The 62,960-nt window shown below is 49.9% G+C and overlaps 1 protein-coding gene and 1 pseudogene across 1 annotated transcript; both read right to left on the reverse strand.

The window, feature by feature from the left end:
- Window positions 1–29,093: 29,093 nt before the first annotated feature.
- Window positions 29,094–30,989, reverse strand: LOC148517193 (signal-induced proliferation-associated protein 1-like; annotated as a pseudogene).
- A 996-nt stretch (window positions 30,990–31,985) lies between these two features.
- On the reverse strand, window positions 31,986–60,582 carry PDE4A (phosphodiesterase 4A). The gene is made up of 10 exons (XM_088479062.1): window positions 60,103–60,582; window positions 59,611–59,704; window positions 51,163–51,341; window positions 49,322–49,420; window positions 47,848–48,012; window positions 45,111–45,210; window positions 44,420–44,574; window positions 42,108–42,230; window positions 41,405–41,587; window positions 31,986–37,336 (listed from the first exon to the last, which is right to left on the reverse strand). Exons 1-10 carry the CDS (start codon window positions 60,148–60,150, stop codon window positions 36,965–36,967), a joined length of 1,518 nt encoding a protein of 505 aa, XP_088335188.1. The 5' UTR covers window positions 60,151–60,582; the 3' UTR covers window positions 31,986–36,964.
- Between the last annotated feature and the right edge of the window lie 2,378 nt (window positions 60,583–62,960).

Below are 62,960 nucleotides of genomic sequence, written 5' to 3' on the forward strand. Positions count from 1 at the left end.
TCTCTGCACTAGACTGTCTGTCCTTCCCCTATCTGCACTAGACTCTATCCTTCCCCTCTCTGCACTAGACTCTCTGTCCTCCCTTTCTCTGCACTAGACTCTGTCCTTCCCCTGTCTTCACTAGACTCTGTCCTCCCCCTCTCTGCACTAGACTCTCTGTCCTTCTCCTGTCTGCACTAAACTCTATACTTCCCCTCTCTGCACTAGACTCTCTGTCCTCCCCCTCTCTGCACTAGACTCTGTCCTTCCCCTGTCTGCACTAGACTCTGTCCTTCACCTGTCTGCACTAAACTCTGTCCTCCCCCTCTCTGCACTAGACTCGCTGTACTCCCCCTCTCTGCACTAGACTCTCTGTCCTTCCCCTGTCTAGACTCTCTGTCCTCCCCTTCTCTGCCCTAGACTCTGTCCTTCTGTCTGCACTAGAGTCTCTGTCCGCCCCCTCTCTGCACTACTCTCTGTCCTCCCCCTCTCTGCACTAGACTCGCTGTCCTTCCCCTGTCTGCACTAGACTCTCTGTCCTCCACCTCTCTGCACTAGACTCTGTCCTCCCCTTCTCTGCCCTAGACTCTGTCCTTCTCCTGTCTGCACTAGAGTCTCTGTCCTCCCCCTCTCTGCACTAGACTCTCTGTCCTTCCCCTGTCTGCACTAGACTTTCTGTCCTCCCCCTCTCTGCACTAGACTCTCTGTCCTTGCCCTGTCTGCACTAGACTCTCTGTGCTCCCCTTCTCTGTCCTAGACTCTGTCCTTCTCCTGTCTGCACTAGACTCTCTGTCCTTCCACTGTCTGCACTAGACTCTCTGTCCTCCCCCTCTCTGTACTAGACTCTGTCCTCCCCCTGTCTGCACTAGACTCTGTCCTCCCCCTGTCTGCACTAGACTCTCTGTCCTTCCCCTCTCTGCACTAGACTCTCTGGGCCTTATTCAGACCCGGTCACAAGCGCTGAGCTCTCGCAACCGGGTCAATGTTTGGCCACTGGGCATGTCCACGTCAGAGCCGGCTCCGACGTGTGTATGCACGATACCCAGCTAGCTACGGGCGCTCCGTCGCTACGGGTCTCGCACCAAAAGGGGCGACCTGTCGATGGTGATTGAAAGTTCTCCCCGTTATGGAGGCGGGCAGGGGGAGTGGCCGGCCAAACAGAGGCATTCCCGTTGGGACAACATCAATCTGGTTGCTCGATAGAGCTGTGGGTGGTAACCCACAGCTTAGCTAGAGACCAGGAGGCCACACTTCACACCACAAGCGGCCGCCCTCATTCAGAGCGACCGCTTGTATCTAGCAATCGACTGAATGAGGGCCTCTGTCCTTACCCTGTCTGCACTAGACTCCATGTCCTACCCCCTCTCTGCACTAGACTCTGTCCTTTTCTTGTCTGCACTATACTCTCTGTCCTTCCCCTGTCTGCACTAGACTCTCTGTCCTCCCCCGCTCTGCACTTGACTCTGTCCTTCCCCTCTCTGCACTAGACTCTCTCCTTCACCTGTCTGCACTAGACTCTCTGTCCTTCCCCTGTCTGCACTAGACTCTCTGTCCTCCACCTCTCTGCACTAGACTCTGTCCTCCCCTTCTCTGCCCTAGACTCTGTCCTTCTCCTGTCTGCACTAGAGTCTCTGTCCGCCCCCTCTCTGCACTAGACTCTCTGTCCTTCCCCTGTCTGCACTAGACTTTCTGTCCTCCCCCTCTCTGCACTAGACTCTCTGTCCTCCCCTTCTCTGTCCTAAACTCTGTCCTTATCCTGTCTGCACTAGACTCTCTGTCCTTCCACTGTCTGCACTAGACTCTCTGTCCTCACCCTCTCTGCACAAGACTCTGTCCTCCCCCTGTCTGCACTAGACTCTGTCCTCCCCCTGTCTGCACTAGACTCTCTGGGCCTTATTCAGACCCGGTCACAAGCGCTGAGCTCTCGCAACCGGGTCGATATTTGGCCACTGGGCATGTGCACGTCAGAGCCGGCTCCGACGTGTGTATGCACGAGACCCAGCTAGCTACGGGCGCTCCGTCGCAATGGATCTCGCTCCAAAAGGGGCGACCTGTCGATGATGAATGAAAGCTCTCCCTGTTATGGAGGCGGGCAGGGGGAGTGGCCGGCCAAACGGAGGCATTCCCGTTGGGACAACATCAATCTGGTTGCTCGATAGAGCTGTGGGTGGTAACCCACAGCTAAGCTAGAGACCAGGAGGCCACACTTCACACCACAAGCGGCCGCCCTCATTCAGAGCGACCGCTTGTATCTAGCGATCGACTGAATGAGGGCCTCTGTCCTTACCCTGTCTGCACTAGACTCCCTGTCCTACCCCCTCTCTGCACTAGACTCTGTCCTTTTCTTGTCTGCACTAGACTCTCTGTCCTTCCCCTGTCTGCACTAGACTCTCTCTTCTCCCCCGCTCTGCACTTGACTCTGTCCTTCCCCTCTCTGCACTAGACTCTCTCCTTCACCTGTCTGCACTAGACTCTCTGTCCTTCCCCTGTCTGCACTAGATTCTCTGTCCTCCCCTTCTCTGCCCTAGACTCTGTCCTTCTCCTGTCTGCACTAGAGTCTCTGTCCGCCCCCTCTCTGCACTAGACTCTCTGTCCTTCCCCTGTCTGCACTAGACTTTCTGTCCTCCCCCTCTCTGCACTAGACTCTCTGTCCTTCCCCTGTCTGCACTAGACTCCCTGTCCTCCCCTTCTCTGCCCTAGACTCTATCCTTCTCCTGTCTGCACTAGACTGTCCTCCCCCTCTCTGCACTAGACTCTGTCCTTCCCCTCTCTGCACTAGACTCACTGTCCTCCCCCTCTCTGCACTAGACTCTCTCCTTCACCTGTCTGCACTAGACTCTCTGTCCTTCCCCTGTCTGCACTAGACTCTCTGTCCTCCCCTTCTCTGCCCTAGACTCTGTCCTTCTCCTGTGCACTAGAGTCTCTGTCCTTCTCCTGTCTGCACTAGACTCTCTTTACTCCCCCTCTCTGCACTAGACTCTCTGTCCTTCCCCTGTCTGCTCTAGACTCTCTGTCCTCCCCTTCTCTACCCTAGACTCTGTCCTTCTCCTGTCTGCACAAGACTCTGTCCTCCCCCTCTCTGCACTAGACTCTATCCTTCCCCTCTCTGCACTAGACTCTCTGTCCTCCCACTCTCTGCGCTAGACTCTGTCCTTCCCCTGTCTGCACTAGACTCTGTCCTCCCCCACCCCGCTCGCAACCGGGTCGATGTTTGCCCACTGGGCATGCATACGTCAGAGCCGGCTCCGACGTGCGCATGCGCGAGACCCGGCTAGCTACGGGCGCTCCGTCGCTTCATGACTCGCACCAAAGAGGGCGAGCTGTCGATGGTGATTGAAAGCTTGCCCCGTTTGGCAGGCGGGCAGGGGGGGTGGCCGGCCATGCAGAGGCATTCCTGATGGAATAACATCAATCTGGTCGCTTGCTAGAGCTGTGGGTGGTAACCCACAGCTTAGCTAGACATCAGGAGGCCACACTTCACACCACAAGCGGCCGCCCTCATTCAGAGCGACCGCTTGTATCTAGCGATGAAATGAATGCGGGCATCTGTCCTTCCCCTGTCTGCACTAGACTCTGTCCTTCCCCTCTCTGAACTAGACTGTCCTCCCCTTCTCTGCCCTAGACTCTGTCCTTCTCCGGTCTGCTCTAGACTCTGTCCTCCCCCTCTCTGCACTAGACTCTTTCCTTCCCCTGTCTGCACTAGACTCTCTGTCCTTCCCATCTGTACTAGACTCTCTGTCCTCCCTCTCTCTGCACTAGACTCTCTGTCCTCCCCTTCTCTGCCCTAGACTCTCTGTCCATTACCTGTCTGCACTAGACTCTCTGTCCTCCCCTTCTCTGCCCTAGACTCTCTGTCCTTCCCCTGCCTGCACTAGACTCTCTGTTCTCCCCTTCTCTGCACTAGACGTTGTCCTTCTCCTGTCTGCACTAGACTCTGTCCTCCCCTGCTGCACTAGACTCTGTCCTTCCCCTCTCTGCACTAGACTCACTGTACTCCCCCTCTCTGCACTAGACTCTGTCCTTCTCCTGTCTGCACTAGAGTCTCTGTCCCCCCCCCCTCGCTGAACTACTCTCTGTCCTTCCCCTGTCTGCACTAGACTCTCTGTCCTCCCCTTCTCTACCCTAGACTCTGTCCTTCGCCTGTCTGCACGAGACTCTGTCCTCCCCCTCTCTGCACTAGACTCTATCCTTCCCCTCTCTGCACTAGACTCTCTGTCCTCCCCGTCTCTGCACTCAACTCTCCATCCACCCTCTCTCTGCGCTAGACTCTGTCCTTCCCCTGTCTGCACTAGACTCTCTGTACTCCCCCTCTCTGCACTAGACTCTGTCCTCCCCTGTCTGCACTAGACTCTCTGTCCTCACCTTCTCTGTCCTAGACTCTGTCCTTCTCCTGTCTGCACTAGACTCTGTCCTCCCCCTCTCTGCACTAGACTCTGTCCTTCCCCTGTCTGCACTAGACTCTCTGTCCTTCCAATCTGTACTAGACTCTCTGTCCTCCCTCTCTCTGCACTAGACTCTGTCCTTCCCCTGTCTGCACTAGACTCTCTGTCCTTCCCCTGTCTGTACTAGACTCTGTCCTCCCCCTCTCTGCACTAGACTCTGTCCTTCCCCTGTCTCCACTAGACTCTCTGTCCTTCCCATCTGTACTAGACTCTGTCTTCCATCTCTCTGCACTAGACTCTGTCCTTCCCCTGTCTGCACTAGACTCTCTGTCCTTCCCCTGTCTGCACTAGACTCTCTGTCCTTCCCCTGTCTGCACTAGACTCTCTGTCCTTCCCCTGTCTGCACTAGACTCTCTGTCCGCCCCCTCTCTGCACTAGACTCCGTCCTCCCCCTCTCTGCACTAGACTCCGTCCTCCCCCTCTCTGCACTAGAGTCTGTCCTTCCCCTCGCTGCACTAGACTCTGTCCTTCCCCTGTCTGCACTAGACTCTCTGTCCTCCCCCTCTCTGCACTAGACTCTGCCCTCCCCATCTCTGCACTAGACTCTCTGTCCTCCTCTTCTCTGTCCTAGACTCTGTCCTTCTCCTCTCTGCACTAGACTCTGTCCTTCCCCTGTCTGCACTAGACTCTGTCCTTCCCCTGTCTGCACTAGACTCTCTGTCCTTCCCCTGTCTGCACTAGTCTCTCTGGGCCTTATTCAGACCCGGTCACAAGCGCTGAGCGCTCGCAACCGGGTCGATGTTTGCCCACTGGGCATGGGCACGTCAGAGCCGGCTCTGACGTGTGCATGCACGAGACCCAGCTAGCTACGGGTGCTCCGTCGCTACGGGTCTCGCACCAAAAGGGGCGAGCTGTCGATGGTGATTGAAAGCTCTCCCCATTTTGGTGGCGGGCAGGGGGAGTGGCTGGCCAAACGGAGGTGTTCTCGATGGGACAACATCTATCTGGTCACTCGCTAGAGCTGTGGGTGGTAACCCACAGCTTAGCTAGAGACCAGGAGCCACACTTCACACCACAAGCAGCCGCCCTCATTTAGAGCAACCGCTTGTATCTAGCGATCGACTGAATGAGGGCCTGTCCTTACCCTGACTGCACTAGACTACCTGTCTTACCCCTTCTCTGCACTAGACTCTGTCCTTCTCTTGTCTGCACTAGACTCTCTGTCCGCCCCCTCTCTGCACTAGACTCTCTGTCCTCCCCCGCTCTGCACTAGACTCTGTACTTCCCCTGTCTGCAATAGAGTCTCTGTCCGCCCCCTCTCTGCACTAGACTCTCTGTCCTTCCCGTCTGCACTAGACTCTCTGTCTTCCCCCTCTCTGCACTAGACTCTCTGTCCTTCCCCTGTCTGCACTAGACTCTCTGTCCTCCCCTTCTCTGCCCTAGACTCTCTGCCCTTCTGTCTGCACTAGAGTCTCTGCCCGCCCCCTCTCTGCACTAGACTCTCTGTCCTTCCCCTGTCTGCACTAGACTCTCTGTCCTCCCCTTTTCTGCCCTAGACTCTGTCCTCCCCCTCTCTGCACTAGACTCTCTGTCCTTCCCCTGTCTGCACTAGACTCTCTGTCCTCCCCTTCTCTGCCCTAGACTCTGTCCTTCTGTCTGCACTAGAGTCTCTGTCCGCCCCCTCTCTGCACTAGACTCTCTGTCCTCCCCCTCTCTGCACTAGACTCTCTGTCCTTCCCCTGTCTGCACTAGACTCTATCCTTCCCCTCTCTGCACTAGACTCTCTGTCCTCCCCCTCTCTGCACTAGACTCTCTGTCCTTCCCCTGTCTTCACTAGACTCTGTCCTCCCCCTCTCTGCACTAGACTCTCTGTCCTTCTCCTGTCTGCACTAAACTCTATCTTTCCCCTCTCTGCACTAGACTCTCTGTCCTCCCCCTCTCTGCACTAGACTCTGTCCTTCCCCTATCTGCACTAGACTCTGTCCTTCCCCTGTCTGCACTAAACTCTGTCCTCCCCCTCTCTGCACTAGACTCGCTGTACTCCCCCTCTCTGCACTAGACTCTCTGTCCTTCCCCTGTCTAGACTCTCTGACCTCCCCTTCTCTGCCCTAGACTCTGTCCTTCTGTCTGCACTAGAGTCTCTGTCTGCCCCCTCTCTGCACTACTCTCTGTCCTCCCCCTCTCTGCACTAGACTCGCTGTCCTTCCCCTCTCTGCACTAGACTCTCTGGGCCTTATTCAGACCCAGTCACAAGCGCTTGCTGCTCGCAACCGGGTCGATGTTTGCCTACTGGGCATGCGCACGTCAGAGCCGGCTCCATCGTGCGCATGCGCGAGACCCGGCTAGCTACGGGCGCTCCATCGCTACGGGTCTCGCACTAAAGAGGGCGAGCTGTTGATGGTGATTGAAAGCTCGCCCCGTTTGGGAGGCGGGCAGGGGGAGTGGCCAGCCAAACGGAGGCATTCCCGTTGGGACAACATCAATCTGGTCCCTCGCTAGAGCTGTGGGTGGTAACCCACAGCTTAGCTAGAGACCAGGAGGCCACACTTCACACCACAAGCAGCCGCCCTCATTCAGAGCGACCGCTTGTATCTAGCGATCGACTGAATGAGGGCCTCTGTCCTTACCCTGTCTGCACTAGACTCCCTGTCCTACCCCCTCTCTGCACTAGACTCTGTCCTTCCCCTCTCTGCACTAGACTCTGTCCTTTTCTTGTCTGCACTATACGCTCTGTCCTTCCCCTTTCTGCACTAGACTCTCTGTCCTCCCCCGCTCTGCACTTGACTCTGTCCTTCCCCTCTCTGCACTAGACTCTCTCCTTCACCTGTCTGCACTAGACTCTCTGTCCTCCACCTCTCTGCACTAGACTCTCTGTCCTTCCCCTGTCTTCACTAGACTCTGTCCTCCCCCTCTCTGCACTAGACTCTCTGTCCTTCTCCTGTCTGCACTAAACTCTATCTTTCCCCTCTCTGCACTAGACTCTCTGTCCTCCCCCTCTCTGCACTAGACTCTGTCCTTCCCCTATCTGCACTAGACTCTGTCCTTCCCCTGTCTGCACTAAACTCTGTCCTCCCCCTCTCTGCACTAGACTCGCTGTACTCCCCCTCTCTGCACTAGACTCTCTGTCCTTCCCCTGTCTAGACTCTCTGACCTCCCCTTCTCTGCCCTAGACTCTGTCCTTCTGTCTGCACTAGAGTCTCTGTCTGCCCCCTCTCTGCACTACTCTCTGTCCTCCCCCTCTCTGCACTAGACTCGCTGTCCTTCCCCTCTCTGCACTAGACTCTCTGGGCCTTATTCAGACCCAGTCACAAGCGCTTGCTGCTCGCAACCGGGTCGATGTTTGCCTACTGGGCATGCGCACGTCAGAGCCGGCTCCATCGTGCGCATGCGCGAGACCCGGCTAGCTACGGGCGCTCCATCGCTACGGGTCTCGCACTAAAGAGGGCGAGCTGTTGATGGTGATTGAAAGCTCGCCCCGTTTGGGAGGCGGGCAGGGGGAGTGGCCAGCCAAACGGAGGCATTCCCGTTGGGACAACATCAATCTGGTCCCTCGCTAGAGCTGTGGGTGGTAACCCACAGCTTAGCTAGAGACCAGGAGGCCACACTTCACACCACAAGCAGCCGCCCTCATTCAGAGCGACCGCTTGTATCTAGCGATCGACTGAATGAGGGCCTCTGTCCTTACCCTGTCTGCACTAGACTCCCTGTCCTACCCCCTCTCTGCACTAGACTCTGTCCTTCCCCTCTCTGCACTAGACTCTGTCCTTTTCTTGTCTGCACTATACGCTCTGTCCTTCCCCTGTCTGCACTAGACTCTCTGTCCTCCCCCGCTCTGCACTTGACTCTGTCCTTCCCCTCTCTGCACTAGACTCTCTCCTTCACCTGTCTGCACTAGACTCTCTGTCCTCCACCTCTCTGCACTAGACTCTCTGTCCTCCACCTCTCTGCACTAGACTCTGTCCTCCCCTTCTCTGCCCTAGACTCTGTCCTTCTCCTGTCTGCACTAGACTCTCTATCCTTCCCCTGTCTGCACTATACTTTCTGTCCTCCCCCTCTCTGCACTAGACTCTCTGTCCTCCCCTTCTCTGTCCTAGACTCTGTCCTTCTCCTGTCTGCACTAGACTCTCTGTCCTTCCACTGTCTGCACTAGACTCTCTGTCCTCCCCCTCTCTGCACTAGACTCTGTCCTCCCCCTGTCTGCACTAGACTCTGTCCTCCCCCTGTCTGCACTAGACTCTCTGTCCTTCCCCTCTCTGCACTAGACTCTCTGGGCCTTATTCAGACCCGGTCACAAGCGCTGAGCTCTCGCAACCGGGTCAATGTTTGGCCACTGGGCATGTGCACGTCAGAGCCGGCTCCGACGTGTGTATGCACGAGACCCAGCTAGCTACGGGCGCTCCGTCGCTACGGGTCTCGCTCCAAAAGGGGCGACCTATCGATGGTGATTGATAGCTCTCCCCGTTATGGAGGCGGGCAGGGGGAGTGGCCGGCCAAACGGAGGCATTCCCATTGGGACAACATCAATCTGGTTGCTCGATAGATCTGTGGGTGGTAACCCACAGCTTAGCTAGAGACCAGGAGGCCACACTTCACACCACAAGCGGCCGCCCTCATTCAGAGCGACCGCTTGTATCTAGCGATCGACTGAATGAGGGCCTCTGTCCTTACCCTGTCTGCACTAGACTCCCTGTCCTACCCCCTCTCTGCACTAGACTGTCCTTTTCTTGTCTGCACTAGACTCTATGTCCTTCCCCTGTCTGCACTAGACTCTCTGTCCTCCCCCGCTCTGCACTTGACTCTGTCCTTCCCCTCTCTGCACTAGACTCTCTCCTTCACCTGTCTGCACTAGACTCTCTGTCGTTCCCCTGTCTGCACTAGACTCTGTCCTCCACCTCTCTGCACTAGACTCTGTCCTCCCCTTCTCTGCCCTAGACTCTGTCCTTCCCCTGTCTGTACTAGACTCTGTCCTCCCCCTCTCTGTACTAGACTCTGTCCTTCCCCTGTCTCCACTAGACTCTCTGTCCTTCCCTTCTGTACTAGACTCTGTCTTCCATCTCTCTGCACTAGACTCTGTCCTTCCCCTGTCTGCACTAGACTCTCTGTCCTTCCCCTGTCTGCACTAGACTCTCTGTCCTTCCCCTGTCTGCACTAGACTATGTCCTTCTGCTGTCTGAACTAGACTCTCTGTCCGCCCTCTCTCTGCACTAGACTCCGTCCTCCCCCTCTCTGCACTAGAGTCTGTCCTTCCCCTCGCTGCACTAGACTCTGTCCTTCCCCTGTCTGCACTAGACTCTCTGTCCACCCCCTCTCTGCACTAGACTCTGTCCTCCCCCTCTCTGCACTAGACTCTGTCCTCCCCCTCTCTGCACTAGACTCTGTCCTCCCCATCTCTGCACTAGACTCTCTGTCCTCCTCTTCTCTGTCCTAGACTCTGTCCTTCTCCTCTCTGCACTAGACTCTGTCCTTCCCCTGTCTGCACTAGACTCTGTCCTTCCCCTGTCTGCACTAGACTCTCTGTCCTTCCCCTGTCTGCACTAGTCTCTCTGGGCCTTATTCAGACCCGGTCACAAGCGCTGAGCGCTCGCAACCGGGTCGATGTTTGCCCACTGGGCATGGGCACGTCAGAGCCGGCTCTGACGTGTGCATGCACGAGACCCAGCTAGCTACGGGCGCTCCGTCGCTACGGGTCTCGCACCAAAAGGGGCGAGCTGTCGATGGTGATTGAAAGCTCTCCCCATTTTGGTGGCGGGCAGGGGGAGTGGCTGGCCAAACGGAGGTGTTCTCGATGGGACAACATCTATCTGGTCACTCGCTAGAGCTGTGGGTGGTAACCCACAGCTTAGCTAGAGACCAGGAGGCCACACTTCACACCACAAGCAGCCGCCCTCATTTAGAGCAACCGCTTGTATCTAGCTATCGACTGAATGAGGGCCTGTCCTTACCCTGACTGCACTAGACTACCTGTCCTACCCCTTCTCTGCACTAGACTCTGTCCTTCTCTTGTCTGCACTAGACTCTCTGTCCGCCCCCTCTCTGCACTAGACTCTCTGTCCTCCCCCGCTCTGCACTAGACTCTGTACTTCCCCTGTCTGCAATAGAGTCTCTGTCCGCCCCCTCTCTGCACTAGACTCTCTGTCCTTCCCGTCTGCACTAGACTCTCTGTCCTCCACCTCTCTGCACTAGACTCTCTGTCCTTCCCCTGTCTGCACTAGACTCTCTGTCCTTCTGTCTGCACTAGAGTCTCTGTCCGCCCCCTCTCTGCACTAGACTCTCTGTCCTTCCCCTGTCTGCACTAGACTCTGTCCTCCCCTTTTCTGCCCTAGACTCTGTCCTCCCCCTCTCTGCACTAGACTCTCTGTCCTTCCCCTGTCTGCACTAGACTCTCTGTCCTCCCCTTCTCTGCCCTAGACTCTGTCCTCCCCCTCTCTGCACTAGACTCTCTGTCCTTCCCCTGTCTGCACTAGACTCTCTGTCCTCCCCTTCTCTGCCCTAGACTCTGTCCTTCTGTCTGCACTAGAGTCTCTGTCCACCCCCTCTCTGCACTAGACTCTCTGTCCTTCCCCTGTCTGCACTAGACTCTATCCTTCCCCTCTCTGCACTAGACTCTCTGTCCTCCCCCTCTCTGCACTAGACTCTCTGTCCTTCCCCTGTCTTCACTAGACTCTGTCCTCCCCCTCTCTGCCCTAGACTTTCTGTCCTTCCCCTGTCTTCACTAGACTCTCTGTCCTTCCCCTGTCTTCACTAGACTCTGTCCTCCCCCTCTCTGCACTAGACTCTCTGTCCTTCTCCTGTCTGCACTAAACTCTATCCTTCCCCTCTCTGCACTAGACTCTCTGTCCTTCCCCTCTCTGCACTAGACTTTGTCCTTCCCCTGTCTGCACTAAACTCTGTCCTCCTCCTCTCTGCACTAGACTCGCTGTACTCCCCCTCTCTGCACTAGACTCTCTGTCCTTCCCCTGTCTAGACTCTCTGACCTCCCCTTCTCTGCCCTAGACTCTGTCCTTCTGTCTGCACTAGAGTCTCTGTCCGCCCCCTCTCTGCACTACTCTCTGTCCTCCCCCTCTCTGCACTAGACTCGCTGTCCTTCCCCTCTCTGCACTAGACTCTCTGGGCCTTATTCAGACCCAGTCACAAGCGCTGAGTGCTCGCAACCGGGTCGATGTTTGCCTACTGGGCATGCGCACGTCAGAGCCGGCTCCTTCGTGCGCATGCGCGAGACCCGGCTAGCTACGGGCGCTCCATCGCTACGGGTCTCTCACCAAAGAGGGCGAGCTGTTGATGGTGATTGAAAGCTCGCCCCGTTTGGGAGGTGGGCAGGGGGAGTGGCCAGCCAAACGGAGGCATTCCCGTTGGGACAACATCAATCTGGTCCCTCGCTAGAGCTGTGGGTGGTAACCCACAGCTTAGCTAGAGACCAGGAGGCCACACTTCACACCACAAGCAGCCGCCCTCATTCAGAGCGACCGCTTGTATCTAGCGATCGACTGAATGAGGGCCTCTGTCCTTACCCTGTCTGCACTAGACTCCATGTCCTATCCCCTCTCTGCACTAGACTCTGTCCTTCCCCTCTCTGCACTAGACTCTCTGTCCTCCCCCGCTCTGCACTTGACTCTGTCCTTCCCCTCTCTGCACTAGACTCTCTCCTTCACCTGTCTGCACTAGATTCTCTGTCCTTCACCTCTCTGCACTAGACTCTCTGTCCTTCACCTCTCTGCACTAGACTCTGTCCTCCCCTTCTCTGCCCTAGACTCTGTCCTTCTCCTGTCTGCACTAGAGTCTCTGTCCGCCCCCTCTCTGCACTAGACTCTCTATCCTTCCCCTGTCTGCACTATACTTTCTGTCCTCCCCCTCTCTGCACTAGACTCTCTGTCCTCCCCTTCTCTGTCCTAGACTCTGTCCTTCTCCTGTCTGCACTAGACTCTCTGTCCTTCCACTGTCTGCACTAGACTCTCTGTCCTCCCCCTCTCTGCACTAGACTCTCTGTCCTCCCCCTCTCTGCACTAGACTCTCTGTCCTCCCCCTCTCTGCACTAGACTCTGTCCTCCCCCTGTCTGCACTAGACTCTGTCCTCCCCCTGTCTGCACTAGACTCTCTGTCCTTCCCCTCTCTGCACTAGACTCTCTGGGCCTTATTCAGACCCGGTCACAAGCGCTGAGCTCTCGCAACCGGGTCGCTGTTTGGCCACTGGGCATGTGCACGTCAGAGCCGGCTCCGACGTGTGTATGCACGAGACCCAGCTAGCTACGGGCGCTCCGTCGCTACGGGTCTCGCTCCAAAAGGGGCGACCTGTCGATGGTGACTGAAAGCTCTCCCCGTTATGGAGGCGGGCAGGCGGAGTGGCCGGCCAAACGGAGGCATTCCCATTGGGACAACATCAATCTGGTTGCTCGATAGAGCTGTGGGTGGTAACCCACAGCTTAGCTAGAGACCAGGAGGCCACACTTCACACCACAAGCGGCCGCCCTCATTCAGAGCGATCGCTTGTATCTAGCGATCGACTGAATGAGGGCCTCTGTCCTTACCCTGTCTGCACTAGACTCCCTGTCCTACCCCCTCTCTGCACTAGACTCTGTCCCTTTTCTTGTCTGCACTAGACTCTCTGTCCTTCCCCTGTCTGCACTAGACTCTCTGTCCTCCCCCGCTCTGCACTTGACTCTGTCCTTCCCCTCTCTGCACTAGACTCTCTCCTTCACCTGTCTGCACTAGACTCTCTGTCATTCCCCTGTCTCCACCTCTCTGCACTAGACTCTGTCCTCCCCTTCTCTGCCCTAGACTCTGTCCTTCTCCTGTCTGCACTAGAGTCTCTGTCAGCCCCCTCTGTGCACTAGACTCTCTGTCCTTCCCCTGTCTGCACTAGACTTTCTGTCCTCCCCCTCTGTGCACTAGACTCTCTGTCCTTCCCCTGTCTGCACTAGACTCTGTCCTCCCCTTTCTCTGCCCTAGACTCTATCCTTCTCCTGTCTGCACTAGACTGTCCTCCCCCTCTCTGCACTAGACTCTGTCCTTCCCCTCTCTGCACTAGACTCACTGTCCTCCCCCTCTCTGCACTAGACTCTCTCCTTCCCCTGTCTGCACTAGACTCTCTGTCCTCCCCTTCTCTGCCCTAGACTCTGTCCTTCTCCTGTGCACTAGAGTCTCTGTCCGCCCCCTCTCTGCACTAGACTCTCTGTCCTTCCCCTGTCTGCACTAGACTCCCTGTCCTCCCCTTCTCTGCCCTAGACTCTATCCTTCCTCCTGTCTGCACTAGACTGTCCTCCCCCTCTCTGCACTAGACTCTGTCCTTTCCCTCTCTGCACTAGACTCACTGTCCTCCCCCTCTCTGCACTAGACTATGTCCTTCTCCTGTCTGCACTAGACTCTCTTTACTCCCCCTCTCTGCACTAGACTCTTTGTCCTTCCCCTGTCTGCTCTAGACTCTCTGTCCTCCCCTTCTCTACCCTAGACTCTGTCCTTCTCCTGTCTGCACAAGACTCTGTCCTCCCCCTCTCTGCACTAGACTCTATCCTTCCCCTCTCTGCACTAGACTCTATCCTCCCACTCTCTGCGCTAGACTCTGTCCTTCCCCTGTCTGCACTAGACTCTCTGTCCTCCCCCACCCCGCTCGCAACCGGGTCGATGTTTGCCCACTGGGCATGCGTACGTCAGAGCCGGCTCCGATGTGCGCATGCGCGAGACCCGGCTAGCTACGGGCGCTCCATCACTTAATAACTCGCACCAAAGAGGGCGAGCTGTCGATGGTGATTGAAAGCTTGCCCCGTTTGGGAGGCGGGCAGGGGGGGTGGCCGGCCATGCAGAGGCATTCCTGATGGAATAACATCAATCTGTTTGCTCGCTAGAGCTGTGGGTGGTAACCCACAGCTTAGCTAGACATCAGGAGGCCACACTTCACACCACAAGCGGCCGCCCTCATTCAGAGCGACCGCTTGTATCTAGCGATCAACTGAATGAGGGCCTCTGTCCTTCCCCTGTCTGCACTAGACTCTGTCCTTCCCCTCTCTGAACTAGACTGTCCTCCCCTTCTCTGCCCTAGACTCTGTCCTTCTCCGGTCTGCTCTAGACTCTGTCCTCCCCCTCTCTGCACTAGACTCTTTCCTTCCCCTGTCTGCACTAGACTCTCTGTCCTTCCCATCTGCACTAGACTCTCTGTCCTCCCCCTCTCTGCACTAGACTCTCTGTCCTTCCCGTCTGCACTAGACTCTCTGTCCTCCCCTTCTCTGCCCTAGACTCTCTGTCCTTCTGTCTGCACTATAGTCTCTGTCCGCCCCCTCTCTGCACTAGACACTCTGTCCTTCCCCTGTCTGCACTAGACTCTGTCCTCCCCCTCTCTGCACTAGACTCTCTGTCCTTCCCCTGTCTGCACTAGACTCTCTGTCCTCCCCTTCTCTGCCCTAGACTCTGTCCTCCCCCTCTCTGCACTAGACTCTCTGTCCTTCCCCTGTCTGCACTAGACTCTCTGTCCTCCCCTTCTCTGCCCTAGACTCTGTCCTCCCCCTCTCTGCACTAGACTCTCTGTCCTTCCCCTGTCTGCACTAGACTCTCTGTCCGCCCCTTCTCTGCCCTAGACTCTGTCCTTCTGTCTGCACTAGAGTCTCTGTCCGCCCCCTCTCTGCACTAGACTCTCTGTCCTTCCCCTGTCTGCACTAGACTCTCTGTCCTCCCCCCTCTCTGCACTAAACTCTCTATCCTTCCCCTCTCTGCACTAGACTCTCTGTCCTCCCCCTCTCTGCACTAGACTCTCTGTCCTTCCCCTGTCTTCACTAGACTCTGTCCTCCCCCTCTCTGCACTAGACTCTCTGTCCTTCTCTTGTCTGCACTAAACTCTATCGTTCCCCTCTCTGCACTAGACTCTCTGTCCTCCCCTTCTCTGCCCTAGACTCTGTCCTTCTGTCTGCACTAGAGTCTCTGTCCGCCCCCTCTCTGCACTACTCTCTGTCCTCCCCCTCTCTGCACTAGACTCGCTGTCCTTCCCCTCTCTGCACTAGACTTATTCAGACCCAGTCACAAGCGCTGAGCGCTCGCAACCGGGTCGATGTTTGCCTACTGGGCATGCGCACGTCAGAGCCAGCTCCATCGTGCGCATGCGCGAGACCCGGCTAGCTACGGGCGCTCCATCGCTACGGGTCTCGCACCAAAGAGGGCGAGCTGTTGATGGTGATTGAAAGCTCGCCCCGTTTGGGAGGCGGGCAGGGGGAGTGGCCGGCCAAACGGAGGCATTCCCGTTGGGACAACATCAATCTGGTCCCTCGCTAGAGCTGTGGGTGGTAACCCACAGCTTAGCTAGAGACCAGGAGGCCACACTTCACACCACAAGCAGCTGCCCTCATTCAGAGCGACCGCTTGTATCTAGCGATCGACTGAATGAGGGCCTCTGTCCTTACCCTGTCTGCACTAGACTCTGTCCTTCCCCTTCTCTGCCCTAGACTCTGTCCTTCTCCGGTCTGCTCTAGACTCTGTCCTCCCCCTCTCTGCACTAGACTCTGTCCTCCCCCTCTCTGCACTAGACTCTGTCCTTCCCCTGTCTGCACTAGACTCTCTGTCCTCCCCTTCTCTGCACTAGACTCTGTCCTCCCCCTCTCTGCACTAGACACTCTGTCCTCCCCTGTCTGCACTAGACTCTCTGTCCTCCCCCTCTCTGCACTAGACTCTGTCCTCCCCTGTCTGCACTAGACTCTCTGTCCTCCCCTTCTCTGTCCTTCTCCTGTCTGCACTGGACTCTCTGTCCTTCCCTTCTGTACTAGACTCTGTCCTTCCCATCTGCACTAGACTCTCTGTCCTTCCCCTGTCTACACTAGAATCTCTGTCCTCCCCCTCTCTGCACTAGACTCTGTCCTTCCCCTGTCTGCACTAGACTCTCTGTCCTTTACCTGTCTGCACTAGACTCTCTGTCCTCCCTTTCTCTGCCCTAGACTCTCTGTCCTTCCCCTGCCTGCACTAGACTCTCTGTCCTCCCCTTCTCTGCCCTAGACTGTCCTTCTCCTGTCTGCACTAGACTCTGTCCTCCCCCTCTCTGCACTAGACTCACTGCACTAGTCCTCCCCCTTTCTGCACTAGACTCTGCCCTTCTCCTGTCTGCACTAGAGTCTCTGTACCCCCCTTCTCTGCACTACTCTCTGTCTTCCCCTGTCTGCACTAGACTCTCTGTCCTTCCCCTGTCTGCACTAGACTCTCTGTCCTCCCCTTCTCTGCACTAGACTCAGTCCTTCTCCTGTCTGCACGAGACTCTGTCCTCCCCCTCTCTGCACTAGACTCTCTGTCCTCCCCCTCTCTGCACTAGACTCTGTCCTCCCCCTCTCTGCACTAGACTCTCTGTCCTTCTCCTGTCTGCACTAAACTCTATCCTTCCCTTCTCTGCACTAGACTCTCTGTCCTTCACCTCTCTGCACTAGACTCTGTCCTCCCCTTCTCTGCCCTAGACTCTGTCCTTCTCCTGTCTGCACTAGAGTCTCTGTCCGCCCCCTCTCTGCACTAGACTCTCTATCCTTCCCCTGTCTGCACTATACTTTCTGTCCTCCCCCTCTCTGCACTAGACTCTCTGTCCTCCCCTTCTCTGTCCTAGACTCTGTCCTTCTCCTGTCTGCACTAGACTCTCTGTCCTTCCACTGTCTGCACTAGACTCTCTGTCCTCCCCCTCTCTGCACTAGACTCTCTGTCCTCCCCCTCTCTGCACTAGACTCTGTCCTCCCCCTGTCTGCACTAGACTCTGTCCTCCCCCTGTCTGCACTAGACTCTCTGTCCTTCCCCTCTCTGCACTAGACTCTCTGGGCCTTATTCAGACCCGGTCACAAGCGCTGAGCTCTCGCAACCGGGTCGCTGTTTGGCCACTGGGCATGTGCACGTCAGAGCCGGCTCCGACGTGTGTATGCACGAGACCCAGCTAGCTACGGGCGCTCCGTCGCTACGGGTCTCGCTCCAAAAGGGGCGACCTGTCGATGGTGATTGAAAGCTCTCCCCGTTATGGAGGCGGGCAGGCGGAGTGGCCGGCCAAACGGAGGCATTCCCATTGGGACAACATCAATCTGGTTGCTCGATAGAGCTGTGGGTGGTAACCCACAGCTTAACTAGAGACCAGGAGGCCACACTTCACACCACAAGCGGCCGCCCTCATTCAGAGCGATCGCTTGTATCTAGCGATCGACTGAATGAGGGCCTCTGTCCTTCCCCTGTCTGCACTAGACTCCCTGTCCTACCCCCTCTCTGCACTAGACTCTGTCCTTTTCTTGTCTGCACTAGACTCTCTGTCCTTCCCCTGTCTGCACTAGACTCTCTGTCCTCCCCCGCTCTGCACTTGACTCTGTCCTTCCCCTCTCTGCACTAGACTCTCTCCTTCACCTGTCTGCACTAGACTCTCTGTCATTCCCCTGTCTCCACCTCTCTGCACTAGACTCTGTCCTCCCCTTCTCTGCCCTAGACTCTGTCCTTCTCCTGTCTGCACTAGAGTCTCTGTCAGCCCCCTCTGTGCACTAGACTCTCTGTCCTTCCCCTGTCTGCACTAGACTTTCTGTCCTCCCCCTCTGTGCACTAGACTCTCTGTCCTTCCCCTGTCTGCACTAGACTCTGTCCTCCCCTTTCTCTGCCCTAGACTCTATCCTTCTCCTGTCTGCACTAGACTGTCCTCCCCCTCTCTGCACTAGACTCTGTCCTTCCCCTCTCTGCACTAGACTCACTGTCCTCCCCCTCTCTGCACTAGACTCTCTCCTTCCCCTGTCTGCACTAGACTCTCTGTCCTCCCCTTCTCTGCCCTAGACTCTGTCCTTCTCCTGTGCACTAGAGTCTCTGTCCGCCCCCTCTCTGCACTAGACTCTCTGTCCTTCCCCTGTCTGCACTAGACTCCCTGTCCTCCCCTTCTCTGCCCTAGACTCTATCCTTCTCCTGTCTGCACTAGACTGTCCTCCCCCTCTCTGCACTAGACTCTGTCCTTTCCCTCTCTGCACTAGACTCACTGTCCTCCCCCTCTCTGCACTAGACTATGTCCTTCTCCTGTCTGCACTAGACTCTCTTTACTCCCCCTCTCTGCACTAGACTCTCTGTCCTCCCCTTCTCTACCCTAGACTCTGTCCTTCTCCTGTCTGCACAAGACTCTGTCCTCCCCCTCTCTGCACTAGACTCTATCCTTCCCCTCTCTGCACTAGACTCTATCCTCCCACTCTCTGCGCTAGACTGTCCTTCCCCTGTCTGCACTAGACTCTCTGTCCTCCCCCACCCCGCTCGCAACCGGGTCGATGTTTGCCCACTGGGCATGCGTACGTCAGAGCCGGCTCCGATGTGCGCATGCGCGAGACCCGGCTAGCTACGGGCGCTCCATCACTTCATAACTCGCACCAAAGAGGGCGAGCTGTCGATGGTGATTGAAAGCTTGCCCCGTTTGGGAGGCGGGCAGGGGGGGTGGCCGGCCATGCAGAGGCATTCCTGATGGAATAACATCAATCTGTTTGCTCGCTAGAGCTGTGGGTGGTAACCCACAGCTTAGCTAGACATCAGGAGGCCACACTTCACACCACAAGCGGCCGCCCTCATTCAGAGCGACCGCTTGTATCTAGCGATCAACTGAATGAGGGCCTCTGTCCTTCCCCTGTCTGCACTAGACTCTGTCCTTCCCCTCTCTGAACTAGACTGTCCTCCCCTTCTCTGCCCTAGACTCTGTCCTTCTCCGGTCTGCTCTAGACTCTGTCCTCCCCCTGTCTGCACTAGACTCTTTCCTTCCCCTGTCTGCACTAGACTCTCTGTCCTTCCCATCTGCACTAGACTCTCTGTCCTCCCCCTCTCTGCACTAGACTCTCTGTCCTTCCCGTCTGCACTAGACTCTCTGTCCTCCCCTTCTCTGCCCTAGACTCTCTGTCCTTCTGTCTGCACTATAGTCTCTGTCCGCCCCCTCTCTGCACTAGACACTCTGTCCTTCCCCTGTCTGCACTAGACTCTGTCCTCCCCCTCTCTGCACTAGACTCTCTGTCCTTCCCCTGTCTGCACTAGACTCTCTGTCCTCCCCTTCTCTGCCCTAGACTCTGTCCTCCCCCTCTCTGCACTAGACTCTCTGTCCTTCCCCTGTCTGCACTAGACTCTCTGTCCTCCCCCTCTCTGCCCTAGACTCTGTCCTCCCCCTCTCTGCACTAGACTCTCTGTCCTTCCCCTGTCTGCACTAGACTCTCTGTCCGCCCCTTCTCTGCCCTAGACTCTGTCCTTCTGTCTGCACTAGAGTCTCTGTCCGCCCCCTCTCTGCACTAGACTCTCTGTCCTTCCCCTGTCTGCACTAGACTCTCTGTCCTCCCCCTCTCTGCACTAAACTCTCTATCCTTCCCCTCTCTGCACTAGACTCTCTGTCCTCCCCCTCTCTGCACTAGACTCTCTGTCCTTCCCCTGTCTTCACTAGACTCTGTCCTCCCCCTCTCTGCACTAGACTCTCTGTCCTTCTCTTGTCTGCACTAAACTCTATCGTTCCCCTCTCTGCACTAGACTCTCTGTCCTCCCCTTCTCTGCCCTAGACTCTGTCCTTCTGTCTGCACTAGAGTCTCTGTCCGCCCCCTCTCTGCACTACTCTCTGTCCTCCCCCTCTCTGCACTAGACTCGCTGTCCTTCCCCTCTCTGCACTAGACTTATTCAGACCCAGTCACAAGCGCTGAGCGCTCGCAACCGGGTCGATGTTTGCCTACTGGGCATGCGCACGTCAGAGCCGGCTCCATCGTGCGCATGCGCGAGACCCGGCTAGCTACGGGCGCTCCATCGCTACGGGTCTCGCACCAAAGAGGGCGAGCTGTTGATGGTGATTGAAAGCTCGCCCCGTTTGGGAGGCGGGCAGGGGGAGTGGCCGGCCAAACGGAGGCATTCCCGTTGGGACAACATCAATCTGGTCCCTCGCTAGAGCTGTGGGTGGTAACCCACAGCTTAGCTAGAGACCAGGAGGCCACACTTCACACCACAAGCAGCTGCCCTCATTCAGAGCGACCGCTTGTATCTAGCGATCGACTGAATGAGGGCCTCTGTCCTTACCCTGTCTGCACTAGACTCTGTCCTTCCCCTTCTCTGCCCTAGACTCTGTCCTTCTCCGGTCTGCTCTAGACTCTGTCCTCCCCCTCTCTGCACTAGACTCTGTCCTCCCCCTCTCTGCACTAGACTCTGTCCTTCCCCTGTCTGCACTAGACTCTCTGTCCTCCCCTTCTCTGCACTAGACTCTGTCCTCCCCCTCTCTGCACTAGACACTCTGTCCTCCCCTGTCTGCACTAGACTCTCTGTCCTCCCCCTCTCTGCACTAGACTCTGTCCTCCCCTGTCTGCACTAGACTCTCTGTCCTCCCCTTCTCTGTCCTTCTCCTGTCTGCACTGGACTCTCTGTCCTTCCCTTCTGTACTAGACTCTGTCCTTCCCATCTGCACTAGACTCTCTGTCCTTCCCCTGTCTACACTAGAATCTCTGTCCTCCCCCTCTCTGCACTAGACTCTGTCCTTCCCCTGTCTGCACTAGACTCTCTGTCCTTTACCTGTCTGCACTAGACTCTCTGTCCTCCCCTTCTCTGCCCTAGACTCTCTGTCCTTCCCCTGCCTGCACTAGACTCTCTGTCCTCCCCTTCTCTGCCCTAGACTGTCCTTCTCCTGTCTGCACTAGACTCTGTCCTCCCCCTCTCTGCACTAGACTCACTGCACTAGTCCTCCCCCTTTCTGCACTAGACTCTGCCCTTCTCCTGTCTGCACTAGAGTCTCTGTCCCCCCCCTTCTCTGCACTACTCTCTGTCTTCCCCTGTCTGCACTAGACTCTCTGTCCTTCCCCTGTCTGCACTAGACTCTCTGTCCTCCCCTTCTCTGCACTAGACTCAGTCCTTCTCCTGTCTGCACGAGACTCTGTCCTCCCCCTCTCTGCACTAGACTCTCTGTCCTCCCCCTCTCTGCACTAGACTCTCCATCCACCCTCTCTCTTTGTGCTAGACTCTGTCCTTCCCGTCTGCACTAGCCTCTCTGTCCTCCCCCTCTCTGCACTAGACTCTGTCCTCCCCTGTCTGCACTAGACTCTCTGTCCTCCCCTTCTCTGTCCTAGACTCTGTCCTTCTGTCTGCACTAGAGTCTCTGTCTGCCCCCTCTCTGCACTAGACTCTCCGTCCTCCCTTGTCTGCACTAGACTCTCTGTCCTCCCCTTCTCTGCCCTAGACTCTGTCCTCCCCCTCTCTGCACTAGACTCTCTGTCCTTCCCCTGTCTGCACTAGACTCTCTGTCCTCCCCTTCTCTGCCCTAGACTCTGTCCTCCCCCTCTCTGCACTAGACTGTCTGTCCTTCCCCTGTCTGCACTAGACTCTCTGTCCTCCCCTTCTCTGCCCTAGACTGTCCTTCTGTCTGCACCTGAGTCTCTGTCCTCCCCCTCTCTGCACTAGACTCGCTGTCCTCCCCCTCTGCACTAGACTCTCTGTCCTTCCCCTGTCTAGACTCTCTGTCCTCCCCTTCTCTGCCCTAGACTCTGTCCTTCTGTCTGTACTAGAGTCTCTGTCCGCCCCCTCTCTGCACTAGACTCTCTGTCCTTCCCCTGTCTGCACTAGACTCTCTGTCCTCCCCCTCTCTGCACTAGACTCTGTCCTTCCCCTGTCTGCACTAGACTCTATCCTTCCCTTCTCTGCACTAGACTCTCTGTCCTCCCCCTCTCTGCACTAGACTCTGTCCTCCCCCTCTCTGCACTAGACTCTCTGTCCTTCTCCTGTCTGCACTAAACTCTATCCTTCCCTTCTCTGCACTAGACTCTCTGTCCTCCCCCTCTCTGCACTAGACTCTGTCCTTCTCCTGTCTGCACTAAACTCTGTCCTCCCCCTCTCTGCACTAGACTCGCTGTCCTTCCCCTCTCTGCACTAGACTCTCTGGGCCTTATTCAGACCCAGTCACAAGCGCTGAGTGCTCGCAACCGGGTCGATGTTTGGCCACTGGGCATGTGCACGTCAGAGCCGGCTCCGACGTGTGTATGCACGAGACCCAGCTAGCTACGGGCGCTCCGTCGCTACGGGTCTCGCTCCAAAAGGGGCGACCTGTCGATGGTGATTGAAAGCTCTCCCCGTTATGGAGGCGGGCAGGCGGAGTGGCCGGCCAAACGGAGGCATTCCCATTGGGACAACATCAATCTGGTTGCTCGATAGAGCTGTGGGTGGTAACCCACAGCTTAGCTAGAGACCAGGAGGCCACACTTCACACCACAAGCGGCCGCCCTCATTCAGAGCGATCGCTTGTATCTAGCGATCGACTGAATGAGGGCCTCTGTCCTTACCCTGTCTGCACTAGACTCCCTGTCCTACCCCCTCTCTGCACTAGACTCTGTCCTTTTCTTGTCTGCACTAGACTCTCTGTCCTTCCCCTGTCTGCACTAGACTCTCTGTCCTCCCCCGCTCTGCACTTGACTCTGTCCTTCCCCTCTCTGCACTAGACTCTCTCCTTCACCTGTCTGCACTAGACTCTCTGTCATTCCCCTGTCTCCACCTCTCTGCACTAGACTCTGTCCTCCCCTTCTCTGCCCTAGACTCTGTCCTTCTCCTGTCTGCACTAGAGTCTCTGTCAGCCCCCTCTGTGCACTAGACTCTCTGTCCTTCCCCTGTCTGCACTAGACTTTCTGTCCTCCCCCTCTGTGCACTAGACTCTCTGTCCTTCCCCTGTCTGCACTAGACTCTGTCCTCCCCTTTCTCTGCCCTAGACTCTATCCTTCTCCTGTCTGCACTAGACTGTCCTCCCCCTCTCTGCACTAGACTCTGTCCTTCCCCTCTCTGCACTAGACTCACTGTCCTCCCCCTCTCTGCACTAGACTCTCTCCTTCCCCTGTCTGCACTAGACTCTCTGTCCTCCCCTTCTCTGCCCTAGACTCTGTCCTTCTCCTGTGCACTAGAGTCTCTGTCCGCCCCCTCTCTGCACTAGACTCTCTGTCCTTCCCCTGTCTGCACTAGACTCCCTGTCCTCCCCTTCTCTGCCCTAGACTCTATCCTTCTCCTGTCTGCACTAGACTCTCTTTACTCCCCCTCTCTGCACTAGACTCTCTGTCCTCCCCTTCTCTACCCTAGACTCTGTCCTTCTCCTGTCTGCACAAGACTCTGTCCTCCCCCTCTCTGCACTAGACTCTATCCTTCCCCTCTCTGCACTAGACTCTATCCTCCCACTCTCTGCGCTAGACTGTCCTTCCCCTGTCTGCACTAGACTCTCTGTCCTCCCCCACCCCGCTCGCAACCGGGTCGATGTTTGCCCACTGGGCATGCGTACGTCAGAGCCGGCTCCGATGTGCGCATGCGCGAGACCCGGCTAGCTACGGGCGCTCCATCACTTCATAACTCGCACCAAAGAGGGCGAGCTGTCGATGGTGATTGAAAGCTTGCCCCGTTTGGGAGGCGGGCAGGGGGGGTGGCCGGCCATGCAGAGGCATTCCTGATGGAATAACATCAATCTGTTTGCTCGCTAGAGCTGTGGGTGGTAACCCACAGCTTAGCTAGACATCAGGAGGCCACACTTCACACCACAAGCGGCCGCCCTCATTCAGAGCGACCGCTTGTATCTAGCGATCAACTGAATGAGGGCCTCTGTCCTTCCCCTGTCTGCACTAGACTCTGTCCTTCCCCTCTCTGAACTAGACTGTCCTCCCCTTCTCTGCCCTAGACTCTGTCCTTCTCCGGTCTGCTCTAGACTCTGTCCTCCCCCTGTCTGCACTAGACTCTTTCCTTCCCCTGTCTGCACTAGACTCTCTGTCCTTCCCATCTGCACTAGACTCTCTGTCCTCCCCCTCTCTGCACTAGACTCTCTGTCCTTCCCGTCTGCACTAGACTCTCTGTCCTCCCCTTCTCTGCCCTAGACTCTCTGTCCTTCTGTCTGCACTATAGTCTCTGTCCGCCCCCTCTCTGCACTAGACACTCTGTCCTTCCCCTGTCTGCACTAGACTCTGTCCTCCCCCTCTCTGCACTAGACTCTCTGTCCTTCCCCTGTCTGCACTAGACTCTCTGTCCTCCCCTTCTCTGCCCTAGACTCTGTCCTCCCCCTCTCTGCACTAGACTCTCTGTCCTTCCCCTGTCTGCACTAGACTCTCTGTCCTCCCCCTCTCTGCCCTAGACTCTGTCCTCCCCCTCTCTGCACTAGACTCTCTGTCCTTCCCCTGTCTGCACTAGACTCTCTGTCCGCCCCTTCTCTGCCCTAGACTCTGTCCTTCTGTCTGCACTAGAGTCTCTGTCCGCCCCCTCTCTGCACTAGACTCTCTGTCCTTCCCCTGTCTGCACTAGACTCTCTGTCCTCCCCCTCTCTGCACTAAACTCTCTATCCTTCCCCTCTCTGCACTAGACTCTCTGTCCTCCCCCTCTCTGCACTAGACTCTCTGTCCTTCCCCTGTCTTCACTAGACTCTGTCCTCCCCCTCTCTGCACTAGACTCTCTGTCCTTCTCTTGTCTGCACTAAACTCTATCGTTCCCCTCTCTGCCCTAGACTCTGTCCTTCTGTCTGCACTAGAGTCTCTGTCCGCCCCCTCTCTGCACTACTCTCTGTCCTCCCCCTCTCTGCACTAGACTCGCTGTCCTTCCCCTCTCTGCACTAGACTTATTCAGACCCAGTCACAAGCGCTGAGCGCTCGCAACCGGGTCGATGTTTGCCTACTGGGCATGCGCACGTCAGAGCCGGCTCCATCGTGCGCATGCGCGAGACCCGGCTAGCTACGGGCGCTCCATCGCTACGGGTCTCGCACCAAAGAGGGCGAGCTGTTGATGGTGATTGAAAGCTCGCCCCGTTTGGGAGGCGGGCAGGGGGAGTGGCCGGCCAAACGGAGGCATTCCCGTTGGGACAACATCAATCTGGTCCCTCGCTAGAGCTGTGGGTGGTAACCCACAGCTTAGCTAGAGACCAGGAGGCCACACTTCACACCACAAGCAGCTGCCCTCATTCAGAGCGACCGCTTGTATCTAGCGATCGACTGAATGAGGGCCTCTGTCCTTACCCTGTCTGCACTAGACTCTGTCCTTCCCCTTCTCTGCCCTAGACTCTGTCCTTCTCCGGTCTGCTCTAGACTCTGTCCTCCCCCTCTCTGCACTAGACTCTGTCCTCCCCCTCTCTGCACTAGACTCTGTCCTTCCCCTGTCTGCACTAGACTCTCTGTCCTCCCCTTCTCTGCACTAGACTCTGTCCTCCCCCTCTCTGCACTAGACACTCTGTCCTCCCCTGTCTGCACTAGACTCTCTGTCCTCCCCCTCTCTGCACTAGACTCTGTCCTCCCCTGTCTGCACTAGACTCTCTGTCCTCCCCTTCTCTGTCCTTCTCCTGTCTGCACTGGACTCTCTGTCCTTCCCTTCTGTACTAGACTCTGTCCTTCCCATCTGCACTAGACTCTCTGTCCTTCCCCTGTCTACACTAGAATCTCTGTCCTCCCCCTCTCTGCACTAGACTCTGTCCTTCCCCTGTCTGCACTAGACTCTCTGTCCTTTACCTGTCTGCACTAGACTCTCTGTCCTCCCCTTCTCTGCCCTAGACTCTCTGTCCTTCCCCTGCCTGCACTAGACTCTCTGTCCTCCCCTTCTCTGCCCTAGACTGTCCTTCTCCTGTCTGCACTAGACTCTGTCCTCCCCCTCTCTGCACTAGACTCACTGCACTAGTCCTCCCCCTTTCTGCACTAGACTCTGCCCTTCTCCTGTCTGCACTAGAGTCTCTGTACCCCCCTTCTCTGCACTACTCTCTGTCTTCCCCTGTCTGCACTAGACTCTCTGTCCTTCCCCTGTCTGCACTAGACTCTCTGTCCTCCCCTTCTCTGCACTAGACTCAGTCCTTCTCCTGTCTGCACGAGACTCTGTCCTCCCCCTCTCTGCACTAGACTCTCTGTCCTCCCCCTCTCTGCACTAGACTCTCCATCCACCCTCTCTCTTTGTGCTAGACTCTGTCCTTCCCGTCTGCACTAGCCTCTCTGTCCTCCCCCTCTCTGCACTAGACTCTGTCCTCCCCTGTCTGCACTAGACTCTCTGTCCTCCCCTTCTCTGTCCTAGACTCTGTCCTTCTGTCTGCACTAGAGTCTCTGTCTGCCCCCTCTCTGCACTAGACTCTCCGTCCTCCCTTGTCTGCACTAGACTCTCTGTCCTCCCCTTCTCTGCCCTAGACTCTGTCCTCCCCCTCTCTGCACTAGACTCTCTGTCCTTCCCCTGTCTGCACTAGACTCTCTGTCCTCCCCTTCTCTGCCCTAGACTCTGTCCTCCCCCTCTCTGCACTAGACTGTCTGTCCTTCCCCTGTCTGCACTAGACTCTCTGTCCTCCCCTTCTCTGCCCTAGACTGTCCTTCTGTCTGCACCTGAGTCTCTGTCCTCCCCCTCTCTGCACTAGACTCGCTGTCCTCCCCCTCTGCACTAGACTCTCTGTCCTTCCCCTGTCTAGACTCTCTGTCCTCCCCTTCTCTGCCCTAGACTCTGTCCTTCTGTCTGTACTAGAGTCTCTGTCCGCCCCCTCTCTGCACTAGACTCTCTGTCCTTCCCCTGTCTGCACTAGACTCTCTGTCCTCCCCCTCTCTGCACTAGACTCTGTCCTTCCCCTGTCTGCACTAGACTCTATCCTTCCCTTCTCTGCACTAGACTCTGTCCTCCCCCTCTCTGCACTAGACTCTGTCCTCCCCCTCTCTGCACTAGACTCTCTGTCCTTCTCCTGTCTGCACTAAACTCTATCCTTCCCTTCTCTGCACTAGACTCTCTGTCCTCCCCCTCTCTGCACTAGACTCTGTCCTTCTCCTGTCTGCACTAAACTCTGTCCTCCCCCTCTCTGCACTAGACTCGCTGTCCTTCCCCTCTCTGCACTAGACTCTCTGGGCCTTATTCAGACCCAGTCACAAGCGCTGAGTGCTCGCAACCGGGTCGATGTTTGGCCAGTGGGCATGCGCACGTCAGAGCCGGCTCCAACGTGCGCATGCGCGAGACCCGGCTAGCTACGGGCGCTCCATCGCTACGGGTCTCGCACCAAAGAGGGCGAGCTGTCGATGGTGATTGAAAGCTCGCCCCGTTTGGGAGGCGGGCAGGGGGAGTGGCCGGCCAAACGGAGGCATTCCCGTTGGGACATCAATCTGGTCCCTCACTAGAGCTGTGGGTGGTAATCCACAGCTTAGCTAGAGACCAGGAGGCCACACTTCACACCACAAGCGGCCGCCCTCATTCAGAGCGACCGCTTGTATCTAGCGATTGACTGAGTGAGGGCCTCTGTCCTTCCCCTGTCTGCACTAGACTCCCTGTCCTACCCCCTTTCTGTACTAGACTCTCTGGACCTTATTCAGAGTCGGTCGCAAGTGCTGGTGTGCTTGTAACTGACTCGATGATCACCTTCTAAGTAACGCTATGGTCGTGCAGAATGGGCGCAGGAACTGAGATGCCAGAGCTATTTTGACTGTGCATGGGTTGGCAGCCACAGGCTGAAACGTGTCCTGAAAACGATCTGGACAATATTGCGTGTGAGTCGACCCCCCCCAATTGCCGCCCACAAATGGACCCTGCCTGTCATTCACTTTGCAAATAAATCCTCACTGCCGAGTGACAACAGTAATGACATTTGACATATGCGCAGATCACCGATAATCGCTCAGCTGCGCAAACATCTGCACTGCGTCCATCTCTCAGTCAGGACCATGTAGGTTATCGTTCCCTGACAGTAGTCCACCTTAGCACCTCCTCTTTATTATCCCCATAACACAAATGACTCCTTATTACTATTTGTCACTGTAAGATCTCTCTGCATAGCATGCGTATTAACCCTTCGCAGTTTTTCTATACCAGAAATAACAATGGGTAAAACAAATATATAAATTACTGCCCATTATAGAAATCATTTGCTCCCCTTTATTTTTGCTTATATTCTTACTTCGTCCCACCCAACGTACCAATGTATGTGTTTTGTAATTTAAAAACCTTTCAAATCTCTTAAATTTATATGCTCTGAATCAGCGCCGGATTAAGGTCTGTGGGGGCCCCTGGGCAACAAACATGTGGGGGCCCCTATTAAATGTGACAAACTGGGGGTATGCGCAATGGGGACCTTATGCAGAGCCCCCAGTAGTTTCAGTGCCCACAGTAGTAGTGCCCCGTATGCAATGTATCCAGTAGTAGTGCCCCTTATGCAGTTCCCCCTATGCAATACTCCCATTAGTAGTGCCCCCTGTAGTAATGCCTCCCCCCTCCCCGAGTAATGCCCCAGGTGTAATGTGTAATGCTCCCCCCCGAGTAATGTCCCCTTTAGTAATGCCCCCCTTTAGTAATGCCCCCAGTAGGCCGCTTGCACTAAAAAAAAATAAAAAAAAAATAAAGCTCATACTTACCTTAACCTTAGCCCCGCGTCCGCTGCAGTCCGCTCGGCTGCTTCTCCACACTATGACGTCTCTGCCATAGTGCTCTGCGTGAGCCGGAAGCTGGAGCTCATGTGAGCTCAGGCCTCCGACTCCGGCTGCGGGGAGGGAGCCGGGCGCCCGCTGTTCACAGCGGGCGCCTGGTAATAGGAGCCTCCCTGCGGCGCCGGGGTTAGGTTGGCCAGAGGAGGCGGAACTGGTTCCGCCTCCTCTGGTCCACATTAACCCCGATGGGTGTGGGGGCCCTTAACGTGTGGGGACCCAGGGACGATCGCCCGTCGCCCCCCCGTTATTCCGGCCCTGCTCTGAATTATTTACCTTATTTCCTTCTTCAGTGTTTAACTAATTTTTGCAGTTATATTACATGTACAATTGCCGCCTTCTGAACGATCACTGCCCTCTAATAAATGATCAATAATGTTGTATTGGCTTTCTTCACCTTCACTGACCCTTAATGACATTACCCTCCCATCTCCTGCTTTCTGTAATCCCCTGCTACTTTTGCACCATCACTGGCTCTTCCTTCACAGTTGTTGACTCCACCCCTGAGTATCTTGGCACCACCTTTTCTGGGCAAAGTTCCAGTGTTCTTTTAACATTCAGAACCTTTGCCTGAAGCTGGGATCTTCTCTCTTGTTCCCTTCTAAACCGGTCTACCTGTAGTTTCTTCAGCTTCATTTCTAACTCTGTGACTTTGTCATTGAAATTTCCAGGTTTGCTAGGTGAGCTGTGAGCTCCTAAATAATTTTTAAAGGCTGCCACCTGTTCTGCTTTAGACATGGCTTCCAGCATGCTGTTACAGGCCAAAGTGAGATCGTAGATGTCCTGTGTCAAATCCGAACTTTGAAGTGGACCCGGACTGGGTGCATGTAAGTCCTTGTGAGCAGTTTCCTGATACTGGAACGAGGCTGGACGCAGGGGATACTTGTTCATGAATGTCTCTGCCTTTGCTGGATGATGCGGAGGACAGAGATCACGGGGAAAAGGGAACTATTCCCCACCGGGTATGCAGAGTGCAGCTGTGGAGACACTGAGGTATGGGAACCTGGTACCGATGACTGGGAATGCTTGTAGAGGAGGCTCTGTAACATAGCGCAGGTAGGGGCAGATTACCAGAACTGAGAAGAGCAGAGCACTGTCAGTGGCACTATGAACTGGAGCTGGCAGCAAACTAATTAACCAACTGAGCACTGCAACTGGGACACTGGAGGTAAACGAGACAAGGAACACAGAGAACTAGCGCCCATACTAGCTGTGTAAGACGTTGCACTGGCAACCTGAGAACTCCCAGGAAGAACTTAAGTACCCAGAGCTGGATTGGCTGTCAGAGCCCATGTGAATCATTCAGACTGGATTGGCTCAATCCTGACATGTGGCCAAATCCAAGAATGCGACGCCCAGCACCCGGCAGTGTTTGCACAGACTCCCAGCCACAGCAGCTCCAACATGCCAGAGACCCAGTGCTGCCTCTCAGGGACCTGCCCACTGTGCGAACCGCCAGCATCCTAACAAAAATATCTGTTGCAATCATTTCTTCCTTACACTCCTGAAGATGAGTGTCATGGATAATCATTTCATCCTTTGATAGGTCATTTTGAGGAATGATATCAGGAAGAGCCAAATCAGCATTATTGAAGCTGAACTCTGTCCTCTTCTCCTGCACATCGAGAGTGCACAGGATGTTCTGACACTATGGGCAGGGTCTGCTTTTCTTGATGTCACTTCATTCTTTTCTTTCATGTCTTCTTAATGTCTCAGGATGCTCTGTTCTTGCAGTGACCTCACATACAGCTCACAGACGCTCTTGCGGGCCTTCCCTGAATCATCCGGGGCAGAGTAGTTAATGTCACCTTCTTTGCACGAATGAAAAGAGAGCAGACATCCTCAGTGGCCAAAGAACAGTAGGGCTGACCACAAATGGCTACAAGCCTTGCTCCAGGACAAAGTCCTACAGTCTCTGCCATGTTAAACCTGGTCAGTTCAGTCACAAAACCACCAGAATCTTCTTTAAATTCGAGCTGCCCAAGACCAATTCTCAGCTACGAAATTCCTCAGGTTTCAGATGCCAGGCATAACTTGTAACCTCTTGACAAAGTGGTTCCCCTCTTCTTCAACCTCACTGCCATTGCTGGCAATTAGCCAGAGTGACTGTCTTCCCACCTATCCATATGTCCACCCAAGTACATCTATGCATGGGCAGTTGGTCTAATAGTACTAGCATAGACATGCATCCTGATAGTTATCCCCTGGAGTCAATTTTGGTGGGCGTTTTTGGGTGGTAACATGGGAGATGGCTAGCCAGATGCAGGTCAGCGGCTGCATCTCAAGACGCAGTTGCACTGACACGGACAGCCATGTTCAGAAGGATAATCTTTGCCTCCATAGGGCTGGTGCAATGGTTGTTGTTGCATCTTAATACGCACAGTGGCGGATTAGTGCCGCAGCAGGTGGGCGTCGATATATGAAGTCCATCGGTGTGGCATTACCATAGATAGTCAAGCTGAGGCAAAATGCGCAGTCGCGGCTGCAATAGCATGCACCTCTGTATCAGGCCCCAAGGCTCCAGAAATATGGAATTCCGGAAGAACAGTGTTCCTCCTCCAGATTTGTCCCCAGGGCCAGTGCTGCCAGTCTGGTCCTTGTACTAAAGAAAGACTCAAAGTGGCTAGTAGCAGCAACAGGTGGTGTGAGGAGTGCATGGATTATGAGCGCAGACCATAATGAATGCATGCTGGAAATGTGACTATATGGGTCTGGAACTAGGGTTTTTGGAGCCCAGGGCAAATAAAAAACATCCCCGGAAAAAAAAAATTCTATAAAAGAATTATATAAATCTTATATAGATACATAAACTAGTTAATTGCTATAAAACTGCATACATAATTACATTTAAAAAAATGTCAAAAGCAAAAAGTGATCAGTGAAATTAAAGCACATTTATATGTGTATTTTACTTATGTGTGCTAAATACATTAAACAAAATTTTTTTTTTATTTAGGCGGAATATAACTTACATATGTTTTGGTAAACAGCTAAAATAACAAAAAAATCTGTGTCTAAATATCGTATATACAAGGACCTAACTGTATGTATATGTGTATATACATATGTTCCTATACACACACATTTTCATATACACACATGTAAAACATACTGTATACACATATATACACGCAAACTATATATATATATATATATACACACACACACACACACACATAAATCATACTGTATACACATATATACACACAAATTTATATTATACACACACACACACACACACACATATATAACCCCAGTTTATGATACAGAACACACGTGGAAGTGAATCAGACACAGTGCACCGTCATGGTTCTGTTCAGAAGCTGTAATTCATGATTTGGTAAGGTACAGAGAACAGTGCAATGTAATACAACAATCTCAGAAATAACGACTCTACAATTGTCTATATTACACCATATAAATATACAGAGAATGCAGCTATATGTCTCACCAGGAGCATTGACTGTGTCAGCACCTCCCAAACCAGAGGCGCCCACCCATAGAATAAATGTACAATCTTAACATTACAGTATGTACAAAAAAAGAATTCACTTTATTTTCGTAATTTTTTTTTTTTCCATTTTTATTTTTTCGGTGTTTATTTTAAACCGACCACGCGCAAAACAGAATAAAAAATAAAAACTGTACAAGAACCATTAAAGGATTCGATTGAGGCTTAACCCCTCCACTGCTGGATGCAGGAGATTTATAAGCTCCGCCTCTCCCTTCCAGCAGAGCAGGGGGGGCAAACTCCCAACAGCCCCATATAGGCCATCGATATGCAATGTCGCCAAGTCCCTCCGGGGCTGCAGGAGTTTATTAATATAGGATGGCTAAAATAGAAAAACAATTGCTACAGTACTGTGTACAGAAATGGCATTTCATCTTTTTTTTGTCCATGTTCCTAACAAATAAACACTATCACCAGGACCTCTGTTTATTAACGTGGGGCAATGACACTGTGCCCCACAGATGACGATGAGGAGACGTCACAGCCTTTCCGCTTGTGGGGAAAGTTTCCCTGTAACCTGATTGCTTCAAATATTACACATTAATCAAATATGGCAAGTGAAAAGAAAGGCAAAAACCCCCAACACTACACCTTTCAATAAACATAGAACATCAGAGCGGATCGCCATATTGCAGATAGAAACGTGACTGGGGAGATTCGCTGAGAACATGTCTGCCATTCACGCCAAGATGGGTAATAAGACCACTCAGACACCACATGAAAGCCTGGCCTCTCTCTGACAAAGTAAAAAAGTTCATAATAATAGTAAATAGTAATAGTGCATTAATATTAAATAAAAAAATTGCCTTCAGTTCCCTATTATTGAGTCTAGAAAATATATTGAGAAAAGAAAAACAAAAATCAGACATAAACATATTCAGTCTGGTCAGTGTGACATCAGGATCTTACCCATAACGCACCACTCTCTGCTCTGATCCCTACATTAAAGCAGAGTCTTTAGGTGATGGAGGAGAAGTGTCTGTCTATAATTCTTGTGTGATCATATGCAATAGGAGTATGGCACCAAACATCAAAAATATGTCAATGTACAGTGTGGTATGTACTATAGTATGATCTCTGGAGAATGAATTAGTGTCGGCGATGAGGAACAAGCAGAAAGCATGCTTAGGACGGCTGCTGTGTCATTTTGACCAAGTGCTTTGACATTAGTTACAGGATTGTAGCTAATCTTGGGTCTAAAGTTGGAGTAACGTCTGAGAGATTTCCACCGCAATCTGGCAGTAATCACCCATCGGTCTGCGTTACACTCAGGACCCTGATCATTCCCATTTAGCCCTTTTGAAACTTTGCTGGCTTCAGTCTCACTTTGCTTTTTGCTTTAGAATCCTATCACACATTACATATACATATATATATATATATGTATAATAACAAAATGCTACGACTCTCCGCTCACTAGCTGACACCAGGGGTCAGGCTATTACCCTTAGAAGTTCACTAGAACTAGACAAGTCTACACACAATCAAACCATGAGAGCATCTGTGCACACACACATACATTTATACGTCTTTCATTTAAAGCAAAATGCACATTCACTCGCTCATGAGAAATGTGATCATGGACTATTATCTGCCGGATGAATTGCTGGACGTCTTGAACAAAAGTGAATGGCTGATCATTCCTTAATACAGGTTAGTGTCACTGCAAAGGCTGTTGTATATATCCTATATAGGGGGCATAAAGTGCAAACTGTAGACCTTTCATACCGAGACCCCCTATTGCGATGTCTGTGTCTATTCCACAATACATTGCTGGCTGAATAATTTGGACTTTTGAAGACCACTCTGGTATATCCTAAATCTCTCTTTCATAATTACATAGCTTTCTAACCACATCAAAAAGTATTACTTGACAACCAGTCCCCTAGTGCAGTTGTCAGCCCCACCTTTTAGCCTTACTGTGATTGGCCTATTCAGATTTCTGTCAGTGGAGACAGCCAATTGCAGTATAGTAAAGAAGGGAGTGTCTCTGACACCTGCACCTTGAAGATGGTTGTCAAGGTCCCATTTTAGCTGCAAAATCTACAGCCTGCTATAAACTGTTTTTATAACTTGAAATAACATGTAAAACGACACAGTAAGAAAATTTTACCAGGATTACTCTTTCGAACCCGTACACAGGCATTTTTATACGCTCTTGCAGTAACAACACATCACTGTCTAATGGCAAGAGAATAATTTTTCTATAGTACTGAGGCGGTCACGTTGTGTCAACACGCCAACACACAAGGTTCTTGGGGGCTATGCACCAGCGACCATTCTGTGGTAATTATCTTTGGAAGGACGCAAGCTGATGTAAGATTACACATAAACAAACAAAATAGTTTTCAGGTTATCATAGAACAAAATGTTTTGATTACTCTTCTCACCCTGGCCTGCCCTTATACATACAGATGCAACACACAATGATCCTTAGGACTACGGAAAACACTTGAACTTAAGGCAGATATAACAATAAATAAATATGCATATATAGCAGTCTGTAAGCTGCTTCTCACAGGCGGTGGTTACATTCAGGCCTATCACTTCAGAAGGGTCATCACTGAGGCATGAGGCACCTTGAACAATGTGGCCAATTAGCTTGGAAACCTCATCTGTACAATTTGGTATATTAATGGCTCACTTAAGTGGGGCTTAACGGTGACCTGCTGGCGTGGGGAGGTTGAGGTTTTGCCGACGTTTTCCTAGTGCATTGACAGGCTACGTTCACATGAGTAGGTTCAGCCCACAAAATGACTGCCTCAGCAGCGTAAAGGTGCATGTACACCGTGATGTGACTGGGCACAACGGATATTGGTAGGTGTTTGTGGACAATATGTATATTTCAGTGAAAACCAGGAAACTGCACATTTTGCTGGCCAATTCGATGCCTAATTGTTTGTTATAAATTACAGGGGGAAAAAAAGCTCTATACACCAGGTTATGAAACAAACCTTGATAAGAAAGATTATGGGGTCTATTTACTAAGCTTTGTTAGGTGATAAGGTACCAGCCAATCAGTTCCTAACTGCCATTTTTCAAACACAGCCTGTGACATGGCATTTAGGAGCTGAATGGCTGGTACCTTATCACCGCTCACTTTATCTCCTAACAAAGTTAGACCCCTCTATGATGTATCACCCCCTTAATATGACCAAATCTCACTGCAAACGATCAATGCTATGAAGTGACCTTGGACCCTGGAGCGGAACAATGACTGAGACCTTTGCAAGAGCTGACGCACAGGACAAGGCTGCTGTAAGCCATGGCAACCAATCCACAATGCCCCTGTTTGTGTGTAGAGACTACTAATGGACGTCGAGAAACAGGAATTTGTTTTTATAGCTCCACCTTCCATAGATGCCGCTTACAGATATGCAGGTATTTGGCAACAAAAATGAATAGGTTAATAGAAAAACAGAAATAACAACATGCAACATATAAAACAAAAGCAAAAGGTAAAAATAAATGACCGGAGGAAAGTAAAAAGTATTGTATTTTTTTTTTCTTTCCTCCCCCGTCCTTTTTGCTGCTCACTGTTCTCCTAAATAAAACCTGGACGTCTGTGAAAGTATTGCCAGGAGGTGCAAAGAAAGACAGGGAGCTGAGGAAGACTTTCAGTCAGGGTGCACGAGGCTCCTACACAGATAATCCTTCCGTTGCCCCCCATCTGTTAGTCTTTTATCCCCCCCATTTATTTATGGCGTCAACGTGGATCTCATGAGAAAAGGCGATCAATAAATTATAAGCATTTAGAAAATATATATTTTATATATATATAGATATATCTATGTTTAGAGATTAAAGGTAGACTTAAATAAAATTAAAATTTTTCTATGCTTTTTTTTTCTTTACCAAAAAAAAAAACCTCCATGTCTGTTGGAGGCTAGAGGGTTCCACATTCATTTACCGTTTGGCTACCAAACAGAGGGCAACAGACTTTCTTGCAGAACAGGATTACTTTCCAAGACCATCGTGCACACGTCAGAGGTCACACTGTGCCTGTGACCTTGTAGCACTGATGCTGTTCACGGTTCACCCAGAAGCCTTTGCCACAGGAGCGCCATTCGCCAGACAACAAAAGACACAGAAATAAGCACATACATAAAAGGCACAGCCCCTCTTTTCCACAGTTCTTGTATTCCTACGTCAATCCCAGAAAATGAAATATTCACAGGATCGAGCTGACAGGATTCCCTTTTTCAGTTTTATATAAAAAATAATAATAACAATAATTTTAAAAAAAAATGACGTTCCACAGGTATGAAATAATGTAAAAATCACTTATGATTGTATTGAGTTCATGATGGGGTTTTTCCTTTTGTTCTTTCTTTTCCTGAAAAAAAAAATGGCTTATCACAGCGATGCGCAAACATAGAAATGAAAACTCTGTTTCCTCGTTGCATCCGTTTGAAAAGGGAAAGAACATATTCGAAAAGGGGGAAAAAAAAAAACTAAAAACCCCAAAAACACTTATTTAGAAAAAAGTATTAAAAATAAAATAAGTTACAGTTTTTTTGTTTTTTTTTGTAGAGTGTGTTGTAACTTTCTTATGGCAACAAACTCCTATTCTGTGCAAAGTATCTGAATAATCTACAGTAATGTGTTTGTTCCCCTTGAGAATAAAAAAAAACAGAAAACAAAACAAAAAAGAAAAATTAATAATAAAAAAAGCAAAAAAAATAAATATGCAATTGGAAATAAACCATACTTTGATCTCTGTGTAAAACAGTTCTCTGTGAGTTAAATAACGTCTGAAAGTTTTAAGTCAGCAAAGTTCAGGACTCCACGGGGGACGTGTTATTATCGTCAGTCTGTTCTAAGTGTCCATCCTGCGTTGTGGTGTCCTCCTCGGTGTCCGGCATAACAGAGGTCTGTGGTGGATCCTCTTCTTCTTCGATGCCACTGTTCCTGTCCTTATCAGACTCCTCCGTCTCCTCCTCCAGCGTCAGCTCAAACTGAAACTTTTCATTGCAGCCATCCTCGTCTTTGTCATGGTCATCGGGCGGTGGAGAGGGACTTTGAGGTATCATACCTTGGTACCAATCCCTGTTGTCCTCTAAAGTGTCAAGGATATCCTGAGCGTCCGGGTGAACAAGGTCCGACCACGTTTCCCACAGAGGGTGGACAATATAATCTATGAAGCCAACCTGTTAAGAGAAAAGTAAAGGCTTCAGACTATTGGCAAATTGCATGTACGGGCAAACGTGTTATAGTTAGAAAATGTTGTGTATATACCTAAAGTATAAAAGATAATGGGCCAAATGTAGTAGAGTGAGAGGGTTTAGCAGTAATCTCTCACACTTTTTGAACTCCACTAACGTAATAGAGTCCGAGAACAGGCAAACTCCAATGTTTTTAGACTCCCAAAACTCTGATGATTTAATCTCTCATTCAGATGTTTTCCCATTTTGAAGATAAAACTCGATTAATATGAGGCTAGTGCTAAACTCTCACATTGTCTAAGCTCTCACCCTATTACATTTGGCCCAATGATTATTGGTCACATTAATGACAGTAGCAGTAGTGTTTGCACTGCAGTACTCTCCTCACAGGGAGTTACATGGTTGCACCTTTTATGGTGTTTTACACCTTTCTTAGCTTCTAATTTGTTGGTTCAAGTCACCTGAAGGTGGATTACCTGACTTTTTGAAATCTTTTTGTACTTCCAACCTGGACCAGCTTACTGTTTCACGATCACATTTATTCCAGCATTTAGAATAAATTGTGTACAATGCAGACTGAGGTTGTTAATACGTCGGGGCGGTCTCATGGCCGATATCTCAGCTATGTACGGCTCCGCACATAGGACTCAGCAAGTGTGTTTTGGCATTGCTCGGGCAAACACGCAGATACATGACGGCAGGTAGAGACCAAAGATGCCCACTGAGGTATTATCTGTGGCTGGAACACCCTGTAACTGTTCCACTGTAATAGTCTCGAGTTTACTAATATTCAGAGAGGGAAACATTATCCCAGGCTTGTGAATTTTCAGTCAGGTGCTGGCTGGGACTTGTAGTTGCACAACAGCTGGTCAGCCACATGTTACCAGCCACTGCCCTATACAAAGTGCAGCAGGAAGACATGAACTGGAGGCCACAAAACTAACAAATAGTGATATATAAATATTGAGTGAAATAAAGTTACAATAAACTCATTGGCAGCAGGGACTAATAGGTCTATATAAAAGGTAATATAATATAAGTAACAAGGATGGAAGAGAGAGGAGATGACATCTAGGGTCTGGTTTAGAGGTGGACGCAAATGCCGCCATGACTGTGTCAGACACCCACTGGCAGTGGCACTAAGCTGCCGATGTGTGTACAAAGACGCACCATCGGTCACACCGATGGACATTGCACCAGCCCTCTGTAGGCACAGAATGTCTGTCTGAACATGGCTGACAAAATTGATTTACCTGCAGAAAAAAAATGCAGTCACTGACCACGACATGCCTGCATTAGGCCAGCCACCCCCTTGGTACCACCCAGGAATGCCCACTGGAATGGTCTCTTTCTGCATCCAAATTTGATCTGCATCCCCAGGCGGTACCCATCGGGATGCATGCCAAGTGCGACGTGGACGCAAGCGCAGACTTAAAACATTGTCCGCTTCCATTCAACATTGCCACTGCGTCCACCACTTAAATCAGGCCTTCAGCCTGCACCCAGGCAGGGAGAACATCGGATCACCGATTAAATAGATAACAGACAATCTCCATAAAATGGTATAATAAGCAATGAGGTCTTGTAGACCATAGCAACCAATCAAATAACAGCGTTTAGCAGTTTAGTGTTGTCCAACTAGTGACAGCTGAAATCTGATTGGTTATTATCCGGTACAACACTTTGCGGCTCTTTGCACCAACTAATTCACCAGGCCCCAGTGTCTCCAAAACTAGAGGGTGACATCTTGCCACATAATAGCCCCAATCTTTAAACTTCAAGGGGTAAATTTGCTAAGAATCAAGTTTGGTCGAGATGACAATCTCAGGAGAGTTTAGGCATGATTTTCAACTCGCAAATTGACTAAAGGCAAATTCGGGTGAGTTACAGAGAGATTTCTCTCTTTGCACTCGTAAAACTCGGGTGAGATAGCAAACTCGAATCTCATCACCATCAGGCAAACTCGGAAGTACTTTTCACCTAAAAGATACAGCTCGCAAATTTACCAAGAATCGAGATGACAATCTCGGGTGAGATGCCTGCAAACGCTCTGCCAAATTGAAGTTTTAAACACTCACCTTCAGAGCTGCAAGTTTGGCTGAAACATATACAAATCATTGTGATTTGTGTATGTTTCTGCCTGTAAATAGTTTAAAAAGGGGATATTTTAAGAAAAAAAATGACATAGGGCCCCCCCAAAAAGCCTAACCAGCCTTGGACTTGCCAGCCAGTCCTGGTACCTAAAATTACGGGGAACAAAAGGAGTAGGGTTCCACCGTAATTTAGGTACCAGCACCAGGCTGGAGGGCCAGTCCTGGTTTTAATTATAGGGAGAAAAAAATTGCGTAGGAGTTCCCCTATAATTAAAACCAGCACCGGACCTAAAATGGCCAGGCTGTAATGCCACAGCCCGGAGACCCTATTACCGGGCCTCCGCGGCCAAAGCATCAGCCCAAGCCGGGGATCTCAGGGGAAGTGTGGACCCCCCCCGAGAAGGGGTCCCCCCCCTGAAACCCCAGGCTTGGTCTGAAGCCCGGGGCTCTTCCCCGCACCCCTGGAGCATTGGTATGGGGGTAATAAAGTGAAAAATAGATGTAAACTATTGTATTTTACAGTGGGACTACAGGTGCCAGCATGCCTGCCCTTTGGCACTTGTGGAACTCAGTGGCTAGGACTCACGTGGGACCAGCCAATGAGCGGACGCTACATGTAAAGCGGCCGCTGATTCGACAGCGGGCCGTGTGAAAAAAAAGATGATTCCGATCATCTGTCAATTCGCGTAGTGTAAGTATATGCAACAGCATATACTTACACATGTCCGCTCAGGTTCGGAGAAGTCGTTTTTTTATTTTGCAAAGACCCTGGATGCTACGGAGAGCAGCACCAGGATGTATGTGAGTATATGATCTTTTTTTCAGCTCCTGCTGTGGATTCTACTTGGAGTAATGGACAGACACATCTGGAAGCAGGTAAGTATGTGTGAGTGGGTAGGTGTATGGAATGAAGTTTTACTAGGCAAGGTGTGTGTGTGTTGTCTTTATTTAACTATTTATTTTACAGTGGGGGTATGGGTGCTGGCCGCCTGCTGGCACTTGTAGTTCCACAAGTGCCAAAGGGCAGGCATGACGGCACCTGTAGTCCCACTGAAAAATACAATAGTTTCATTCTATTTTTCACTTTATCACCCCTGTACCCAACGCTCTAGTGGTTCGGGGAAGAGCCCGATGCTTCAGACCAAGCCTGGGGTTTCGGGGAGGGGGGGACCCCTTCTTGGGGGGGGGTCACCACTTCTCCTGAGATTCCTGGCTTGGCCTGAGCAGCTTGGGCTGATAATGCTTTGGCCACGGAGCCCTGGAAATAGGGTCTCCCGGCTGTGGCATTACAGCCCAGCTGTTTTGGGTCTGGTGCTGGTTTTAATTATAGGAGGACCCCTACGCAATTTTTTTCCCCCTATAATTAAAACCAGGACTGGTCCTGCAGCCTGGTGCTGGTACCTAAATTACGGTGGAACCCTACTCCTTTTGTTCCCCGTAATTTTAGGTACCAGGACTGGCTGGCAAGTCCGGGGCTGGTTAAGCTTTAGGGGGGGACCCTATGTAATTTGTTTTTGTTTTTTTTACATTTAACCAGTTTTTTACAGGTCTTAACACACTAGCAGCAGCACATATCTCACTGATATGTGCAGGCTGCTAGTTCGGGAGAGATTTGCAAAGAGAAAACACTGCAATCTCTGGTGATGCAAATCGAGATAAAAAAAAACCTAAACTCAACCAAACTCGATTCTCAGTAAATTTACCCCCAAGTGGAAGCTCTGGCTACAGGGAAAAGGGTGGAACAACCATACACCAGCAAATTCTGATCGGCTGCTAAGGGCAACGCCACAATTTTTCTCTGAACTAGTCCTCATGTACTGTATGGACTTCAGTGTACAACTACCTGGCTATGGCCTTGTTCCTATTTGGAAGCTGGCAACTCCCTGACTAGGATGCGTGACCTGGGAAGTGGTACAGATTCACCCCCCATATTACAGGAAACTAATGTAAGATTGCTCACCTGGGATTTCTCCACAGAGGCCGTATGCTTGTCACACATGGGGCTGATCTCCATCCCCCTCTCCCGCTCCTTGTCTCCCTGCCTGAAGAACTCCTCCAGGATACGATCCGTCCACTGACGATACAATTCCAGCGGTTTGGTTGGGTTGCTGAGATCGGCGCAGTGCACCATGTTACGGAGGACCTGTAATGGCAGAGAGCAATGAAGGACCCATGTGGTGTCTGGGGCTTGTGCATGGTAACCTGGAGACCAAGTCCTGTCAGCTATGTACAGCCCTTCCCTTTGTCACCTACTTACAGTACTTGTACCGTTCTACTTATAAACTTGTATTCCCAACATCTATACGTGTTTCCATACATTCTGTATGACGCTTATAGTTCATTCTTTGGCAGAGGTACCATAGGGAAAACGGGTGGTGCCTGTGTGCCATAAGCACATACCTGTAACCCTCCTCATGGCCCACAATCAGATCCCCGCCCCACTGAGGGGTAATGCTGTGATTTGCGCGTATTATTTTGACTTCACCTCCCCCCATACACCCATGAATAGCATGGGGAGAGGGGCCTAATGACACCATGTACCAGTCCCCACAAGAGCTGCTACATACACAACTCCCCCCTCCCCTGCAAATTCTGCATTTGCCCCTAATGCACCTGAGTGAAGCATTTATCATATACTGTACAATCCATGGGATATCACTCACCTGCATCCTGTCTGTGTAATTATCTAGCAGCAAAACACCAGAACTGGTCACTTTTTTGGTCTCCACCATAGTCTTCAGGTCGGCTAACAGGCTCATGTGTTTGGACATGTCGGTTGCCAGGACCTGGTGGGTAAGAAAAGTGATATCTGAAAAAACATCTCTCTCCCTCTATCTTCCTCATATCTCTCTCCTTTCCATGGGCCTGATTCAGAGTTATACGCAATGCCGATATGTTTGCAGTTGAGCGGTTATCGCATGTGTCGAGGTACATTACCATAGTGGCTTGCAGCGACAAATTACTCGTCGTGTGATTGACAGGCAGCGAGCGTTTGGAGGAGGTTAAGGGGAGTGGCGACAATGAATGCCGGCGTGTCACAACCGTTTTGGAGGCGTGTCCCATCCGGCGTTTGAGATCCCGTACATAAGAAATATTTCAGATCCATGTGTACAGTCAATGTTATATTAGTGCAAATAAGCGCCGTGGTCGTGACCCCATTTCAGGTTGCACCATTTATTTAGGGCCCGCTGATGGTCAGATATGCTGTACATTCTATTTGCCTGCCTTTTATGTGGTACCAGAAGAATGGGGCACTGACTGACCCAGCTCTATTACTAATACCTGCTGATGAAGTGGATAGAAGGGGGCTGATGATTCTGCTGCTCTGTGCATGTTATCTGACCCTAACCGGGAGGAAATGACACGTGCAGACGTCACTGGGATTTCCTCTGACAATGTGGAAAAGCAGCGTTCAGCTTTGAAGGCTCTAGTATAGAATGTCCATGTGGGGCCTTATACACCATTAGAAGTCATGGTGCGGGAATAAGCCGCCCACCTTTGCATGTAGCAAGGTACTGTACACTGGGCAGCTGTATTTATACACTGTGATTTAGAGTGGAGGTAGGACACAACCCTCCCAAACTTTACTCTCCGCATAATTTAAATTGACCTTTTTTGCAACATAACAAGTTATTGCCAAGGAAAGGAACTACACATTCTGGCTAGAATCCTTACTCTAATGAGGCCGTCTGTGGGTGTATTGGCCGTGGACCCTCGCTGAAGAAGATGGCTGTTACAGCCAGCCATGGCCGCTAAACTCTCCCATCTACATGACGTATCTAAGCAGCCATCTATGGGATGGCACTGTCATGTATGATGTACTGTATCTAAGCACCAATCTGAGGTATGGCACTGTCAGTTATTATAGATCTAAGCACGCATCTATGGTATGGCACTGTCAGGCATAATGTATCTAAGCACCAATCTGCAGTATGGCATAGTCAAGTATGATGTATCTAAGCAACCATCTATGGTATGGCACTGTCAGGCATTATGTATCTAAGCACCAATCTGAGGTATGGCACTGTCAGGTGTTATGTATCATAGCACCAATCTGAGGTATGGCACTGTCCGGTATTATGTATCATAGCACCAATCTGAGGTATGGCACTGTCAGGTATTATGTATCATTGCACCAATCTGAGGTATGGGACTGTCAGGTATTATGTATCTAAGAACCAATCTGAGGTATGGCACTGTCAGGCAGTATGTATCATAGCACCAATCTGAGGTATGGCGCTGTAAGGTATTATGTATCTAAGCACCAATCTGAGGTATGGCGCTGTAAGGTATTATGTATCTAACCACCAATCTGAGGTATGGCACTGTCAGGTATTATGTATCATAGCACCAAGGTATGGCACTGTCAGGTATTATGTATCATAGCACCAATCTGCAGTATGGCACTGTCAGGTATTATGTATCATAGCACCAATGTGAGGTATGGCACTGTCAGGTATTATGTATCTAAGCACCAATCTGAGGTATGGTACTCTCAGTTACTATAGATCTAAGCACGCATCTATGGTATGGCACGGTCAGGCATAATGTATCTAAGCACCAATCCGCAGTATAGCATAGTCAAGTATGATGTATCTAAGCACCCATATATGGGATGGCACTGTCAGGTATTATGTATCTAAGCACCAATCTGAGGTATGGCACTGTCCGGTATTATGTATCATAGCACCAATCTGAGGTATGGCACTGTCCGGTATTATGTATCATAGCACCAATCTGAGGTATGGCACTGTCAGGTATTATGTATCATAGCACCAATATGCGCTATGGCACTGTCAGGTTTGACGTGTATATACCTTAATATTAATGATAAGGTTCAGTAATAAGATTGGTGGAACCACCTGTCTATTAGTACATTAGTTGCTATACTTGAAGCAACAACCCAAACATTTTACTTAGGAAATACATCACTGCTTCTGTCACCATGTGTGGTTATGTACAAATGCCTTATTACCATGTCGATCACCATCTTCCTCATTGTCTGACGTTGGCGTTTAGTCAGGTTCTGGAAGATGTCACAGTTCTCTTCCTGCAGAAGCTTAAACCCTACGGCCAGGTGATGGTTCTCCAGCACGGACTCGTCGTTGTACATTAACGCCAGCTCTGAATCTGATTGTGAGATAAAAGAAACCTCATTGTGTGTGCGGTACAGCCAACTTATAGTGCCATGACAATGCCATGGTCAGACATAGGAACATGCAGTGCTGACAGGAGACCTCAGGGAGCCAGCAGACACGGGGCCAGGCTATCAGATCCCAAATAAGAAGCATTTTGTTTCATAGCATAAATAACTGAACTCCACCAAAGGCTGAATTATCAGTCAATTTACCCCGTCAGGGTATATTTAGTTATGCATATATATTTGTGATCATTAAGTATATAGCATAGTATTTTATGTTACTGTACATAACAGTTCCATTTATTCCAACAAAGCCTGGCGTGTTATAAGGAGGTGCCTGTCACTGCGCTAATCCGACTACGGACTTCTATTAAACATACAGGGGAAAGGATGTGGCTGCCATATTGTGCCATCACAGGACAGATGTTCTGCAATATGACCACCCGGAGCCATTTCTGTGCTGCAGATTTCTCCGTGGACAAACGACATAAGTTCTTTTACCGGACGGGACGCTGGATCCACTTACTGGTATTAATAAGAAACTGATTGGAGACTCCAGGATGATCGACGTCATGAATAGCAGCTGCAAATAATGCCGCTAAGATCTCCAGATCTGTAAACACCGCCTGGCAGGAGGTCACGGAATAGGTTAAGCAAGGTATATAATCAAACGTCGTCATACATGAATTACAGCAGAACATGTAATATGACAGCGGCGTGTATTACATTGCCCACCATGCACCTTTTCTTACCAGGGCTCTGTCTGGTTACCGAGTACCGTCACCGCATACAAGTATATTTCTCTAATACATACATTAACATTTATTTATACAGATGTGTCCTCAGATAGTGAGGGGTATATTTACTAAAGGTCGATTTTAATCAAATTAGAATTTATAAAAATCGATCATCGATGTGTTTCTGGGGCTAAATCACACATTTGCGAATACTAAAAAAAAAAAAAAAAATCAAAAATTGACTGATAGTAAAAGTGTGATTTAACCCCAGAGAAACAACATCGATGTTGATCGATATCGACTTATTTTAAATCAATCAAAATCGATTAAAATTGACCTTTAGTATATATACCCTCTTTACGCCATACTATGCGAGATGCCCGGCACGACAGAGACGCCCAGAGACGAGTAGCGCACTGCATTTCTCTTTTAATATTGCGTCACAGTCGCATCGCAGCGAAAAGCCGTTCACAGTATATCAGAGACGCTAAACTGCGACTTTAACTGCACAGTAACAGGTGTAACACACCTACAAAGTCGCACATGAAGCACAGCGTAGCCTGGCGTGAGGAAAAGCCGCGTCTGCTCGCATTGGAGCCCTTTTTACACAGATTCAGTGCGCACAGATGTACAAGCGTCGCCAGCCTCGGTGGGCTGTGTACACGATACAGTCCCTTCCAGTTGTTGTATTCATGTGAATAGGACACACATTCTCAGCAACAAAGGTGCCTAGTGTGGTGAGTCGCACAGGACCTGGCACCCAGGGCGGGGCTATTTGGTGCAACTTGAGCCACAATATAAAAGGACACGTCTGTACAGAGCCAATAAACTCTATGGCGCTTTACAATTAGAGCATATATATGTGTATATATGTGTATCACAATCACATAGCCTTGCAGGGAGACAGGGGATACATAATGTGGGGTATTTTTTGTAACGTTAATGTAATATATGATTCACATATTTACTTCCACCTCATTTACAGGTAAAATCCGTACTTGCTAATAACACACACTGAATACTGCGTTGGCAATCTGACGTGATTTACCACAGTGAGGACTCTTTTCTGTCGTCTAAGCTACTCTCCTGTGATTTATTCCCATCTGACTACAATACGTATGCCCACCAACACTACCACTTCCACAGTAACACACAGAAACTACATAGGACTGAAGGGTGCATTAAGAGGGTGGAGGATTGCGGCCGGGAAGGTATGCAGAGCTCACGTATACATTGTATTTCCCATGCACAGACGGTCTCACGTTCTCATTGTGATACATTATTAAGCAGAACTCAAACTGGCTGAATGCGTTGGGCATCCTGACGCTGCTGAGGTCTGTGCCTCGGCCCAGGTAGAGAAATGTTACCACGTAATCAGCCACCGGGTCGTGTTACTTATGACGTCCAGGCTGCTATCTCCATCTGTTTATATTGTACATTATTAATATTTTCTGAGGGCCCTGGAGGATAGTGTGTAACTTCATCACAGGCTGTCACACTGCCATACCAGCCGGGAAAGGGCCTCGCTGCCAGCTCCTCAGACCGGTTCTCCCTCCTATACTGAGACAACAATTGTTTAAATAAACTAATGATAGAAATGAGGCAGCTGGTTCAACAGAGCCCAGTGCAACTCTCTATTTCCGTTATAGCTTTCACTGAGGTGTGAATAGAAAATATAGCTAGCTACTGTCACGCCTCTACGTGAGGATATACAGGATGTCTATTTATCTTCTATATATTCCTACTTCTGTTCTTGAAATAATCTGTGCCTCTGGCTATGGAGCATATTAGCAAACTGGGATCACAAAGCAATACACTTTAGGTCAGTGATGGACAGACATTCCAAGTGCCTCAAGTGCGGCCCCCGACACATGAAAAGTGCCTCACGTTACCATTAGTCTCAGCAATTAGTTAAAACAATTAATTTAAACAAAGAACTGCTTAAACTAACCAAAAACACCCATAGATGTCCTTTAGAATTACATTTACCCCCCTAAAAATCCCTCGGACCTCCCACTTTCCCTAAAACACACTTGAGCCTCCCCACTCACTTTTTTAATAGGAGATAGGGCTGCGGGGGAACCGCACTGGGACCTAAAGCAGAGAACAGCAGCAAGAGGCATAAAGCAGATAAAGGCCTGCAGGGCCGGGTCTGTCCTCCAGGCTGCTTCTTGCCCATTACTGCTTTAAGTTCAGGTTCTGTTGCCCCAGGGTTCTGACACAAAGCTGCAATCTGAATACAGTCACATGCAGTGCAGAGAGCATCTGTGTCACAGCCCCGTGGATCAACAGTAAACAACTGTTCCTGCTGATATAAATACGTGGCTGAAAAGCACAGGAAGAAGACATATACAATAACAACCAGGAGGGTGCGCACAAACAAAAATAAATAAACTAAATCATCTGGACAATTCCTTTAAACAAATATGGGACAGTCAGCGGTGTCACTGTCTTCAGCCACAAATTTATATACAACAAGACTTGTCCACCCCTCCTGACCTGTCCCGACCCATCCCAGTCTCTTACATCCAATGCCGGCGTTGAGAGCAGCACGTGGGTGGACTGTGTGACGTCCGCGGCGTGTAAGCTGTTGTGGTACGCCACATCGGCATGGTAGTGATCTTCTAAGGTCATCATGTATGTGATTAGGGTTTCGACAGGTATCTTAAAGATCTTACACAACTCTCTCTCCTGCGGAGACAGAAAGCAGCAGGCGTTAGCAAAGTGTACACATAAGATGAGGCCTAATCAGACTTGGCTGGACCTTTCGATACCAGCCATGAATTAATAGGAGTTTATTAATAACACAGGCCCTGATTGCTCAGGATCAGGGCGTCTTTTTTTTTATGGAGCGGCCTCCCGGCCGCTCACATAGCTGTGGGTTACCACCCACAGCTAATGCGAGCGGCCATGCCGTGCCAGACCATCGCCATCATCGGGCTTGCGACGAGACCCTTGTGGTAGGGTCTCGTGGCCGCAAGCCCCACAGAGATTTCGGCTCATTTGTGATGTCAGTGGGGCCGTCCCCAGACGGTAGGCGTTCTCATGGGAACGCCTCCGTCTGGGCAGCCACCCCCTGGCCCGCCCACCAAAGGGGGCGTGCTGTCACTCAACATCGACAGCATGCCCCCTTTGGTGCAAGACCCGGAGCGACAGATTGCCCGTCGCTATCCGGGTCTCGCGCAAGCGCATGACGGAGCCGGCTCTGTCGTGCGCATGCGCTCTGGGCCACCATCGACCCGGTTGCGAGCGCTCAGCGCCTGCGATGACCGGGTCTGAATCAGGCCCACAGTCCAGACATTGTTCTCTCCTGTGTTCAGATGTGTCCACATACATCTATCCTCTGTGCGCTACAAGTCGTGCTACACATAACACGGGAGCTCAGTGTGACTCGGTAGCGCCAAGCGTCGTTTCGTGCGACTTTTTACCTTGAAATGGGTCTTATTCGCACAGCTTCAAATGATATGCAGCATGCCTATGTTCTCTGTGCAACTGCAGGTGTATCTGCATGTAAAATGCCACGTTACAGTGTTACAGCCGCTGACACTGACACATAGCATTTTGCATGCAGATACACCCGCAGTTGCTCAGAGAATATAGCCATGCTGCATATCATTTTAATCAGCAGAAGTTGCTTGTGCTACACATTCACATCACTGTGTGAATAAGACGCTTTTGAAGGTAAAAAGATGCTACCGAGTCACGCCATGGCATGGCACGACTAGAAGGGCTGTCTAACGCGCAAGGAGGCTAGATGTATGAGGACACATCTGTATATGACACTTCTTTGCCTTATATTGTGAATGAGTACAATACAACACCTGGAATTTTGCAGCTTCTGTTTGTTAGTTGAATCTGAGCTTTGTGTGTGCTTAGTACATCTCCGGCACCCACTGTGCAAGTTTCGGGAGATAGAACAAATGACTACAGGGCCTCAGCTATATCACTGATCATTTCTCTGCACTTGTGACCCAGCCCCCTTACACCACACCATACGCACCTGAAATATGGTGAACATTATACAGCTCAGCGGGCGGCTATTGGAATATTCCGCCACTCGGAAGATGTTAAGGCCCCACTTGTTTAAATTATCCAGTTCCTGGAGTGTAGAGAGAGACAGAGAGAGGTAATGTCAGGTTGCTGCAGAGGATCAGTTTGCTCTCAGGTATACCCGGCTATAGTATAAGCCTATAGGTGCAAACTATGTCTGGCCACACATGGGATTACAAAGAAAATGGATCTCAGACTGCACACTCTGGACATATATATATATATATATATATATATTTGGAGGTGCTACCTGTGGAGACCATTGATATATACACCAAGAAGAAATACAGGTGCACAACTCCAAATTAACTGATTATATATAAATAAATACATTTTGCAGTAAATACAGTAGAGGTTTTTGGCATAATCTTGGCCTAGTTTATGGGCCTGCCCACCATATCCGGGTAACCTCTTGTCGGGCAGGTCCCTAACATACTAGGGCTCAAATCCAGAGCGCAGGACACCCGTTGGCTGCATATAAAGAATAAAAATAAAAAAGTGAAATACATATATATAAAAGAAACAGACAGTGAGGTATTAAAATGTATCAAAGGAAAATGTGTTATACTGCGGTGCCCTGAAGCAGACCAGCAAAGCAATCTAGGAGGACCCACACCCCAAAAATGAACCAAAGCTGCACTACAGTGTCTAAATATTAGCAGGACTTACCTATATTGTGCCTTGACTGGTGTGCATATTACATTGCCAGACTCCATGCTGTAACCAATGTAGTAGACACTGCTCTTAACACTTCACTTTTCTTATTAGAGCGGTGCCTTGGAGGTTTAGCTGGGCTAGTTTGGGGGTGTCCTGCGCTCTGGATTTGAGCCTTAGTATGTTAGGGACCTGACCGACAAGAGGTTACCCGGATATGGTGGGCAGGCCCATAAACTTGGCCAAGATTATGCCAAAAACCTCTACTGTATTTACTGCAAAATGTATTTATTTATATATAATCAGTTAATTTGGAGTTGTGCACCTGTATTTCTTCTTGGTGTACACTGGGGCTGGCAGCAGCAGGTATTATACAACAGCTAACAACACAGAATTTGGAATTTATCAGAGGAAATACATCACACCTCTCGCAAATTTGTGGGTGAGACCAAACCGTTTGGACTGAGATCTCTAAAAGGTTTTTTTATTTTTTTCCCTTTCTCTCATGTTTGGATTTAAGTCTGGTGCATGATTATATACTGAACCTTTTTATTATATCTATGTTTTAGATTTGGTGAATCATTGTTTTAGTGCATTCTGCTGCTTATGACTTATTGTGCGCTGTGATTCTCCATAAATATTTTTGTTCAATATACAACACCTATATCACTTCCTCTTGTCCTGATCTTATATATCGGGACACTAGTGCTTTGCCCTTATCATTAGCTTAATTAGGAAATGCTGCTTGTACAGGACCAGTGTATCTCTAGCATGCAGCCATTAGTGCCAGCATAGCCTAAATGTCCAGGCGGCTTTTCCAAACTGCTGACGTTGCGTCACCCCTTGCTCTATGCCCGAAAGGGTCGGACCCTCTGATATAACCATCTGCTGATCAGGCAAAACACTATGACATAACTAGAACCAACAGCATCTTTTACATCTACGCTCAAACAAAACAAATGGAACAAATAGAACCCTTTGATGATAGTGTATCTACACTGGGTAAGCTACATGCCAGGAGTTGTGTGGGGGTTCATTATAAAACACATAGAACACAGGGCAGTGGCACGTACTGCTGCAGGGATGCTTATGGCCCACCCCTGCTCTGGAGAGAACTTAGTGGATCCCTGCTTGTACCTTGCCAAGAGGTTCCTCCTGGTCAGTCTTCACTCCGAAACGAGGTATTGTAGAGTTGGTCAGGCTGGAGCTGTGCGTGAGCTTCTTGACGCCGCTTATTTGGCACATCGTCTGCTGTTTCTTCTTCTTATCTCGCTCCTTCTGAGTTGGGGATGGGATCTCCACATCGTTTTGTTTGTCTGTAACACATAAGAAACAAGAACAATGGATGAAATGCCGGCAACGCTCGCCGCACGCTGCAGAGAGAAGTGTGTTCTGTGTGTACCCATTCCGGGTCCAGCCGCCTCTTCTCCCCTTCTGAGGAATTTGCCATCATATCTGAGCAAAGATATTCCCAGTCTTAGGAAGCAGGTTTGTAGGGATAGGATAAAAGCAACCACAGAAAACTCCATGTTAGCTGTGAGGGAGGTCTTGTTCTGCCAGGTGCATGGAGAGCTGTCAGGATGCTGGGACGGGTGGCTCAATATTTATAGGGCAATGGGAACAGCTGTCCCAAGTTTCCCCATATTCTTCTTACAGGAAGGATGATGAAAATGGACAGTTTACTAGCTGGGGAAGGTGCGGGTAAGAGCAGATTATATGTCTTATGGGAAAGAGATTGCATTATCGGCCTAGCAGAATATAACATATATCTATCCGTGTTCCTGTCATTTAACAAGAAGTTACCAAGAAATCTGACAACTGTAATTGCTGTTGTCATATACCCTAATCGCCGCCCATGTTTGACAGTCCGGGAGCATTTGGGGAAGGTAACGGGAACAGCGGCAAGGAGTGCAGGTGTGTCACAAGCGTTCCAGGGGCATGTCACATCCTGCGTCTGCGAGCCCGTATGCAAGGAATATGGCTCCGGCGTCTCAAATCCCACGTCCATTCTGCAGGACCATAGACTCACTCAGGGACGCAACAATCAACTGATCTGCGACTGATGCTTTGTTTTGTACACACATGGTGGGATTTGCAAAGCCGCAGGTGGGTGTCTCAATACAGGACATGGGGTACAAAGGTTAACAATATCCAGCACAATGGTTCTATCCACAATGCTTAATCACTCGCCCTCCCCCCTTTCCAATGGTATACGGTCTTCCATGCTATGAAGTTAGATAGTCAAGATTAGCGTGAAGGCATGCACAGACTTGTAGTTCTACACCCGCTAGTGGACATGAGGCACCCACTAAGCTGCAGAGCAGAGCACATCACTCACTGCAGATCCAGCATACAGGACAGCACAAGGCTCTCCCTCATTTCCCACAGCTGGCACTTTGGAAGGGAAGCTAAATATACATTCCCACGTCAAAGGTTTATTAATACGTACGTATGAGGGGATCGCTGCCTCAGATCTCAAACTTTGTCTGTGTGAGAAACATGAATCATGCCCTGTGTAACTCGTTACATGCAGAAGTCATTATATTACGTACAACGCAGGGCCCGGGAACATGTCTGTAGGGTCTGTGTGCCCAGAGTGCTGGATACTGGGAGGAGTACAGCTAACACCAGAGAGCTGCTACATCCACAAACGGACACATGGAAGGTTATAAAGTACATTGTGTAATAGGAGGAGATATAGGGAGTATATGTAGTAATAATAGCAGCTTCAGGAAAGGATTATATGGAGTAATAAGGGGAGATATAAGGAGAGGTTATATGGAGTAATAGGAGGAGATATAGGGAGAGGTTATATGGAGTAATAGGAGGAGATATAGGGAGAGGTTATATGGAGTAATAGGAGGAAGTATAGGGAGAGGTTATATGGAGTAATAGGAGGAGATATAGGGAGAGGTTATATGGGGTAATAGGAGGAGGTATAGGGAGAGGTTATATGGAGTAACAGGGAGTATATGTAGTAATAATAGCAGCTTCAGGAAAGGGTTATATGGAGTAATAAGGGGAGATATAAGGAGAGGTTATATGGAGTAATAGGAGGAGATATAAGGAGAGGTTATATGGAGTAATAGGAGGAGATATAGGGAGAGGTTATATGGAGTAATATTGGAGATATAGCGAGAGGTTATATGAGTACTAGGAGGAGATATAGGGAGAGGTTATATGGAGTAATAGGAGGAGATATAGGGAGAAGTTATATGGAGTAATAGGAGGAGATATAGGGAGAGGTTATATGGAGTAATAGGAGGAAGTATAGGGAGAGGTTATATGGAGTAATAGGAGGAGATATAGGGAGAGGTTATATGGAGTAATAGGAGGAGATATAGGGAGAGGTTATATGGGGTAATAGGAGGAGGTATAGGGAGTATATGTAGTAATAATAGCAGCTTCAGGAAAGGGTTATATGGAGTAATAAGGGGAGATATAAGGAGAGGTTATATGGAGTAATAGGAGGAGATATAAGGAGAGGTTATATGGAGTAATAGGAGGAGATATAGGGAGAGGTTATATGGGGTAATAGGAGGAGGTATAGGGAGAGGTTATATGGAGTAATAGGAGGAGATATAGGGAGAGGTTATATGGGGTAATAGGAGGAGGTATAGGTAGAGGTTATATGGAGTAATAGAAGGAGATAGAGGGAGATGTTATATGGAGTAATAGGAGATATAGGGAGAGGTTATATGGAGTAGGAGGAGATATAGGGAGAGGTTATATGGAGTAATAGGAGGAGATATAGGGAGAGGTTATATGGAGTAATAGGAGGAGATATAAGGAGAGGTTATATGGAGTAATAGGAGGAGATATAGGGAGAGGTTATATGTAGTAATAGGAGGAGATATAGGGAGAGGTTATATGGGGTAATAGGAGGAGATATAGGGAGAGGTTATATGGGGTAATAGGAGAAGGTATAGGGAGAGGTTATATGGAGTAATAGAAGGAGATATAGGGAGATGTTATATGGAGTAATAGGAGATATAGGGAGAGGTTATATGGAGTAGGAGGAGATATAGGGAGAGGTTATATGGAGTAATAGGAGGAGATATAGGGAGAGGTTATATGGAGTAATAGGAGGAGATATAGAGAGAGGTTATATGGGGTAATAGGAGGAGATATAGGGAGAGGTTATATGGAGTAATATAAAGATATAGGGAGAGGTTATATGGAGTAATATTGGAGATATAGGGAGAGGTTATATGAGTACTAGGAGGAGATATAGGGAGAGGTTATATGGAGTAATAAGAGGAGATATAAGGAGAGGTTATATGGAGTAATAGGAGGAGATATAGGGAGAGATTATATGGAGTAATAGGAGGAGATATAGGGAGAGGTTATATGGAGTAATAGGAGGAGATATAGGGAGAGGTTATATGGAGTAATAGGAGAAGATATAGGGAGAGGTTATATGGAGTAATATGGGAGATATAGGGAGAGGTTATATGGAGTAGTAGTAATTTGGAGCTTGCAAGGTTCTTAAAATGCGAAAAGATATTATATAATGTTACCTACTAGAACACAGGTTCTCAAACTCGGTCCTCAGGACCCCAAACGGTGCATGTTTTCCAGGTCTCCTCAAAGAATCACAAGTGAAATAATTATTTCCTCCTATGGTTCTGTCAGATGAAAACAGCTGTGCAGCTGCTGGGTGACCTGGAAAATGTGACCTGTGTGGGGTCCTGAGGGCAGAGTTTGAGAACCTGTGTACTAGAGAATGAATGGCTAGATTTTATCATATTTTTGTTATTTTTTATTAATTTGAACAGCAAACTGTATTGGAGTTTTGTATACAATGCAGCTCTATACTGTATATGAAGTCCGGTGTCACTGTATCTAGCATTCTCTGCAATTCATGAGTTTCAGCTGTGGGCTGGGGTAGTTTCATTTATGTGTTAGAAGTGATGGGAAATGCTCTCTGCCCTTCTGATGTATCTGCAGGGTCTTCTAAGCCAAGATCCCCCTCATGGTTCCCACTGGTAGCAGGGAGCCAATGACTGAAGCTTACACTTCCTGCAGACTATCTGGATGAGAATCTAATATATTTTGAGTATAGCAAGCTGTGTCCTGCAGACAGGCTCTCCACTGACCAGGTCATCTAGATTTACAATATGGTTCACAAATGTCTACAGATATCTCAGGCAATGCTGTCCACTGGTTCTAACATGATGTGAAATCAGGGCACCCCATCTAGAATGCTTGGAACTTGAGGTGATAGAAATTCCATGTTGACCTGTTAAAGGCCAAGCTTCAGCTTCTAAGCATTTCAGACAACATGCTTTATACCTGTATACTTTCTAAATGTTACTAGCAACTTTTTTCACAAAGCAATGACCATTTTAGTTATGGTACCCCCCAGCAGAAATGCTGTAATCACCAATGTTTGTCTGCTGGTCAATAGTCAGTGCTCCCAAGGTTAATGATCAGTGCTCTGGAGATAGCCACCCCATGCAACTTAGAACACTGTAATGCCAGGTTCACACTAGACGATATGTCGTCTGATCCCGTGGATCAAGCAGTCATATCGGGCTCATCGTCTACAGTAGTATGTACCGACTATGTGTGCCCCAGCTGCCCGACATTGGGGTCGTTCTGTCGTCCATGGCGGTGAACGACATATCGAGCGGTGGGTCACCAGTTTGTGAAACGTGTACCATCCTCCTGATATGTTGTTAATCGGCACCATAGGGCGTCGCATTGGGTAGTGTGTGCCCAATAATGTTGTTACTTCATTTTGCCACAAATGAAGTGGCATTTTTCAATAAGGCTATAAGCCCCTAGTCATTGGGATATACAGATGTATGCGAAACAATGGGCTTCACAGGTAAGGCTGCATGTTTTGCTAAATTTCTACATAAAATTAAATCAGCAGGTTGCAATCTTAAGCAAGATCTAGATTTGCATACTTTAATGCACATATACTTTTTATTTGTGCAGATCTATCTTATTTGTGGATTTAAATATAAAAAATAAAATAAAACTGTGAATGTGACTTGTGAATACCTTGGCTATCCTACAGGGACGGCATCGTTTGCATGGTCCGCACAGGAAAAAGGGGCCTGATCACATAACAAGGGCACGCCACTACTCAGTATGCCAACTGTGCAGAGCACAGGGATGCAGAGCCACTCGACCAAGCATTCAGGCGGATGGATCAGCCCATCAGTCCTTTGTCAGAAGTGGTACCCTGTCAGTCAGTCCTTTGTCAGAAGTGGTACCCTGTCAGTCAGTCCTTTGGAAGCTGCTGAAGGTTACTTTGAGTTTTTGTAGCCAACTAAGGCCCTCATTCAGAGCCACTCGCTATTTGCGGTCGTTCGTTCTAAAACAAGGGGTGGCTATTCAAATGAACTGTTCGCTGTTTGCGGTCTGTTCACGCCTCTATGTCTGAACGAGCGAACAAAACTTGCGTTCGTTTTTTGAAAAAATACGCCCCCTGGCCGCTCGCATCCTACGTCATGTCCGCTATTTATTAGATTAATCGAGTACATCGACCAGGGTATGAACTGCTCGCTATTCTTGGGGCTGGTGTTTGCTACCACAATTTTGCGAGCAGTTCTGGCTCTAAAATAACCCAGTGACGTGGTCAATGACGCTGCTGTTTTAAATATGCACACCCATAAAACGCCCGTTTTGACCTTTAAGCACGCCTGCGATCGGATCGCCACTCCCCGTTTTCAAGCACCTTCCCCTGTTACCACCCACATACGCCTCTTTCTGTCACTCAAATTATCAGGCATTCGCTATTTTGCGAGCACATGAATTTCGGCCGCACTGAGTTGTTCGCGCATGCGTATAACGATCCGTACGCATGCGCAGTTGGGAAAACATCGCTCGGAGCGAACGAGCAGCGACTTGCGTCCGGCTCTGAATCAGGGCCTAAGTCTTCCTGTTCTTGCTCATCTACCCACAGACGTTCAATAATATTCAAATTCAGGATCTGTGACAACTATTCCCAATACCTTCATTGTTTCTTAATGGTTCATTGTGAGGTGTATTTAATGGGGTCCATAGAATGGATTGCCCCAATTCTCTGTTCTACCGATACCAGGAAATGGGGGAAATCCAACATGTTGGACAATCTAAATTCCCCAATTACGACCAGGTCCGACTGGAATCAGCGAGTCAGGGATTTTCAACATTCTGAATTTCTATAATGGGTCGGCGATCATTTATGTCTGCGGATCAGCATTTTTGATCACCATTCAGATGGACAGAACAGGTAATCAGGCTGTAGATGTATGGGGCCGCATTAGATTATTATGTTTCTGAAAATAGCCAAACTCTTTTACCATCAATTTCTTCACTAATGCAGGCCATACATCTACTGCCCGATTTCCCGTTCTGCTGACGCTGATCCCATCCGCCAATCAAAAATGCAGATCCGTGGACATCGATGATCGGAAATCTGTCAGAAGATTTGGGGAAATTCAACATGTTAAAAATCACAGACCCAATTTTGACCATTTTCGGGTCTAAATCAGGGAATCGAGAGATTGTTCCATACGTTGGATTTCCCCGATTCACCGACCCGAGCAGAATGGGGAAATTGAGCAATGCATTGCAGATGTATGGGCCCCAGAACTCTGCTACATTATCTAGTTGAATTGATTCTTCTTTCCCTCCGGACAATATTCTCCCTGACAGCAGCTGCCATGCAACTCAAAATGCATAATGGCCCCACTTGTCCACTCCAAATGCGGCTTGTTTTTTTTCATTGTGACCAAAAAGTATTGTTCTGAAATATTTCCATTTTATCGATGTAATCTATTGTATTCCTCAGATGATAACGTTCCATGCAGTCTGGTTCTGTATAAAGGAACGCGGTGCTGAGGACCTGTGTACCACTACTACTAATTCTTCCTGCATGGACTCTGCAGCAACATCTGGGTTCTGCTTTCCATATCTGACCAGTTCTACAAGATATTTATGAGTCTTCCAGAACTTATTTTCACTTCAAGAGTTTCCCCTTAACTTCCATTCAAAAATGATGTTCCCGACAGCGAATGTTCCGAGCCTGAAGTGTAGAGACATCTCTTTGTAGACTACTCTGGCTGTGTAATGGCCAATAATTTTCAACCATTAATTCAGTTGCTTAGATGGTCCCATGGTTGTTGGGGGTAGGCCCAACATCCAGTGGCTATAAGGGTTAAAGAAGCAATTCAAGGTTGAATTGTCATCACCCGCTTAATTTATGGAAGGATGGGCACATTTTTTGCACATGCCAAAATCTATAGAATTTTTATTAGAACCACTAGACACAAAAAAAAAGCCAGTAAAGAACCAGGGATGACGGCATATATTTGTTAATGAAAGGTACAACTAGATCATTCAGAAACAAAAGCCTTCCGTACAGCATTCAAGCCCATTACAGGAGATCCTGGTGAGTGATGCCAATGTATAATGGAAATATTACTGGAGTCGTTTCACCATTTCCGAATCAGTTGCTTAATATTTGTCTGACTAATCATTACCTTTCATTGAAAGCTTCACTATATATTTTAAATATTATATATATATATATATATCTTATCAAAGGGCACATAGCTGCCCAAAGCATTGCCGTATTAAATATGCGGTATGCCTAAACAAGCACTGTTCATGTGTGTGGAATCTGATACTGGAGTGCCATTTTCTCTTGTGAACTACATTATTACTACATACTAGCACTCTGTTTTTTTTACATGTTTTGGAGTATAACTATTAATATATGTCTCAATGCCTAGTCTCTACTTTTAATTGATCTGAAGGACGCTTTCTCTGTTACCTGTAGATATTTGTTAATATCAAATTATGCTTATAACACCAAATATCACTAAAATGTTGTTTGCTGGATTGTAGATATATTTTCCAGATATGTTTATGTTTTCATGTCCAATCCAGAATGGGATTTGTGAAAACTTTAATAATGTCTCACTATATGCGGCCATTTCCTGCTGTGTTGCAGCATTTGGGTGTGAGAAGATTAAGTAACCTTTAGCAATTCTCGTTACTAAATGCAGCCTCCTGATATTGCCATTGCAAGGGATATTGTATTGGATGATTGTTTATTCTTGCTTTATAGAATGAACTTACACTAGATTGTTGATTTATTCTTAAATTTTGTATTTTTTCTTAAATTTTGTATTTTTATGTCATTGTACATTTATGAATGATGAATGTTGTCTGTCTTTGGGAGACTGAAAAGTTGGAATAAAGATCTTTCCACTACTAGACTGAGAGTACTGGTCGTTTGGAATATTATTCTGGATTTAATCCGACATGGGTTTCTACCAGAGGTATGCAGTCACATTGCCGACATTCGCAATGGCGACACCAGAATGTGGAATGGTATAATGCGACAGTTAAAATGACGACATTTAACATGTCGACATATGCAAAATGTCACCATGGAGAAAATGACATGTCAACAATAGGGGGTTTGGTTAGCGTTAGTGTTGAAATGATGAAAGCTGCTTGCCTGCAGGTTTATTATAAGTATACAGCAAAAAAACAAACCAGATTCGGCTCCCAACAGGTCGGTCTTGTGTGAATACGACCCAAACGGCTATAAACCCTGTGATGCTGAATATAACTCACCGAGGAAGGTGTTGGAAATATACTCTGAAACCTGGTTCCCGGAACGGCTCATCTCAGACAAGTGTGTCAGCTCACGGTTCAACATTCTCTTGAACTGCCAGAGAGAAAACAGATTATTATGAAAGGTGTCTGACTGACAGGGACTGATTAAAAGCACATGTGTATAGTGTTAATTATTCATTCAAGAAAATATTGGTCGTCCATCAGTCTTGTGTGACAATAGTAGAGGAGGCAGATCCAACAGCCATTCTAGCAGTACAAAAAGTTGCCGGCCCTTTCTGCTGCTTAGACAAATCGTGTAATGATTTAAACAGATCAATGCGGATATTCTGCCTATGGATAGGACAGTAACATGTAACTATTTCCTTGCTAGTTCATGTGGAGCAAGTATAACCAACACAATAAAATAATGGAGAGCAGAGCAGCAAGGTCCCTATCAGTATATAGGTGATCAGCACCATTATACAGCCCAGCACTAGAGGGGTTCCTTACCTTGATGTATCCCCAGGACACTGAGCGCAGGTAGTTGGTATCTGGCATGGTGACAGTATAGAGAATACAGGAGACCGGGCACTCCGATCTCCTTGTTGTGTCTTCAGTCTCTTCCACTGCTCCTGATGTAAAATCCCCTTACTACATTCCCATATTTCTCAATGAGTCGTCAGCATCTAATACACCCCCAAGGACGTCTGTTTTCATCCCAATGGTGAAGTCAGTCCGTGTTTAACTCTTTCCCCATGTTACACGTCCCATCTTTCCGAGTCAATTCTTTCACTGCTCTCTCCTTACCATGCAATCATCTCCTATCATTGTGACTTCTCTTTTTCCTCACATCCTGTCTCGTTCTAGCACTTCTTACACTTCTGTCTCTTTCTCTCTTCTCACACTCCTGCCTCTCTCTCTTCTCACACACCTGCCTCTCTCTATCCTCACACTCCTGCCTCTCTCTCTCTCCTCACACTCCTGCCTCTCTCTCTCTCTCTCCTCACACTCCTGCCCCCCTCTCTGTTCTCACACTCCTGCCTCTCTCTCTCTCTCTCTCTCTCCTCACACTCCTGCCTCTCTCTCTCTCCTCACACTCCTGCCTCTCTCTCTCTCTCCTCACACTCCTGCCTCTCTCTCTCTCTCCTCACACTCCTGCCTCTCTCTCTCTCTCCTCACACTCCTGCCTCTCTCTCTCCTCACACTCCTGCCTCTCTCTCTCTCTCCTCACACTCCTGCCTCTCTCTCTCTCTCCTCACACTCCTGCCTCTCTCTCTCTCTCCTCACACTCCTGCCTCTCTCTCTCTCTCCTCACACTCCTGCCTCTCTCTCTCTCTCCTCACACTCTTGCCTCTCTCTCTCTCCTCACACTCTTGCGTTTCTCTCTCCTCACACTCTTGCCTCTCTCTCTCTCTCTCCTCACACTCTTGCCTCGCTCTCTCTCTCCTCACACTCTTGCCTCGCTCTCTCTCTCTGTTCACACTCTTGCCTGCCTCTCTCTCTCTCCTCACACTCTTGCCTGCCTCTCTCTCTCTCCTCACACTCTTGCCTGCCTCTCTCTCTCTCCTCTCACTCCTGCCTCTCTCTCTCCTCACTCTTGCCTCTCTCTCCTCACACTCCTGCCTCTCTCTCTCCTCACACTCTTGCCTGCCTCTCTCTCTCTCCTCACACTCTTGCCTGCCTCTCTCTCTCTCCTCACACTCTTGCCTGCCTCTCTCTCTCTCCTCTCACTCCTGCCTCTCTCTCTCCTCACTCTTGCCTCTCTCTCCTCACACTCCTGCCTCTCTCTCTCCTCACACTCTTGCCTGCCTCTCTCTCTCTCCTCACACTCTTGCCTGCCTCTCTCTCTCTCTCTCCTCACACTCTTGCCTGCCTCTCTCTCTCTCCTCTCACTCCTGCCTCTCTCTCTCCTCACTCTTGCCTCTCTCTCCTCACACTCCTGCCTCTCTCTCTCCTCACACTCTTGCCTGCCTCTCTCTCTCTCCTCACACTCTTGCCTCTCTCTCTCTCCTCACACTCCAGCCTCTCTCTCTCTCCTGCCTCTCTCTCCTCACACTCTTGCCTCTCTCTCTCTCCCTCTCTCTCCTCACACTCTTGCCTCTCTCTCTCCTCACACTCTTGCCTCTCTCTCTCCTCACACTCTTGCCTCTCTCTCTCCTCACACTCTTGCCTCTCTCTCTCTCTCCTCACACTCTTGCCTCTCTCTCTCTCTCCTCACACTCTTGCCTGCCCTCTCTCTCTCTCCTCACACTCTTGCCTGCCTCTCTCTCTCTCTCTCTCTCTCCTCACACTCTTGCCTCTCTCTCTCTCCTCACACTCCAGCCTCTCTCTCTCTCCTGCCTCTCTCTCCTCACACTCTTGCCTCTCTCTCTCCTCACACTCTTGCCTCTCTCTCTCTCCCTCTCTCTCCTCACACTCTTGCCTCTCTCTCTCCTCACACTCTGCCTCTCTCTCTCCTCACACTCTTGCCTCTCTCTCTCTCTCACTCTTGCCTCTCTCTCTCCTCACACTCTTGCCTCTCTCTCTCTCCTCACACTCTTGCCTGCCTCTCTCTCTCTCCTCACACTCTTGCCTCTCTCTCTCTCTCTCTCTCCTCACACTCTTGCCTCTCTCTCTCTCCTCACTCCTGCCTCTCTCTCTCCTCACTCCTGCCTCTCTCTCTCCTCACACTCTGCCTCTCTCTCTCCTCACACTCTTGCCTGCCTCTCTCTCCTCACCTCTTCCTGCCTCTCTCTCCTCACACTCCTGCCTCTCTCTCTCCTCACACTCTTGCCTCTCTATCTCTCTCCTCACACTCTTGCCTCTCTCTCTCCTCACACTCCAGCCTCTCTCTCTCTCCTGCCTCTCTCTCCTCACACTCTTGCCTCTCTCTCTCCTCACACTCTTGCCTCTCTCTCTCTCCCTCTCTCTCCTCACACTCTTGCCTCTCTCTCTCCTCACACTCTTGCCTCTCTCTCTCTCCTCACACTCTTGCCTCTCTCTCTCCTCACACTCTTGCCTCTCTCTCTCTCTCTCTCCTCACACTCTTGCCTCTCTCTCTCTCTCTCTCCTCACACTCTTGCCTGCCTCTCTCTCTCCTCACACTCTTGCCTGCCTCTCTCTCTCTCTCTCCTCACACTCTTGCCTCTCTCTCTCTCCTCACACTCCAGCCTCTCTCTCTCTCCTGCCTCTCTCTCTCCTCACACTCTTGCCTCTCTCTCTCTCCCTCTCTCTCCTCACACTCTTGCCTCTCTCTCTCCTCACACTCTTGCCTCTCTCTCTCTCCTGCCTCTCTCTCCTCACACTCTTGCCTCTCTCTCTCCTCACACTCTTGCCTCTCTCTCTCTCCCTCTCTCTCTCCTCACACTCTTGCCTCTCTCTCTCCTCAC

This window comes from Taudactylus pleione, unplaced genomic scaffold (genome assembly GCF_031769625.1).
Source record: "Taudactylus pleione unplaced genomic scaffold, aTauple2 ptg000226l, whole genome shotgun sequence".
Classification (NCBI taxonomy): Eukaryota; Metazoa; Chordata; class Amphibia; order Anura; family Myobatrachidae; genus Taudactylus; species Taudactylus pleione.

Coding starts and splice junctions, on each gene's coding strand:
- PDE4A (XM_088479062.1), bottom strand. CDS start 60,150: ATGCCAGATACCAACTACCTGCGCTCAGTGTCCTGGGGATACATCAAG. Junction 45,211..47,847: donor TCTCAACGCCGGCATTGGAT/GTAAGAGACTGG, acceptor ACCTCCTGCCAG/GCGGTGTTTACAGATCTGGA. Junction 42,231..44,419: donor GGAAGATGGTGATCGACATG/GTAATAAGGCAT, acceptor CTTACCCACCAG/GTCCTGGCAACCGACATGTC.